The sequence below is a fragment of the Diadema setosum genome, unplaced genomic scaffold (assembly GCF_964275005.1).
Source record: "Diadema setosum unplaced genomic scaffold, eeDiaSeto1 scaffold_70, whole genome shotgun sequence".
Lineage (NCBI taxonomy): Eukaryota > Metazoa > Echinodermata > Echinoidea > Diadematoida > Diadematidae > Diadema > Diadema setosum.
This window is the reverse complement of record NW_027307696.1, coordinates 14998-87086: the sequence shown is the minus strand read 5'-3', so window position 1 is coordinate 87086 and position 72089 is coordinate 14998. Positions and strand designations below refer to the sequence as shown.

Here is a 72089-nt window from a genome sequence, read left to right as displayed (position 1 = left end):
GTTTCAAAATGGCGGCCATTTTTCAAGATGGCCACTATTGCTCATTAGAAATTGTTGACATTGTAAGTGAGATCAATTTTAGAGGTGGAAATCTTTTTCCATGCATTAAAAATCACCCTTCAGTAGTTTTACTGTCCACAAATCTCAGATTCATTTTCCAAAAATGGCCGCCATCGCTTATATGAAAGTCGTTGATATTGTTGGTTAGATCAATTCTTGGGGTGGAAATCTTTTTTCATATATTGGTTGTCCTTCTGTAAAATGGCAGGCACTCCGCTCATGGAATGGATATTAAATGACCTTGAAGTCAAACAAGCACTTTTTTTAATGTCTGCAGGATGTAACTCTGACAATCCGACTTAATTAAGAGATATGATAAAATCATGTAAACTGTTATGAATTCGCAAAGGATTGCAATATACTAATGCTAGTGTGCAGCTATTTTCCTCACTTCTTGAACTACATGTAACTTTATCTGTTTGTCAGATAATGAGCTTATCAATGCAAAGGAATAGCATATCAACTCAAAGGCACTTTTCATGACATACAATGTGTCAATCTCATATACTAACTAATAATCTGACTACAATGAGATCTTATGGATAAAGTTACTGAAATCGCGTACCACACAGGATGGAAAACATCTCTATGTACTATCCACTTGACGTGTACTGAAATATATTCATAAGCATGGACACAACACAGGATGATGAATATCATCTAGTTATCTCAGCGTTATTCCACTCTTAAAGCCAAAACATAGCTCTGGTATGCCTGCAAAAGTTGAATTGAATTTGAATTTATTCGTAGGGTTTCATTTCCATTCAACATTGCATTGTTGTTTACATATTGACACATAATATTACAGTAATATATCAGCATGAATTGACAGAACATAGGGTATTTATACAAACGGAAATGGGGTGACCCAACTAAAAGCATAGCTTGTAAAATTTGTTGGTCACCTTGACGAGTAATATTTATGATTATGTAGGGTCCTACAGAGTAATTGAGAATATAACATATGTACAGACTCCTGAAACACATAACTTGTACATATTTACATCTTAGAGGTAGTAATCATGAAAGAGAAAGAGAGGGAGATAAGGAGAGAACGAGAGAAACAGAGGAAATAAAGTGAGAACCGAAGGGGGGAGAGAGGGGAAGAAAAAGAAAGAAAGAAAGAAAGAGAAAAAATAAACAGTGGAATTAAAATGAATAGGAATTCCACATGAATAATATACCATGTAAAAGTCGATATAAGATTACCGTATAGGGTAAAAGTGTCCAGATATCTGGTATAGGATTATAAACGCTAGTTACATCGTAACATATTTACTCAGAAGACTTAGTTTTAATTTGTATTTGAGTGTTTTGAGGCTTGTGGTTTGTTGAAAAGAATAGGCTAGAGAATTCCAATATTTTGGTCCAGCAAAAGCAAGTGTATTGTGTTTAAAGTTGGTTCTAATGGATGGCAGGTGGTAAGAAAAAGACTGCCGAGTGTAATAATTGTGCACTTGTTCATTCATAACAAAAAGTGACGAAATAACCTGTGGAAATTCAGAATCCTTCGAGCTGTACATAATGGATCCTAAATTCATAAAATATATCCTGTACTTTTAGAAATTTATTTTCATAGAAGAGTTCATTAGTGTGAGAACGTGATGTTGCATCAGAAATAATTCTCACTGCCCGTTTTTGGAGTAATAATAATTTATCCAAGTATAATTTTGCTCAGTTTCCCCAGGCAAGAACGCCATAATTGAGAAAGGGTAGTACAAGGGTTGAGTATACTATACGCAATATATTCTTTGGCAATATGGATTTTATAGTATTGATAACGCCAACATTTCTGGAAAGAAGTTTACTTAAGTAGCATGCATTCTCCAATTCCATTTGTCATCTATATGTAGGCCAAGAAATTTTGTATTCGTGACTTTGTCTATTTGCACATTACTAAAGAGTATATGGCCTGGTAAAGATGATAATGAATTGCTAAACAGCATATAGTTGGTTTTCAAGAAATTTAAAGATAACTTGTTTGCATAGATCCATGTAACTACAGATTTCAGTACTGAATTTATAATATTCAGTAATTGGTGTGGATTTTTGTGAGAGAAGAAAATACTAGAATTGTCGTCAAATAATATGAAAGAAAGAAATTGAGGATTTGGGAAAATCGTTTATATACAAAATAAAAAGTAGGGGACCAAGCAGCGACCCCTATGGAACACCACAAGAAATAGATCGCAAAGCTAGTAGACTCCGCACCATTTAAAGAAACAAATTGTTTTCTATTAGTTAGGTAACTTCTAAACCATTCCAGAGCCTTTCCTCTGATTCCATAATAGGACAGTTTGTACAATAAAATACTATGATCAATGGTATCAAAAGCTTTAGAATAGTCTAAGAATATACCTACAGCATTGTACAGTATGTAAGTTCTTCTCAATTGCCGAGGCAACCTTATCAATAAAATGTAGTATCGCATGTGATGTTGTATGCTTTTCACGAAAGCCAAATTGTACATTAGTTAATATTTCACATGACTTGAAAATTTTGATCAAACGAAAACAAATGAGCTTTTCACGGATTTTGGAAAAGGTTGTGAGCAAAGAAATAGGGCGGTAGTTACCTACTTCTTGAGGATCTCCTTTCTTGAAGATAGGTATGGTTGGGGCACCACCTATCGACAGGGCACCTTCCCATCGGCACCCTGCGTATCATGGCTGTTTGCGTATAGAACGAAAAAGTACGCGCGGGATTAAGTGTCATTAGCTATAAAAACAATAAAAACGAAGAAACGAAATCAAACTCAAACAAACCAAGCTAAGTATTACACATCCGCTCAGTAACGACGCATGGCTGTGAAATTCACGTGTATTACCTATGGCCTGTGAAATTCACGTGTATTACCTATTCTGTGAAATTCACGTGTATACCTATGGAGGGGAGGGGGTGCCGATCGCAAGGTTCCCTTTTTAGCTGCGCGAAGAAAACGGAACGCACGCACTAAAATTGCGCTATTTTAAAACGGAGATTCATAATCAACGAGACGGTCACGACATTCAAAACTGCAGTATTTATGGCATATTTGAGGTAAGAATTAGGCGGATTTGTATTATATTTTTCGAATAAACAAGCTACAGATCCTTAGGGTGACGATACGTGGTACCCCCAACCCTATACTACTTTTGCAATTTTCATATTTTGTGGTAAATCACCGTTAAAAATAGATAAATTGAATACATGAGTAAGAGGTTTCACGAAAAATGCAGCGACTTTCTTCACTAGCTTGTTTGTGAGGCCATCACATCCTGGGGACTTGTTTATCTTGAGGTTACTGATAATATCAATTACCTCCTCTTCCGTAACTGGAATAAAAAAACATGTTTCAGAATTCGGACTTTCTAATAAGTCAAAAAATTTCTTTGTGCTGTTTGGAACATCTTCTGACAACCTTTTCCCTACATTCACAAAGTATTCATTGAATGATTCGCTAATAATTAATTTGTCTCAAGTTTGGTGACCATTAATCGTAAGTTTTGTGGGTCCTGTGAGTTTTGATTTTGTATTATGTAATTGTCTTATAACTTTCCAAGTTCCTTTCTAGATGTAGCTTTGAATCGGTTACAAAAAACTCTCTCTTAGCACTACACAAAGTAGTAGTAAGAATATTCCTATAAAGAGTATCCTTTTGCTTTGATTCTGATGGATTTTTTTAAAACTTATATTGATAAAAAAAGCCTATTTTTCTTATTTATTGATTTCAGTAAATAACGTGTAATCCAAGGCATGCGAGGAGTTTTCTTAGAATTACAGGATTTCTTTTCTAGCACAGGGAAATTTTTATTGAATAACAAAGTTATTATCCGCATGAAATTATCAAAAGATTTGTTCACATTAGTTTCACTCAAAACAGAGGTCCATTCTTCCGCAGCGAAGTCGTCCTTAAATTTCTGTTCATTCTCAGGGCTGAAACTTCGTACATATTCTTTGCATAATTCATACCGTTTAATCTTTAGAAATAAACTAGCAAATATAGGAAAGTGATCTGAAATGTCACTTACTAGAATCCCTGCGGCTGGAAGCAGCTGTAAATTTGTAAAGATATTATCTATCAAGTTTGACGGTTGATTCTGGTTGGCTTATTAATGAGTGGGAACAAAACAAATGAGATAAGAGTGTTCAAGAAAATATTCACATAAATATTTTCTCCAAATTGTAGGAGGTTTACGTTAAAATCTCCCATAAGAAACAACGTTTTGTTATTCAATAAAGGGCTCTAGAGAATATCCTGTAATTCATTAATACAGACTTCAGTACTACTCTGGGGCGGTCTATATATAATTCCAATTACAATATCTTTGTGGCCGGGAATAACCAATTCAGCGAATAGAGTCTCTAAAGCTTCATTCATAACAGTAAGTTCTGGTTTAAACTTATATTCAAAATTAGAGGAGATATATAAAGCTACACCACCACCTGTCCTATTCAGCCTGCTGTTTGTAATTGGACTGTGATAGCCAGGAAGAGCAAACATGCCGTTGCAATCGTGAGAGGTCCATGTCTCAGTAAGTCCGACAACAGAATTTTTTTAATGTTATTTAAGAGTAAATTCAACTGATCAAAATTTTTGTTAATGCTACGGATATTTAAGTGAAAAGGGGGAAAATCATCATTCGCATTTTGATTGTCAAATTTCACTCCCAAATGTGCACGTATGCCTAAGAAACGTGTGGAATAACGCTGTAATAACAAGATATTTGATGGTTAACGACAAATTAATGCGAAATAGTAGCCAAAAAGGTTCGCCGGAATCACAGTCTCAGAACTTACCCGATCGGGGTCAGGCTAAACTCGCACTCGGGGACAACTCGGCCTCGCTTTGACGGCGGGACGAGTTGTCCCTCTGGATTGCAGCATTGTACTATGGGAGCGGCCTGCAGCGCTTCGCGTTCTGGCTAGTCACAGTATGGTCCGAGTTGATACCAAAGACGCTTGACTGAAAAGACAGGAAAGTGCGCGCTAGTCCTGTACAAAACAAATGGACAGCGCGCGGTCCTCAAGCGTAATTATATACGCACATCACCTGAGACGCGCTGCTGTCTTTGAAGTTGTTTTGTTCTTTATCAAGCGTCTTTGATTGTCTTTTCAGTATGGCGATTACGAACTGCGTGTAAATTGTCTGAAATAGGGCCGAGTTTTCCCTGAGACCGAGTTAGGCTGGATCCTTCTGGAATAAAAGTCGGTACCGGTATGCGTTTTTTTTTTTTTTTTTTTTTTAAGACGGCACAGATTGGGGCATGGCGCGTGTTAAACCTATGGGAAAAACGTTGGGTTAGGGTTTATGGTTAGGGTTAGGGTTAGGGTTGGGGTCAGGGTTAGGGTTAGGGTTTGATGGTTAGGGTTAGGATTAGGATTAGGGTTAGGTTTAGGGATAGGGTCCCCAATCTGTGCCGTCTAAAAAAAAACACGCTATCGGTATACCGACTCTTATTTTTGATCTCGAAAATACTCCAAAACAACTCCTCATCCCGGCAAATCGCGTCAGCCAGGTAAGTTTCTTGGTAGACTCTTTCGATATATTGCAAGCAAATATGAAATGGTGCCAGACGGGTTCCCAACCCTTACCAAAACTATAGCTGTAGTGGCACTACAATATCACAGAATTTCAATAAGTGATGGCGGCCATCTTTAAAAATGGCTGCCATTTTCGTCACAGGTCGAGTTTGGAATGTTTTGTGGACAGCAAAATTACTGCGGTGTGATTCATAATACAAAGGAAAAACAATCCCTCCCCTAGAATTGATTTAACCTACAATATCAAAGAATTTCAAATAAGCAATGGCGGCCATTTTGGAAAATGGCCGCCATTTTTGTCCAAGGTCGAATCTGCGATGGCCCTATATGTAGAAATCACCACTGACTCATGATCTACCAGCAGACCAAATTTCATGCTTGTTTCACGAAACCCACAATTCGACGAAATTTTGCACCTATCTGCTCTACTATACTGGCCATACTGCATAATACCAAATGAGGCCTAAGTGAATGGACAGGAAAGTGCGTGCTAACGTAATCCTGTACAAAACAAAACAAAAATGACAGCGCGCGGTCCTCAGTTGCTGAGACGCGCGGTCTTTGGAGTTTTTGTTGTTGTTTATCAAGCACCTTTGATTGTTTTAGAGGTGCTTGATAGGCGCACACTAATTTTGCATGCGCGCAAAAGAGGTTTTTGATGCGCGCGTTGTAACAACTCGGACCATTAAGGCGGGCTCACACTGTGCGATTTTTACTGCGATGCGCGGCGACGCGACAATGAGCGATATCGCAGCCTGTTGCAATCTGTCGCAGGTGCTGCGATGTATACCGCACACTGTGCGATTTGTGGCCTACGATTTACACCGTGCGCATGCGTACATCGTACATTATGGCACCTGTTCATCGTAAAGAAAGGTCACCATGAATAAAGTCACTCGTGACTGTTTTTTTTTTTTTTTTTTTTTGCGACGTTGGTTTGAAAAGTACATGCATGTTCAAGCTTGTTTTTTTCATTATTCTAAAGTAACTACAGAAATTACTAGATATGAATCGAATAACACTGTATATTCTAAGAAATAAAGTTAATGATGATAGAAAAAAGAAATGCCATATTTTGGTATTAATTTGGATCACTGCCTGGATCAAAGTCCCCCCCCCCCCCCCTTTTGGGAGGGGGGGGGGTATACGTGGTTGTAGGATTCTTGATCATTGGAAATAGTCATTTACAGCATATTACGCATATTTATGTAATTATTACAATGGGTAGAAATCACAGTAAGGGTGAAAAAGTACTGCTTGGTGGAGGTCTGTATTCTCTAAGTGCTTTTCTAAGGCTTTGATAGTGGAATTCTAACATTGTGGTTTCTTAAACACATAAAGGTGCTAACATATTTTTCTGGTTGGCCCTTGAAAAATTCACTCTTGTTTTGTGTATGTAATTACCATCCAGATGTAAGGGAATCACACTTACACTTTGTATTTACAATATACATGTATATTGATTCACAAATAAAAATGTGACAAGAATAAAGATGATATATTCAAGTCATTGAATTAAATCTGAAATATAGACTCATTGATCACAATTAAAGTCAATTCAATAGTGTTTATTTCCATCATCAAAAAAGAAAAAGATAAGATGGTACAAAGCGGTTCAAGTTGTCGATTTGTCTTTCTATATCATGACTACAGCTGTATGCTTCAATCAGTTCAATACAGTTGTACTGTCAAAAAAAAAAGGCAAAAAAATGCAAAACTAGTAGGAAAATCAATATCATAATTGTGCTGTACAATTCATATATACATACTGCAGTATCGATGTCATAATTCTTAAAAGTATCAAACAAAGTGACAAAAAACATCAACTTCCATTTCTTTTCCACATAAACAATGAATAAATTCAGTCAACTTGAACATCTACAAGAAGTTCAGCTGAACAAGTTACCATTACAATTTGCATGAGACAACTACCTATGCCACTACAATTTCCCAAATAATGTTGCAAAAACAAACAAACAAACAAACCTCAGAGAGGAAATTGCTGCAATCTAACATACTCTACAAGCAATGTTTACAGTTAGAGTTTGTGTACAAAGGTACATAAACACTTACTGTAAACATACATTGTATTTTGAGAAATGTCAAATTGAAATGATCATACCAGCATCCGAAGGGGTGCTTTGAGATGCACTAAATGTGCTACTGGTCCTAATCCAGATTAATCAGACACTGCATACACTGCAAAATACTGTGGCAAAGCAGTCATTTGAATTGAAATTCCAACTGTGTGTGAACCTTGTCAATTGTACACCTTAATAATGTAATATCATTACAGGAGATCTCATCTTCAACATTGTCCATTTTATTTTTCTGTCCATCCTAGATTATGTTGGTGCCTACCTTAGGCATTCTTTACAAGAAGAAGATGTGCTGGTTAAAATGTGCGGAAGAAAAAAAAAGTTCAAGGCTAGAGTACATACGTATGTAATTTTGGTTACACATTTTACTTTCCAGAACTGACTTATAAGCAAGAAATATACAATTGTGTTACCAATAAATCAGGAAGATACAAATGAATGGACATTGAATTGCTTTGACTGATAAGGGTAAGTGGCAAATTGTAGCCTACAATGTAGCAAATACAACTATAACAATTTGCTGACTGAAACTCTCAGATGTTGAGTCCAGTAATAAATGTTATCCATCGATAGAGATAGAGGTATGATAAAAAACAAGCAAACAAACAAACATAATTTTGTGCAGAGGGGGGAGATCAGCAGTTAAAATATGTATGATTGAAATACCATGCAGCATTTATACGGTAGCATATATATGACTGCATAGGAAAGAAATAGCTATCTCAGAACGCTGACTGCTGCATTCACATTGCTCTAAATTCAGAATTGCACAGAAACATCATTTCTTGTTTGCAGCTCTAGTACAACTTATTGCAATGATACATGTGCCATTCTCCATTTTTCTAGCTCAAACATTTCTGGCAATACATGTATCATTGTCAGACTCACATTTCAATACGCTTAGACAAGGGCGATGGAAAACACACTGTGCAATTCCATCATTGTGCAATGATTAAAGCCTTGTTGATATAGACTGGCATTTTAGGGTGATTAATAAGTTTACAAAACTAAGTTGTTCAATGGTCAAGTTAAACTAATATTAAAAAAACTTGCAATAAGCTCTCACTTCCACAAAGGCCTAGGGTGTTTTTACTCTGCGCAGTCCTGTGAGTGACGAAGAAATATGTCATGTCACTACCACTTTTGCAACAGTGCAAGTCATATACAACAACTTCAAGGTAAAACATCTCTTGAACTTCTGAAGTTTTCCATCGATTCAAAAGAAGTTTTGCTTACATGTTCAGCTCACTGCAAAGTGTGTTGCCGTGGCAACAGCACTAATTGCCCTCAAAGTTATGTAACGGCTTTAAGAACAGCTTTCTTCCCCAGTTTTCGAGCCGTTAAAACAATGTTTGGCACACATGTTGAGTTTAATGTAAAGTTGCACAAAACATACATTTCTTAACAGTAGTGGAAAGAGTGTTGCTATTGTCTCTGAACATTGTAATGGTCCTCACAAATCAAACAAAAGCTTGTGGAATTTTTCCCTCTCCAGTTTTTCAGTGATATAAACAAATCATGGTACATTTGTTGTACATGATTTAAAGCTGCGGGATACATTTTAAAGAGAAAGGGAAAGTGCATTGACGGAGCAACAGTGCATAATCGCCTTAAAATCATGACAAAACCTTGCACATTGAAATTCTTCAGCTGTTTGTTGGTATTTCAGGAAAAAAAAATGACTCACGGTGATTGCATGTAAATTTTAATTTTTCGAGAGTAGCTGTGTTTATATTTGGTGGGAAAAAAGAAATCAAAACATTGTAAGTTAACATCAAATGCATGTAAAATTCATGGAAACTTGCACTGGTCCAACATATAGGAAAGAAACAAGTCAATATGTCAGTTTCTTCAAGTTCCACCTTCTGGACTGCCTGCTGTAGTAGCTACCACTTTCCTGCTTTGAAAAGTCACATTTTGTTTCCAGTAAGTCCCAGAGAGACAGCAATGTCATCCCACACCGATCTTGCAGTTACAGGTGTAAGTGTTGAGGTGAACTACATGACAAGGGCTAAACAAACACAAAAAAAGAGAGCAAAAGGGAGAAAATAGGGGAAATATTAATTGTTACAAAAATGCATAACGTTCCCTGTGAAGCAAATGTTTGTAGTTTAGGATGCGTCCAACTTTCCGCCCATTTGCTTACAGTGTTTACAGCACTTGAACTACACACATTAGCAACTGACAACCACAGTTGAGTTATCGAGTTGAGTTTTTATGAAGTTCCTCGACCATGGAATTGACTGTGGAATTTTATTTTCTTGAAAAAGTAAAAGAACAATGTGGCATGTTTTTATTTTATACTTGGAGAACTTACGCCTGAATAATCCTTTCGACAGTGATCATAGATTTGAACCCCCTGACAAAAAGAAGTATCCCTGGATGATAATTCTTTGAATAAAGTCTACTCAACAATGTTCTTTGAAGTATGTAAATCAAATTTGAGATTTTCAGGTACACCCCAAATACTTAAATATGTTGCACTTGTCTTTAGAGAGAAAAAAAAACAACAAGCATGTTTTTGTTTTTCTTTCTCTATTTTAGAGGTAAAGCAAACATTTTCCATTGATGCATCAGCAGGGTACCTACTGCTGATAAAATTTTGGTTTCCCTTGCTTCTTGACTCCTTATCTTCTTAGGTTTTGCTTTGACAGGTCCTGCTTCTCCTTCTCCTTATGTGTAGCATTTCAGCCTTTGACCTCTTGCTGGTAGAGTCTTTATCATCTTGTAATTCCTAGTAAATAGGAGAAAAAGAAAAAGAAAAAAACCACAAACATGATTACATTGTACATATTACATTGAATTAGAATGATGAAGAGGGATGCATTCCCCCTATGTCTTACAATGGATTCATTCTTTCAAAGAAATGATGTTTTCATTTATTTCTAGAAATTGCTTACAATGACTTTTGAAGTTCTATGAATAAAGTATTCATCACTTTTAGGCTAGCATGAATGAAAGTTTTATTTTCTTCAAAATACTGTAAAAGACAATTAAATTACACTTTTTGATATAATTTCTTTCTTGCTCTCATCTTAATTTTTTTTTTTAAACTGTCAAGCCACCATAAAAAGAAAAAGAAACTGATGTACTCACACATGCAGTCACATAAACATTTTGGAAAGTATGAAAAAGTGTTTATTTTATCTTCTAACATATATACTGTACCTCAGTCTCCAAAATTGGTTAGTGATCCTCTTGGCATGTTTGTCCTCAGAAATTGCAGGAAAGAGAGGGATTCATGTACTTCTGCAGGACAACCAGTTGCCAGCTGCTCCTTTTTTGCTCTTCCTTTTCAACATTGAGACAAGCCTCCAGTATGAATTCCTTAGAGATTTCATTTTTATTCAGACCTGTTTAGGGTGACACAAAGGGACAACTATTTTTAGGCATTTATGATAATTACAGTAGACTCTAAATTTACCATTTGGGTAAAAAGGACATTTGGGAATGAATCTAGAGTTAACAAACACATATAGTGATAAACAAATTTATTCAACTATTCACCATTGTTGATCATTGGACATAGGAGAAGCACTTGCATGTAACCAGGGAGGCGAGACAAGAATAACATCATAGAGGCCTGTACATAAGTGCTTCATAAATTCATATATCATAATCATAATTATTTCAGTCATTTACTAAGGTCTAAGGGCTCAAAAGCTTAACCAAATTACACTATGCATTACATGTAGTGTACGTTCAGTACAAGTATGTCAATATATTGTTGTCAATATGTCAACAAAAGCGTAACACATGACGCACACAGCATTGTTTCCTACAGTCTGCAATTTTGGATAATTCATGATTGCCCTTGAATGATGTTTTACATTCTGCAATCAAACTGCAAGTACAGTTTGTACACCCTACAGATTGGGGCAGGGTCTTTGATGATTTCAGACTGCGAGTGCATTTTGATATACTTTGTTATGAAATTAAAGGGCAATTAAAGTTAACAGAGAGTATGACATGTACACCGGTACTGTACTGTATACTATATAGCCTTACCAAGTGCTGTGCACAGCACGTTTGTGACTTGCTGAGGCAGCAACGACAAGGCTGTGTTTATTATCGACACAGATTAACAAATGACGCACTGCCGGATAATCAAATACTTTGTAGCACTAGTCTGCAGACCTGAGCATGAACATGTTACAGCCTCATACAGTACCGGTAACAACTTTCAGTTTGGAGTGCATGATCGATCATCACATAAAAACTCGGACAAACATGGATAAAATGTTAATCACCTAGCAACCTACATGTAGAGAGGGTCACTTCACTGCATTGCAGTTGTTTTGTGTGTGTGTGTGTGTGTGTGTTTCTAGACTACAATTTCTGTACAAATCTCCAAGAACAACTGATCAATCTAAATTACCTCAACTCCACTTAGGCCTTACTGTTAAAAATCTAGAGTGCTATACTCCTGGCTTAGTTAATTTCCATGAGACTAGACACTACGTCTGGAAACAGTTTGTTTATTTTTTGTCTAGGATCTGGATTCATACTGCTTGTAACTATAGCAATGGATCTCAATTACAGTGTAGGTCTATTAAACGCCAACGGTTAGCGTTCTAATTCCTCTAACGTTTAATACAAAATAGGTCTAAGCCTACGGTTCTAGCGTTAGACCACAGCCAAGGGCAGGAAAGGCTAGCACAGCTACTGACAATCTAGATCCAGTAGGTGCCTAGGCCCAAGCAATAATCGACACTGTATTTCTGTAGCCATCACTAGCTTAACCAGAGTAGGCCTACCGTATGATTTTGAAATCCATGAGCACATTTTGGCAAAAAAAAAAAAAAAAAAATGTAGACCCATCTAACGTTAGTACCCTACGTTAGATCACCGTAAGGGACTAACATATTACTATCGTTTAATGTTGTAGAACGGGTCTAAAACTAAGAAGAAGCCTGCTCACTGTGAGTAGTGCTAACGTAAGTGCATGCTAGGACTGCTAGTGCTAGACCAATTAACTGTTAGATCTAGTGCTTAGGGTCTAGACAGACTAGTTAATCTATATAAGACTTTAATAAGAATGTAGATTTTTAGAGATCTTATCACTTATATTAAATATCAGTTACATCTTGATGGGCTATACTTTCAATTATCAATATCCTTTCCTATCAATGTGTAAAAAATTAGCTGGATCTGTTTCTGTTTCTGTTCCGGTTCCGTCGGCATACTCAGAATTAACTGTACTCCACCAACGTTTTGTAACCGTGTGTTAGTATGGTCGTGTGTGCAGGGCAGGAAGAATGTTTCACATTTGAAGCCTCTTCACATTTGAAGCCTCTAGGATCTCTAACTGTTGGTTAGGTTACTCTTTTTCAACGTTATGTCGTTAGACAGAAACCACGTCTAACGTTAGGCCCTAACGTTAAGTCTAAGTGTTTACTGTTACTGTTAGTGTTCACGCGTCCACGTCAGATCGATCCAGTGGCAGTGCAATAGTACTAAGCCATTACGGTCTAGACTTACTAGGGCCTGTCCATCAGACCAGGGGCCTAGCCCTAGTAGTTTATACAACGTGTAGGTCCTATGTCGATTCATAAAATTCGACTGGAACAGGGTTACGCCATTTCCTGACCCACTTTATCTGACACACTCTTTCTGACACACTTTTTTGCCATTCACTTTGTACACGGGGCAGTTTTCATGAGACGGCGTCTGTTATTGGCTACTGTGCTAATGAATATTCAAGACTATGGTATGGCTTGTCGAACGTCGCGCTCAAGGCCGGCCAATAAGAGGCGGCCAGGAGCTGGTGAGCTGGAGGCGCGCGGCAATTTCTAACCTCATCCACGTGTAGGCCTTGCTACTACGTGGGCTTCCAGTACCATTTTTTTTTCAGCTGCTTAACCCATCCACGTACGGGCCTCTGTGTACTGGTAATCTTCGTGCCTGCCTAGTAAGTCGGCAGTGAACTTGGGCGCGATCTTCCCTACGGCGCGATCTACACGCGAAGGGTATTCATGCTCCCAACCCCCCCCCCCCCCCCCCCAGATAGCTCTGGAACATTCCATTCAATAACGGGGGTTTTATTTTGCAATGTTATCAAATAACTCTCATGTAAGCAAATTCTTGCCATAGCTAATCTATTTTAGAATAAAATCGTAATCCATCTATGATTAGATAACCTAATTCAAATTGGCAGAGACATAGAAAAATATTTGTTTTACAATCGTGATACGTTCAACTACTCATCTGTGCTGAAATCCGCATGTCTGCTCCACACATATCGCTATCGCTCAAACTTCGATCGCGGTGCCGGTGGCTTGTGTGTGTTTACAACATGTGTGCATATGGAGGAAGCATGGGGCTGAAAAAACAGTATGAAGTCGTACATTCGAGAGCTAAACAGACAAATAGCGAAAACAAAGTCCACTGAAAAGGTCTTGACACTGTAATGTATGTTCCAAATTCATGTCTGGCTTAGTTTCCAGAGAATTTTCTACACTTGTAAAGGTTTTCTTTGCAAGAGATCAGGAGTGAGATCGGTGAAGTAGCTAAACATGTACTCTATGTGACTGTTGTTTTTGGTGACTGTTGCATGCATGCTTGCACGTGGCTGGGAGAGTGCGGCAAGAACGCTAGGAATGCACCACCAGCACGTACAGTGGGCTGCAAATTCTTGGGGCAAAATTAGACTTCATTGTTCAGCCCGTCTAGTATTTATATATTCATAATAACTCTAATTCTTCATGAAATCACGATAAAAATTCTTCATATTTATATTCATAATACATTTAAGAAGCGTAATATGAAATATTTTGACCTTTTTTTTGAAATCCAAAGAACAAATATGTTTTGAATAAAAAATTGATAATAAATAATAGTTCTTGACTCGTCTAAACTTCGTGCGTCTTCTTCCAGTTACCCCGCAGTTGCCCATGGATACGACGCATAAATAATCAGCTGTTTGCTGAGTCATTCCTACCCTACTGCCTCCGTTCAAATTGAGAGCGATTGTGATTTTATCGGTGGCATTTATAGTTTCATGACCTAATCCAATAAAACTAGACAAATTTAAACATCAAATGTTGTGACAGTTTTTGTCAGAATTTCCTATCAATATCACTTGTTGCCACGATAGTTTTGAGATTTCACTAGCTTCATTATCGAAGCTGTTCTGAGGCTGTTGGACATTTGAAAGAACTGCTTTGTAAGAAATCACCTTTTATTTATTATCTATTTTCACACACAAGAATTTTGATGACTTACATAATCTTTTAAAACTATTCTAATGTCATAATATTTCATGATGGTATGTGTTCTGTCTTTACATGGCAAGATGGGATTTTTTTTTTCTTCCGTCCAGGGTCAAAGAAGGAAGTGACAGGAAGGAAACCAACACGATAGGAAGGAAATTAAAAGGATAGAATGAAACACCTGCTCAGCGGGCTCTTTTTTATTGATTTTTACAATGGTGAATGCAGTACATCAGAATTTAAGTAAATTTACAGTTCTAAATAATTTATCATTTGAAAAATGAGCAAAGAAAATGGGATATAATCGAGTTCTTAAAATGAAAACTAAATTAGCATCGCCATTTAGATCTAATATTTACTAAAGAATAGCCCTGAGGCAACCTTATTGTCAAGCTTTTGGTTGAGTTTCTTTAGAGAAACGAATTTTTGGAGCACTAACCCAAGTGAACAACCAAAAGGTTAAAAAAAAAAAAACTGATTAAATGCAGGTCTCTAGGTCTAGACCACTCGTGTGCATGAGCGAGCAACAGCCCCCGTGGACAGTGTCACTCTCGTCCTTGGCCTAGGCTAGGCTACTCGTGTCGTTCTCGCCATCATCAATGATCAACGTCATGGTCACACGAAATAAATTGCATCATCAAAAGGGTTCGTATATCATCACCAGAATCATTATGATCATCATCACTATCATCTCAACCACAGCAAAACCCTGAATATCATTCCCAACATAGTCACTCCCAGCTCACAAAAACACATCAGCATACAGACATCGCAGACTTTGTAGCTAACTACGTTAGACTTTACTTTAGATCAATGTTAGTTGTACACAAAATGAAACGGAGGTGGAAAACTAGTAATGAATACACGGAGATCATCAACGATGGCATTTTACCGTAGAAAAAATACACTGAACATCTTGCACCGCAAAAAAAAAAAAAAAAAAAAAAAAAAATTGAGGTAAAAAACTACGTTGAGGAAAACTAGGGTGAAAACTCGCTGCTTGGAAGACGAACGATGAAGACACTGTACGGTAAAAATGCACACGGGACGGAAACAAACGAGTGGGTACCATGAATGTTCTCGCACACACGTAGATAATCTACATCGTGTTCAATCAAAAAACTCAACAAACACTCGAACAAAAACTCACCTCTAAATTGTTGCAAACGAGATAATCACTTCAAAAAATGGGGGAAAACACTTGTGGTAGTACGATTGTACTCTAAGAATAACAGAGATAAGATGATACGAAAGCAAAAGAGAGAAAAAGAGAGAGAAATGGACAGGAAACCTGCAGAAGTTATGCCACACTCACTGGCACTAAAACGCAATTCAACACACACACGCACACTGGTAATCAGATATCGTCATGGACCCCCTTGAGGAGATCGATATCACGCGTAAGTCAATAGCTAAAAGCCAATCACAGACACAGAATCAGACCGAGTGACTCATTATGAAAAAATTATCGCAAGGCTGATGAATATTCGTTAGCACAGTTGCCAATAACAGAGGCCGTCTCATGAAAACTGCCCCGTGTACAAAATGAATGGCAAAAAAAGTGTGTCAGAAAGAGTGTGTCAGATGAAGTGGGTCAGGAAATGGCGTAACCCACTGGAACACGTATGTACAAATGAACTACAAGTACAATGTAGATCTAGGGCAGACTAGGCCTAGAACCACTTCTAAGTTCTAGGCCCACACACGTATTTAGGCCTAGCTAGATATGGGTCTAGTATACTCAGTAGGGCCTAAACATTAGATCTAGATAAGTCTAACACTTAACAAGTTAGTCCAAGGCTATGCATACAGTACCGGTCCGGCGGTAGGCCTACGCAAACAAAATTTTAACCCACCCACAGACTGTTTAATCTGCCCTCGTTCAAACTCTATACATGGGACTACGTATGGACAAAACGGCTGCGATGGACGCGAGAAGCCCATATTCATGGTAGAATTACTCACGATTGCACTCATCTTCGTCATGATGTTGAGAGAGATCAGTAAGCAATTGTGGAATAAAGGAAGCATATCCAGCCAAATCTTGATTAGTATTTCTTCTACTGCCTTGTTTCGCTGAAAGTTTTCGATCATCGTCGCAAGCGATTGTCATAGAATTTTGAACGTGTTCAAAGTTCTGCGATGGGCCGGCTGCGAATATTTTTTCCGTACATGGAAACGCTACAGGATATGAATTATTCATAAGTTGAGCTGAAATTTTGAAGTGCGCAAGCGCGTGGACTCGGCAATTCTATAGCTCGGCCAATTTGTACACGAATGAACGGACTCGCATACTGTACTAGTGTATGGTAAGGGGGTACCACCTATCGGCAGGGTACCTTGACATATCGGCACCCTGCGTATCATGGCTGTTTGCGTATAGAACGAAATGTACGCGTGGGATTAAGTGCCATTTGCTATGAAAACAATAAAAACGAAGAAACGAAAATCAAACTCACAAACAAACTAACAAACGAGACTGAACACGTTTCAATTACACATCCGCTCACGGTAACGACGCATGGCTGTGAAATTCACGCGTATTACCTATGGAGGGAGGGGGTGCCGATCTAAGTACCCCGCTGCGCGAAGAAAATGGTCACGACATTCAAAACTGCAGTACTTATGGCATATTGAGATAAGATTTAGGCGAATTTGTTTTATACTTTTGGAATAAACAAGCTGCAGATCCTTAGGGTGACGATAGGTGGTACCCGCAATCATACATTACATACAGTACATACGATTCGCAGTTCATGAGTGCCCTACGTAACCCCGCTGGTAAATATGCGGGGAGCAGACAGCATCGTGATTGTCAGCGCAGCCAGGGCAGCCGGCGTGGCGAGCATGAGCGAGCATGCAGGGTTCGAAGAAAGTGCAGTCGATTTGAAGCAGGTACATTCGCAGCTCGCGTGGGGATGAAATAAACAGCTTTACAAGCTACAACCTAAACTACAGCCATAGGCTTGGAATTGATGCCACATTACCACTATTCGTACATGCATAAATGGCCAAATGAGAGTTCTTCCGAAATCTTTCGCACGCCTTTTTTTGTCGATTGGGTACTCGTATTCGTTCGTAAATAAACCGCTACCACAGAACAGTAGGGCTACTTCGCTATGAAGCGAATGTGCATTCATGTGCATGTGCATGTGGCGTTCATTGTCCCAAGTCCATGTGCATGCGCATTTCATTCTTTCAGCTCAACTTATGAATAATTCATGTCCTGTAGCGTTTCCATGTACGGAAAAAATATTCGCGGGCCGGCTGCGTTATAATGCGATGGCTGCGATAGCCCCCAAATCGCCGGTTGTCGTATCGCAGACATCCTCACACTGTGCGATTTCTCGTCGTGCGACATCGTAAAGGGTCAATCGCAGTAAAAATCGCACAGTGTGAGTCCGCCTTAAAGGCGGACTCACACTGTGCGATTTTTACTGCGATAAGCTGCGCTGCGATAATGTGCGATATCGCAGCCTGTTGCAATCTGTCGCAGGTGCTGCGATGTATACCGCACACTGTGCGATTTGTGGCCTACGATTTACACCGTGCGCATGCGTACATCGTACATTATGGCACCTGTTCATCATAAAGAACGGTCACCATGAATAAAGTCACTCGTGACGTTTTTTTTTTTTTTTTTTTTTTGCGACGTTGGTTTGAAAAGTACATGTATGTTCAAGCTTGCTTTTTTTTATATTCTAAAGTAATACAGAAATTACTAGATATGAATCGAATAACACTGTATATTCTAGGAAATAAAGTTGATAATGATAGAAAAAAGAAATGCCATATTTTGGTATTAATTTGGATCACTGCCGGGATCAAAGTCCCCCCACCTTTTTTTTTTTTTTTTTTTTTTTTTTTTTTTTTTTTTTTTTTGAGGGGGGGGGGGGGTTACGTGGTTGTAGGATTCTTGATCATTACAGCATATTACGCATATTTATGTAATTATTACAATGGGTAGAAATCACAGTAAGGGTGAAAAAGTACTACTTGGTGGACGTCTGTATTCTCCGAGTGCTTTTCTAAGGCTTTGATAGTGAAATTCTAGCATTGTGGTTTCTCAAACACATAAAATATTGTGCTGACATATTTTTCTGGTTGGCCCTTGAAAAATTCACTCTTGGTTTGTGTACGGTATGTAATTACCATCCAGATGCAAGGGAATCACACTTATTTACAATACATGTATATATTGATTCACAAATAAAAACGTGACAAGAATAAAGATAATGATATATTCAAATCATTAAATTAAATCTAAAATATAGACACATTGATCACAATTAAAGTCAATTTAATAGTTTATTTATTTCCATCATCAAAAAAGAAAAAGACAAGATGGTACAAAGCAGTTCAAGTTGTCGATTTGTCTTTCTATATCATGACTACAGCTGTATGCTTCAATTAGTTCAATACAATTGTACTGCCAAAAAAAATGCAAAAAAAAAGCAAAACTAGTAGGAAAAGCAATATCATAATTGTGCTGTACAATTCATATATACATACTGCAGTATGGATGTCATAGTTCTTAAAAGTATCACACAAAGTGACAAAAAACATCAACTTCCATTTCTTTTCCACATAAACAATGCATAAATTCAGTCAACTTGAACATCTACAATAAGTTCAGCTGTTGAGTCCAGTAATAAATGTTATCCATCGATACAGATAGAGGTATGATAAAAAACAAGGAAACAAACAAACATAATTTTGTGCAGAGGGGGGAGATCAGCAGTTAAAATATGTATGATTAAAATACCATGCAGCACTTATACGGTAGCATATATACGACTGCATAGGAAAAAAATAGCTATCTCAGAACGCTGACTGCTGCATTCACATTGCTCTAAATTCAGAATTGCACAGTAACATGATTTCTTGTTTGCAGCTATAGTACAACTTATTGCAATGATACATGTGCCATTCTCCATTTTTCTAGCCCAAACATTTCTGGCAATACATGTATCATTGTCAGACTCACATTTCAATACGCTTAGACAAGGGCGATGAAAACACACTGTGCAATTCCATCATTGTTCAATGATTATTAAAAGCCTTTTTGATGTAGACTGGCATTATTAGGGTGATTAATAAGTTTACAAAACTAAGTTGTTCAATGGTCAAGTTAAACTAATATTAGACAACTTGCAATAAGCTCTCACTTCCACAAAGGCCTAAGGTGTTTTTACTCTGTGCAGTCCTGTGAGTGACGAAGAAATATGTCATGTCACTACCACTTTTGCAACAGTGCAAGTCATATACAACTACTTCAAGGTAAAACATCTCTTGAACTTCTGAAGTTTTCCATCGATTCAAAAGAAGTTTTGCTTACATGTTCAGCTCACTGCAAAGTGTGTTGCCATGGTAACAGCACTAATTGCCCTCAAAGTTATGTAACGGCTTTAAGAACAGCTTCCTTCCCCAGTTTTTGAGCCATTAAAACAATGTTTGGCCCACATGTTGAGTTTAATGTAAAGTTGCACAAAACATACATTTCTAAACAGTAGTGGAAAGAGTGTTGCTATTGTCTCTGAACATTGTAATGGCCCTCACAAATCAAACAAAAGCTTGTGGAAATTTTCCCTCTCCAGTTTTCCAGTGATACAAACAAAACATGGTACATTTGTTGTACATGATTTAAAGTTGCAGGATACATTTTAAAGAGAAAGGGAAAGTGCATTGTCGGAGTAACAGTGCATAATCGCCTTAAAATCATGACAAAACCTTGCACACTGAAATTCTTCAGCTGTTTGATGGTATTTCAAAAAAAAAAATGACTCACGGTGATTGCACGTAAATTTGAGTTTTTCGAGAGTAGCTGTGTTTGTAGTTGGTGGGAAAACAGAAATCAAACCATTGTAAGTTAACATCAAATGCATGTAAAGTTCATGGAAACCTGCACTGGTCCAACATAAATGAAAGAAACAAGTCAATATGTCAGTCTCTTCAAGTTCCGCCTTCACGACTGCCTGCTGTAGTAGCTACCACTTTCCTGCTTTGAAAAGTCACATTTTGTTTCCAGTAAGTCCCAGAGAGACAGCAATGTCATCCCACACCGATCTTGCAGTTACAGGTGTAAGTGTTGAGGTGAACTACATGACAAGGGCTAAACAAACACAAAAAGAGAGCAAAAGGGAGAAAATAGGGGAAATATCAATTGTTACAAAAATGCATAAGGTTCCCTGTGAAGCAAATGTTTGTAGTTTAGGATGCCTCCAACTTTCCGCCCACTTGCTTACAGTGTTTACAGCACTTGAACTACACACACTAGCAACTGACAACCACAGTTGAGTTATCGAGTTGAGTTTTTATGAAGTTCCTCGACCATGGAATTGACTGTGGAATTTTATTTTCTTGAAAAAGTAAAAGAACAATGTGGCATGTTTTTATTTATACTTAGAGAACATACGCCTGAATAATCCTTTCGACAGTGATCATAGATCTGAACGCCCTGACAAAAAGAAGTATCCCTGGATGATAATTCTTTGAATAAAGTCTACTCAACAATGTTCTTTGAAGTATGTAAATCAAATTTGGGATTTTCAGGTACACCCCAAATACATGAATATGTTGCACTTGTCTGTAGAGAGAGAGGAAATAAAACAACAACAAGCATGTTTTTGTTTGTCTTTCTCTCTCTATTTTAGAGGTAAAGCAAACATTTTCCATTAGTGCATCAGCAGGGTACCTACTGCTGATAAAATTTTGGTTTCCTTTGCTTCTTGACTCCTCCTTATCTTCTTAGGTTTTGCTTTGACAGGTCCTGCTTCGCCTTCTCCTGCTCCTTATGTGTAGCATTTCAGCCTTTGATGCCTTGCTGGTAGAGTCTTTATCATCTTGTAATTCCTAGTAAATAGGAGAAAAAGAAAAAGATAAAAAACACACAAACATGATTACATATTGTATTGAATTAGAATGATGAAGAGGGATGCATTCCCCCTATGTCTTACAATGGATCATTCTTTCAAAGAAATGATGTTTTCATTTATTTCTAGAAATTGCTTACAATGACTGTATTTGAAGTTCTATGAATAAACTATTCATCACTTTTAGGGTAGCATGAATGAAATTTTTATTTTCTTCAAAATATTGTAAAAGACAATTAAATTACACTTTTTGAAATAATACCTTTCTTGCTCTCAACATGTTTTTTTGTTTTTTTAATTGTCAAGCCACCATAAAAATAAAAAGAAACTGATGTATTCACACATGCAGTCACATAAACATTTTGGAAAGTATGAAAAAGTGTTTATTTTATCTTCTAACATACATACTGTACCTCAGTCTCCAAAATTGGTTAGGTATCCTCTTGGCATGTTTGTCCTCAGAAATTGCAGGTAAGAGAGGGATTCATGTACTTCTGCAGGACAGCCAGTTGCCAGCTGCTCCTTTTCTGCTCTTCCTTTTCAACACTATGACAAGCCTCCAGTATGAATTCCTTAGAGATTTCATTTTTATTCAGACCTGTTTAGGGTGACACAAAGGGACAACTATTTTCAGGCATTTATGATAATTACAGTAGACTCTAAATTTACCATTTGGGTAAAAAGGACAACATTTTGGAATGAATCTAGAGTTAACAAACACATATAGTGCACAGTGATAAACAAATTTATTCAACTATTCACCATTGTTGATCATTGGACAGGCCTGTACATAAGTGCTTCATAAATTCATATATCATAATCATAATTATTTCAGTCATTTACTAAGGTCTAAGGGCTCGAAAGTTTAACTAAATTACACTATGCATTACATATAGTGTACGTTTAGTACAAGCAGGGAGGTGAGAGTAATAGTCTCACCTCCCTGGTACAAGTATGTCAATATACATACATGTGTAACACATGACGCACACAGCATTGTTTCCTACAGTCTGCAATTTTGGATAATTCATGATTGCCCTTGAATGATGTTTTACATTCTGCAATCAAACTGCAAGTACAGTTTGTATACCCTATGGATTGGGGCAGGGCCTTTGATGATTTCAGACTGAGAGTTCATTTTGATATACTTTATTATGAAATTAAAGGGCAATTAAAGTTACAGAGAGTATGACATGTACACCGGTACTGTACTGTATACTATATAGCCTTACCAAGTGCTGTGCACAGCACGTTTGTGACTTGCCGAGGCAGCAACGACAAGGCTGTGTTTATTATCGACACAGATTAACAAATGACACACTGCCGGATAATCAAATACTTTGTAGCACTAGTCTGCAGACCTGAGCATGAACATGTTACAGCCTCATACAGTACCGGTAACAACTTTCAGTTTGGAGTGCATGATCGATCATCACATAAAAACTCGGACAATCATGGATAAAATGTTAATCACCTAGTAACCTACATGTAGAGAGGGTCACTTCAATGCATTGCATTTGTTTTGTGTGTGTGTGTGTGTTTCTAGACTACAATTTCTGTACAAAATCTCCAAGAACAACTGATCAATCTAAGTTACCTCAGCTCCGTTTAGGCCTTATTGTTAAAAATCTAGGGTGCTATACTCCTGGCTTAGTTAGGTAATTTCCATGAGACTAGACACTACGTCTACTCTAAAAAAATAGTTTGGGAACAGTTTATTTTTTGTCTAGGATCTCATGGATTCATACTGCTTGTAACTATAGCAATGGATCTCAATTACAGTGTAGGTCTAACTCCAACGGTTAGACTTCTAATTCCTCTAACGTTTAATACAAAATAGTTCTAAGCCTACGGTTCTAGCGTTAGACCACAGCCAAGGGCAGGAAAGGCCAGCACAGTTAATGACAATCTAGATCCAGTAGGTGCCTAGGCCTAAGTAATAATCGACACTGTATTTCTGTAGCCATCACTAGCTTAACCAGAGTAGGCCTACCGTATGATTTTGAAATCCATGAGCACATTTTGGCCAAAAAAAAAAAAAAAAAAAATATGTAGACCCATCTAACGTTAGTACCCTTAGTTTACGTTAGATCACCGTAAGGGACTATTAAGCATTACTATCGTTTAATGTTGTAGAACGGGTCTAAAACTAAGAAGAAGCCTGCTGACTGCGAGTAGTGCTAACGTTAGTGCATGCTACGACTGCTAGTGCTAGACTAATTAACTGTTAGATCTAGTGCTTAGGGTCTAGACAGACCAGTTTAGTTATTCTATATTAGACTTTAATAAGAAAATGTAGATTTCTAGAGATCTTATCACTAATAATATCAGTTACATCTTGATGGGCTAGACTTTCAATTATCAATATCCTTTTCTATCAACGTGTAAAAAATATCTGGATCTGTTTCTGTTTCTGTTCCGGTTCCGTCGGTATAGAGGTCTACTCAGAATTAACTGTATTCTACTCCACCAACGTTTTGTAACTGTGTGTTAGTATGGTCGTGTGTGCAGGGCAGGAAGAATGTTTCACATTTGAAGCCTCTAGACTAGTAGACTACTAGGAGGGTAGATCTCTAACTGTTGGTTACTCTTTTTCAACGTTATCATGTCGTAAGACAGAAACCATGTCTAACGTTAGGCCCTAACGTTATGTGTTTACTGTTACTAAAGGGAGTGTTAGTGTTCACGTCCACGTCAGTCGATCTAGTAGCAGTGCATACTAAGCCATTATGGTCTAGACTTAGGGCCTGTCCAGACCAGGGGCCTAGCCCTAGTAGTTTTTACAACGTGTATGTCGATTTAATTTATAAAATTCGACTGGAACACGTATGTAGACCCTACATACTAGATCTAGGACAGACTAACGGTTTAGGCCTAGAACCACTTCTAGGCCCACACACATATTTAGGCCCATCTAGATATGGGTCTAGTTTATAGCATACTCAGTAGGGCCTAGGCTTAGTATAATCTAAACATTAGATCTAACACTTAACAAGTTAGTCCAAGGCTTTGCATACAGTACCGGTCCGGCGGTACGCAAACAAAATTTTAACCAACCCACAGACTGTTTAATCTGCCCTCGTTCTAACACAGCCCAGTCGCTGTACATGGTACGTCGCGACAGGGCTGTACGCGTGCGACCACCAATCACTAGGAGAGCGACGTAATCGTATCACGATATCTTTGACTTTTGATACTTACGATCATTTTTGTCACCTCAAACTCATCGAGTATACTCTTCAATATTTACTCTACATCTGATGCTATATAATATATTCAAATGTACGTAATGAAACTTACCGAAATTGATCATCATATCCAGCATGTCCACACCGTACACAATCTTTCACGCCAGGCCAAGCTTAGATATCGGGTGGTCACGTGATGTGAATGCCCTTTCAAAAGGTCGCGCTGTCGACCGTGCTGCTACACTCAAGCAGCGTACGCACGGTTACTAGTAGACAGCTATAAACTGTACTGGGCTTGGCGGCGGCTGGCGTCTGGTCGGGCGAGGAACATTGAGCTCCATACCACGGTTATTGTGTAGCAGACGCCAAGGTTTGTTCGACACTTTCAACGCACACGCGCTCGCTCTGGAGCACATCCGGTCACGCATGCGCATATAAGTCAAGGCGCCATTTTGAATCCTGCAACGACGAAGCCCGACGGTCAGGAATTGCGCCAGAAAGTGTCATTTATTTGTTCCACGGACTTATCGCAAGTGGTCTCCATGGACCCAGTGTGGCGAACTATTCTTCTGTAATAGAAACATGCATTTAACGTGAGTAAAGTATTCTGTTTAAAGGAGAAAAGTATACATGTTCCTAAGTTTTGTAGTTGTGTTGAGGTTCCTCACTTCGAGGCTGCATGCCGTCCTCGTCAGACGCTGTTTTCGCATAGCGTAACAGTGTCTGGTCGGGCTACCCTCGTTCAAACTCTATACATGGGACTACGTGTGGACAAAACGGCTGCAATGGACGCGAGAAGCCCATATTCATGGTAGAATTACTCACGATTGCACTCTAAGTCGTTGTAAAACTCCCTCCCCATCTCATCTTCGTCATCATGTTGAGATAGATCAGTAAGCAATTATGGAATAAAGGAAGCATATCCAGCCTAATCTTGATTAGTACTTCTTCTACCACCTTGCTTCACTGAAAGTTTTCGATCATCGTCGCAAGCAATTGTCGCAGAATTTTGAACATGTTCAAAGTTCTGCGATGGGGCTGCGATCCCTGCGATATCCCTCACACTGTGCGATTTCTCGTCGTGCGACATCGTAAAGGGTAAATCGCAGTAAAAATCGCACAGTGTGAGTCCGCCTTACACACGTACAAAATAGCGGGATGACGATCGCGATGCACATCCCGAGTTTTTTTGCGAGCGTCCACACGTACCAAATTAGCGCGATCGCGATCGGTATCCCGCTAATTTGGCGAGCGTCCACACGTACCGAATTATCCCGCTAATTGCCGATAGAGATAACAGCAAAGCCTGCAAACTGGGTCACACAGCGCCCTTCTCTATCACTGCCTGCGCGCACTTACCTTTGTCCATTGTCTTTTACGCGTCAGTGGTGTGGTTCGCGCGCTGTTGTTGTTGCGCTCCAAAGAGGTGAAGGACCTCTTCGCAGAGGCCTCGCTGTTGTGATGTGCGCATAAATGCATGATGGGATATAAAAACTCGAGATTCTAATCCCGACCGTTCACACGTACCAGCGCGGGGCCAATTATCCCGCTAATTGACGAACCAGCGCAAGATTTCTTGGGATTAGCATCGCGATGCTTATCCCGCTAATTTTCGGGTTTTTTCTGTCCACACGTGCAAAAAACTCGGGATGACGATCGCGATGCAAATCTCGAGATTTGTATCCCGCTAATTGGTGTACGTGTGAACCCGGCTATTACTGCGAGTAGCCAGAACACGAAGCGCTAGTTTATACAGGCCGCTCCCATAGGACAGCACAATCAGAGGGACAATCATTACAACTCATCCCGCCGTCAAAGCGAAGCCGAGTTATCCCCGAGTCCGAGTTTAGCCTGACCCCGTTCGGGTAAGTATGGTTGGGTGTTCATAATACCGGCCACCTAACGTTTTTCTATCAATAGAAACGTGTAAAATCTCATAATTTGCCTGAAATTTTACTCACGTGTGGAGAAAATACTCCGGATTCACAAGCGCGCACTGAAAATGCGATCTGAGGTACGTGCTCTAGATGGCGGCTTCGAACGCGTGGGGTGTCATTTTTGTCCGCACTCAGTTGCCCTGTTCATTTCAACCGACCACCCTGACAATACGTATAAAGGGCAATTAAATGCGTTTTTTCGACACGCCACTGTTTTTTTTTCTAGCCGTCATTTCCCCCCCCCCCCAATAATATTTGAATATATTTTGAATCCTTCGATATTACTTTTAAAGGACTGTTTGATGAATTTGAATTGATTTTCATTAGGAAACTTTTCATCGTAATTGAAATAAATTAGATGAGTCGGTTTGTTTTTTCACATTCATTTCTTGTTTCTGCTTCAACTCGTACGGTCGTAGCGGGCGACAAAATAATTATGTCATAGTGTATTATGTGTAACGTGTGTGCACGATCGTACAAGCGGCGGTGACAATTTTGCGGTCAAAATCGTCAAATTTATTACGGAAGGATACTCTACATCTAACAACGAGTCAGCAAAGTTAGGCCACTGCCGGCCTAGTTATATGTAGTTACACGATAAATCTTATTCGATTTTGCTAAATTTCGTTAATTTAGAGGGAATACTTATATTTTTTCGCCTCATTTTACTCGGTAGCGTAGCCCAGTGCGGCCGTAATCTGGCAGAACTGCGTATCTCCTTAACACATTACGCCAGAAATCGGGTTTAAAGATTCAGTGTTACACCTTTCTAAACTGAGATACGATGAGTTGCATTTTTCCTCTTTTCTTGGTCATAATTGGTTAAAGAATTTATTTCCAGCAAAAAAAAAAAAATGACAATTTGACCTTTTTAAGTAGTAAAAATTACCAATTCAAAAAACGCAGTTCTGCCAGATTAATCGTCGCCAAATTTTTGCGATCGTAATCTGGCAGAACTGCGTATCTCTAGTCACGTGCCCGGGTTGATCAGCCAGAACTGCGTAAGTTTTTGGACATGCGGGGGGTTTTTCAGGCAGAACTGCGTATCTCTAGGAGATACGCAGTTCTGCCTGATAAGCACGTGTTTCATCAGGCAGAACTAGGTATCTCTTTTCGTCGTCAACCACGTGCTTATCAGCCAGAACTGCGTATCTCCTAGTAGAGATACGCAGTTCTGGCTGATAAACACGTGGTTTATCAAACTACGTATCTCGGTCTATTTTCTGCGGGTTGTCTATCGGATTTTACCATCCACTCCCTTACTATTCAGCGGATGCAGTGTCAAAACAATGAATATTTTAGATCGAGTACAATTTTTTTGAAATATTTGTATTGTATAAAGTCATGATTATTGATTCACATTTAATTTCATTTTATCCGTATGTGGAAAATAACTTGCTTTCCCCAAATGTTGTCAGTCTGTGTTCATGTTTCAGTATATTTAGCGGCACAAGAAGTACTGCTACATGAAAAGCCTGGTTGCTGCTTGGGTTATTGTCGATCTCATGAAGCATTGCATTTGGATTAAGAATAATATTAGACTAGGTTCTAGATGTTAAGCTATATTGTTCATCAAGACTACAGGTACTACACTGTAGACCGTCTAGACCGTAGTCTATTCAGGCCTAACGATACACTAGACATCTAGAGACTACTGAGTAGTAGAGCGGTACGTAGGAATCTGCATACGATAGGCCTACTGATCTCATCATTATCCTACTCTATGCCCGAAGTATAAAAGAGTATGCCTAAACACTGTTAGACCATTTTGGCTGAAGGCCTAAACTCTATTTAAACTAAAGAATACTAGGAGCTAGGCCTGATTAAAAGTTTATTTACAGCTTTATTAGAAAAAAAAATAGACCCTAGCCTAGGTCTCGTTTGTGTCGACTCCTACTGTAGGCCTAATTCCCTTATAAAAAAGTACCATGGTTTTACCATAGTACTTTTACAATGGTAATACCATAGTATTACCATAGGATGGTAAATTGACAGATGAAGGCAGTACATTTACCATGGATTTACCATGGTAAAAATACCATGGTAATACCATAGTATTACCATGTATTACCATGGTTTTACCATAGTACTTTTACAATGGTAATACCATAGTATTACCATAGGATGGTAAATTGACAGATGAAGGCAGTACATTTACCATGGATTTACCATGGTAATACCATAGTATTACCATGTATTACCATGGTTTTACCATAGTACTTTTACAATGGTAATACCATAGTATTACCATAGGATGGTAAATTGACAGATGAAGGCAGTACATTTAGCATGGATTTACCATGGAAAAAAATACCATGGTAATACCATAGTATTACCATAGTTGTACCACAGTAGTACCATTCATTACCATGGTACTTCCATGCCATGAGTACCATTCTTTCATGGTAGCACTTCCACGGTAGTAACCACGGTAGTACCACGGTACTACCACGGTACATCCATGGTAGTACCACGGTAGTACCACGGTACATCCACGGTACTACCGCAGTACTTCCACGGTACTAACACGGTAGTACCACGGTACATCCACGGTAGTACCACGGTACTTCCACGGTAGTACCACGGTACATCTCACGGTACTACCACGGTAGTACCACGGTACCCTCACGGTAGTACCGCGGTACATCCAGACGGTAGTACCACGGTTCTTCCATGGTGGTACCACGGTCCTTCCATGCTTACCACAGTACTTCAAGTATCACATAGTATCACATCATCCACAGAACTACACTAGTATATAACTGTACTAGCACAAAATAATACTTTAAGTTCAACCCACTCACCTCATATCTTATCATATATGCTTTGCATGGCTAATTGTGGTAGCTTGAATGAAATGCTCATTATAAGCAATAATCTATGCCATTGCACGTCTGCATGACCTTGTGGAGATCATTATGAATATGATTTAGTGGGTTTGGTGCTGTTGTATTTCGATGTAGGGCCTACTATGAGATACCTAGCAAGTATTAAATGAGTGTGTGATGTCAGATGAAACGTAACCAAAAGTATTGATCACTGACTTCAATAAATTCACACACACACACACCATTCACATGAATGTTTTCTCAGTGCAGCTCAAAGTAAAAAAAAAAAAAACAACTAAAATCCAAGGACTCCACATGCCCATTCACCCCACACTTTTGATCACGGGATTCACAGGTAGATTTCTAGGCTTTACACTAAATGTTACACCACGCAAACGAAGGCTTTGGTACTGGTCGGTATACTGTTCAAGATATCTGGCTTAAACCATTTTTATTTATGAGGCATCAGCCATCAAAAATAAATCCAGAGAAAACACAGCGTGTCTACAGAGTTCTTAAATTGTGGTTGACAAGTAAGCTGTGGCTCTGTTTATATAGCGGAAGGCCGCCGCTTAACCTTAAAACTGGTTGACAAGTATACAGCTGTGGCACTGTTTATATAGCGGAAGGCCGCCGCTGAAACTGTAACATTAACGTACATATATGTTCTAATCACAATGGCCGACAAAACTGAGACTAAAACAGTATAGACTAACGTTAGATAGCCTACTAAGTATCTATACCAGGATACAGACTGTAGGCCCTACACTACAGTACGCACGTTAACCAGCAGGGACTGTTACTTGGTATAGTAGTACAGCTTAACTACAGGCACTGTTTATATAGCGGGAGGCCGCCGCTGTTTACAAACATGGATTGTAGTACATGGTTGTACCAAGTAGGATCTATAAATCTAAGACCTAATAATAAAAGCTACCTGCTAGGATAGTCCAGCACTAGCGCGGTAGTCGATATGTCGGTAGCAGTCCCGTCGACAGTTAGATCTGACAGTAACACAGCCACAGGCGCTAGAAATCATCCGTAAAATCTGGGAAGAAAACTCTGGCCGCTGACGATGAAACTAGGAGGGTGGTATTCACTGTTCACTGATGTTCACTGCCGTGCTGGGCGCGTCGTCGAAAGAAACAGCTTGAAACCAAGAAGGGACCCTGCTGTGCACGAGTACTGCAATGATGGCAGGTTCAGACGTCAGTGTAGGGACCAATGCGAGGTTAGCTCCCTACGCCACGGAGATAGCCTAGCCTGATGTGATACTGCATACTACTGTCAATGTCCAATCAGAAGTCTACGCAGTGCGTAGGCTAGGGCGATGTACGACTGATAAAAAACCTTGGTAGATTCTAGCAGTAATCTAGCGTCACAGGAGTGCCTGCTATTCCGGGGTTGGAATTATCCAAAAATAATGCTCAGTCCAAAATATGAATCCACCACCAGAATCAGTATAGGCCTATAGGCAACTGTGCAGAACACAACTGAGGTCTACGTAGACCGATCGAGTAGGTGACCTACAGTGAAGTAGCTAATCTCAAAGTCATTAAAAAAATCATCACTGACAGTATCGTGTGCCCGAGTCGAGTCACAAGCACGTGCCAGATCTATTAAAGCAGAATAGAGACGCACTGGTGATCACTCTATGAAAGTTGCAGCAGTACTGACAAATTTTGGGGCCTGCTGCATGTACCCTGCAAGCGCAAGCGCAGCTCTCAATGGCCACAAAGGCAAAACTATTTTGATTGGCTAAAGAATACTGAATATATTACGTAACTTAAAATGATTGGCTGTCATAAAGATAATTATTCATTATTACCTCATTTGCATAAAAACCAGACATCACATGACATTGCAGACAGGAAGTGACCTGGGCATCCAGGGTACGTCTAGCCTGCAATGCCTGTACAATGTATACACACAAATAAGCATCCATCTACAGTAGATGTTGAAAAGCTATGTACACTTGTAACTGTGTATGTGTGTGTTAGAAAAAACCTACAGCAGTGTATTGACCGATTCTGTGACGCGCTATGTGTATTTTTGGCATGGGCGCAGCCATAGTGGGTGTATCAGCCGACCCCCCCTCCGCACTCCCCCACCCCTCTCCCTACATTAGCACGCGCGCAGAATGAAAAACTGCTTTAGCCAATAGGCGTCTCGTACTGAGTGCGCGAATGCTTGCTAGTGCGCGAACCTTTGTTACAAGTGCGTGATAGTCATGTTGCCCGGGGGTGGGGGAGAGCAGGGGGGGTCGGCTGATACACCCACTATGGCTGCGCCCTGCGTGTGCCGTAAAATGTCTGCTGCCCTCAACGAACCCGAATCGGTCAATACATATGCACACTGCATATCACACTGTATATTACAACTACAACAAAAAATATGCACTGTATGCATATCCTCTTCATGCATTATCATAATAGATACTAGTAGACAAATGTTGAGCTACTACAACCTTAAATCATGCATTCATCAACCTCATACAGGTCCACTCATTAGGATTCTTTGAGGAAAACTGGCATTTCGAACTTAATAATTCTTTTCTTAATGTAAATTGCACAAAGGAGATTGGCGAATGAGGTGGATGAAAGCACTGTACGATAAGATATGATGGTTTCACCAACATCACACCATGAGCCGTTTCAAAATCAACACAGACAGCAACAGTCCTTAGGAATCTGCAAAATAATCCACAAACCCCCCCCCCCCAAAAAAAAAAGTAATTTTCTGTTTTTAATAAAGACTTACTTTAACGTTGTAATACAACTGCAGAAAAACAAGATTTGATATTTTGAATGATTTCATGACAAATAGAACACAGTGAATACTTTGGTGGCACTTGGCAGTTGGCACATAATACTGGTGTTTCATTTAGCACACAAAGTTACAATACTCATGGTAATTCCCGTAATCCTGGCCTTAAAATTACACACACACATACATATTAAGAAAAGTGCATTTCAATTATGCAACTGTATCTAAGCAACAAATAACAAGACTCTAGTGGATCTTGTACTCATACATTTCACTCAAAGGGGAAAACTTGATTTCACGCATCCAACCCAGTTGATAAAGTACAGTAAACCTTGCCTAAGTCAAATCGAAAGGGACTTGAAGAAATCCTTCGAGTTGCGCGCATTTCAACTATTTGAAGTAAAACAGGGCCTGACACAATCACTTGCACACTTTCCCGGGGCTAGTAAAATCTTATATCGGGCAAGTGAACAAATTAAAATGAAAAAATTCACTTACCCATAGGCAAGTAAAATGTAATAAAAAAATGAGGAAAAATGTGGAAATCTTTAGGCTGTTTAATGCCTAATTCATAGTTTTTGCAAACTACAGAATCACTTGTATAACAATATTCCAATGCTATGAAAGGCCAAGCTTAAGTGATTAGATTATTAAAGAGGAAATTATCATTTTCAATGTTTTTGACTTTCTTGGGGCAATTGTACAGTCAACTTTGCAAGATTATGGTAGCAGTACCATATGCCAGTCAAACAAGTACCATAAGGTACCATGAAAGTACCATAGAGAACTGTGAAAGTACCACAAAGTGCAATGAAAATGTCCAAGAGTACCATGGAGTACTATGAAAGTATCACAGAGAACCATGAAAGTACTATGGAGAACCAGGAAAGTATCACGTGTGAGGATGGCACTCTGTTCAGTATAACATCAACCATATAATAAATATTGTAATTTCATTGTAATACCGTAACATCTATGGTACATTCATGGTAGTACTATGGTACGTTATGGTACTTCTATATTTTCAAATAGTACTTTCCTATTCCGTACGGTACTTCTGTGGTAGTACTATGGTAGTACTATGGTACAAATGAATTTACCATGGTTACTATGGTAATACCATGGTAATACCATAGTAATACCATAGTACTTAATGGTACTTTTTTACAAGGGTTGTCACTGCAGTACTAACGTTAGGGTAGGCACCTAGGCATAGTAGTAGTGTTCTAACCGTTTAATTCTAGATCTATCTACGCAGGCCTAAAACGTACGACTACGAGAACTCTCGAACTCTTTCTACTCGATTGTCTAGGTCTATGTAACAGCCAGACGTCTATTTTGGGGGCGTCATTATAACAGACTAGTAGTAGTAGATCAATGAAAATTAGTTTCTAGATTTTCTAGTCTAGACTCTAGATCTAGACTCTATATCCAGGTAGGGGCTAAATCTACAGCTAGACTGTCTATTGGGGATCTAGGCATAGTACTAATGTTATACAGTAGTAGATCTAAGAACAACGTAAAGCCTAACCTGCCTACCTAATGACTAACGGTAAGTCTATAAAGTCTAATAGCCTATAATGTCTAGTAATAGTGTAGTGGTGTAAAGTTGACCAGATACTGGGGTCTAGTATCGTAGACTAACACTTAGTTTTTTTTTCTTGACATTGTTACATGAACTTGGCGTTGGCCTCAGAGAGTTGGGGACACAGGTAAATGTGTGTATGTATGTATTGTGAATGCACTGTTTCAAGACACACACTGCACACACAAGAAGAACTGGTTGTGTGGAACAATGCAATGACTTTCTTGAGACAAAGACTGCATTTGAGCGACCTTATGTGGTGTCTAAAGGCAGATTTCACATGTTAAAATCCCTCACCAGTGAATGTGAGTATCATAGATTTATCTGATAACTTTTCATCTCTTGTGACATACGGGGGATACACCCTTAAAGTGAAAACTAAGTTCTGGTAAGGGCCTGAGAACCCGTCTGAAACCATTTCATATTTGCTTGCAATATATCGAAAGAGTCTACAAAGAAACTTACCTGGCTGACGCGGTTTGCCGGAATGATGAGTCGTTTTGGAGTATTTTGAGAAAAATAATAAAAGTCGGTAGACCGACTTTTATTCCAGAAGGCTCCAGACTAACTCGGTCTTAGGGAAAACTCGACCCTATTTCAGACAATTTACACACAGTTCGTGATCGCCATGTTCACCAGTATGGTTGGGTGTCCATAATATCGGACACCTAACGTTTTTCTATCAATAGAAACGTGAAAAATCTCACAATTTGCCTGAAATTTTACTCACGTGTGGAGAAAATACTCCGGATTCACAAGCGCGCACTGAAAATGCGATCTGAGGTACGCGCTCTAGATGGCGGCTTCGAACGCGTGGGGTGTCATTTTTTCCGCACTCAGTTGCCCGGCTCATATCGACCGACCACCCCGCCCTCTATTGACAATACGTATAAAGCGTACTTAAACGCGTTTTTTCGACAAGCTGCTGTTTTTTTCTAGTCGTAATTTTTTCCCCAATAATATTTGAATATATTTTGAATCCTTCGATATTAATTTTGAAGGACTGTTTGATGAATTTGACTTGATTTTCATTAGGAAACTTTTCATCGTAATTGAAATAAATTAGATGAGTCGGTTTGTTTTTTCACGGTATTCATTTCTCGTTTCTGCATCAACTCGTACGGTCGTAGCGCAAGCGGGCGACAAAATGTTTATGTCATGTGTATGTGTAACGTACTGTGCACGATCGTACAAGCGGCGGTGACAATTTTGCGGTCAAAATCGTCAAATTTATTACGGAAGGATACGCCTCTACATCTAACAACGAGTCAGCAAAGGTAGGCCTAGTTATATGTAGTTACACGATAAACCTTATTCGATTTTGCTAAATTTCGGTAATTTAGAGGGAATACTTAGTTGTTTTCGCCACATTTTACTCGGTAGCGTAGCCCAGTGAAGAATCGAACACCGTTGCGCGTAGTCCCATGCGTACATTTTCTTTCTGTACGCGCAATGCCATTATAATGCGCGGCCGGTCGTTATGGACCCGGTCGGTGGGTTGGACCCCTACCATACTCTATACTACAGGTACCAAACGAGGCCTTGATGAGCAGACAGTACAGGAAAGTGCGTGCTAATCCTGTACAAAACAAATGGACAGCGCGCGGTCCTCAAGCCTAAATACGCACATTACCTCAGTTGCTGAGACGCGCGGTCTTTGAAGTTTTTGTTGTTGTTTATCAAGCGTCTCTGATTGCTTTTAGAGGTGCTTGAGAGGCGCACACTAATTTTGCATGCGCGCCAAAGAGGTTTTTGATGCGCGCGTTGTAACAACTCGGACCATTACTGCGAGTAGCCAACGCTACAATGTAGTTTATACAGGCCGCTCCCATATGCATAGTACAACGCTGTATCCAGAGGGAGGGGACAACCAATACAACTCATCCCGCCGTCAAGCACAGCGAGACCGAGTTATCCCCGAGTCCGAGTCTAGCCTGACCCCATTCGAGTAAGTTCTGAGACTGAACGTTTTTGGTTAATATTTCCCATTTTCGTCGTTACCCATCGAATATCTTGTTATTACAGCGTTATTCCGCACATTTCCTAGGCACACGTTCACATTTTGGAGCAAAATTTGACAACTTTCTTTGGGCTTTAAGTCTACAATCTGTGTTGATGTAACTTGGCTTGCCCAAGAGTTCTTGTATTGTATGGTTGGGTGTTCATAATATCGGACACCTAAAGTTTTTCTATCAATAGAAACGTGAAAAATCTCACAATTTGCCTGAAATTTTACTCACGTGTGGAGAAAATACTCCGGATTCACAAGCGCGCACTGAAAATGCGATCTGAGGTACGCGCTCTAGATGGCGGCTTCGAACGCGTGGGGTGTCATTTTTTCCGCACTCAGTTGCCGGGCTCATATCGACCGACCACCCCGCCCTCTATTGACAATACGTATAAAGCGTACTTAAACGCGTTTTTTCGACAAGCTGCTGTTTTTTTCTAGTCATAATTTTTCCCCCAATAATATTTGAATATATTTTGAATCCTTCGATATTACTTTTGAAGGACTGTTTGATGAATTTGACTTGATTTTTCATTAGGAAACTTTTCATCGTAATTGAAATAAATTAGATGAGTCGGTTTGTTTTTTCACATTCATTTCTCGTTTCTGCATCAACTCGTACGGTCGTAGCGGGCGACAAAATGTTTATGTCATGTGATATATGTGTAACGTGTGTGCGTGCACGATCGTACAAGCGGCGGTGACAATTTTGCGGTCAAAATCGTCAAATTTATTACGGAAGGATACTCTACATCTAACAACGAGTCAGCAAAGGTAGGCCTAGTTATATGTAGTTACACGATAAACCTTAGGTCTATTCGTTTTTGCTAAATTTCGGTAATTTAGAGGGAATACTTAGTTGTTTTCGCCACATTTTACTCGGTAGCGTAGCCCAGTGAAGAATCGAACACCGTTGCGCGTAGTCCCATGCGTACATTTTCTTTCTGTACGCGCAATGCCATTATAATGCGCGGTCGGTCGTTATGGACCCGGCCGGTGGGTTGGACCCCTACCATACTAGTTCTGGTACACTAAGCTGTGTAGTAAATAAGCATGGAAAGTGATATGCTGCATGTACTTGAAGCACAGTAATCAAATCATATATTGTGAAATCATTTCTGATCAATAGACTTGTTGTTAATATTGTTAGAGGTATATCCTGTAGATAAAAGAGGATAGTAGAAGTCGCTTAACTTGGTTCCAAGGGTGATGTGAGAATGAATCTCAGAGTATACAGTTTATTACACATTTCCTTTGCTTTAATAGTTGCAAGTGTAGTTGTACTTGTACTCTTAGGGATAGTTTTGATTTAGCTCAAGGTCACTTACAAGGTCAGGTGCTCTGTGTTTGCATAGAGTTGTGAGCATGTGGTCTGAGATGTATGGTTGAGGGGTCTAGATATCGCGCACGAAAATTTGAAATGCTCTTATAATAGAAGTTATTCCATAATTGTACCTGAATTTCCCAATGAATATCACGAAAATGCAGAAAAATCAGCTTCCAGAATCTCCTGATGATACGATGACGGAGTAGTGCGCTGTCGCCGTTTGTATGTCGGACTTTTTTTCTGCGTTCAATTTCTCGGGGTATGTAAAGATCGCGCAGCTGCCCTCTGTAGTTTCATGCGTGAAAGTGTCTGCACTTCTGCGGCTGTAACGTGCTCCGGCTTCCGTAGAATATTTTTTCACTTGATATTAAATTTGTCCCTGTTAAGCAACAGCAGTTTTACCTAACTTGTGTATATTATTGTTATTATCATTATATGTGTTATTATTATTATTATCATTATTATTATATGTGTTATTATTATAATTATTATTATTATTATTGTTAAAATTATCATTATTACTATTATCACCACCACCATCATCGATCATCATAATCATCATCATCATCATCATTTTCATTATTATTATTATCACTTCCACCACCATCATCATTTTATCATTCTTATTATCATTATTTTCATCATTGATATTTTCATAATCGTTAATGATTTTCATTTATAGTTTTCTTACAATATTTCTAATCACTTTAACCAATGATATACACGTAATATAAAATGGAAAATAGTAAAATATGAACATATATTTTGTGTGTGTGTGTGTGTTTGTGTGTGTGCTTACCCGTTCGTCACCCTCTCAATTTCGTCACCCATTTGTCACACTCTCATCTAATTTGTTTTCTTCAGTATCATTATGGCCCTCCCCTGTCTCAAATATATCACAAGTTAGCGCAAGAAATCACAAGCAAATTCAAATTGAAATCACACTTCAACTTCGATAGACTGAAATATTTATTCCTTTGTAATATTATAATCGTTGTGTTAAAATTTGACTTAAAACAACATTTATTAACAGTATTTCAGCGTAGCTGGCAGCATACATTGTTCTTGTGTATATATAATGACGTCACGTGGTAAACGATCGATCGAACAAATTACGAATTCTATCGACTACGAACGAGACAAGCGAGACGACACGTCTAGGCTACAACATCCTTAGAACAGATTTTAAGGGAAGGTAGGTTTGTACAAGGTAAAAAATTGGAAATTTAGTGGAAAATTTGTTGGAAATCAAAATTTCTTACCTGCTTCCTTCTCATGTTGAGCGGTAAGTCAGGTATGTTTATTCCATGGGCGTATCGGCAAATTTTGCGCTTAGTCCTACGCGTAATATCGCTTGCTATACGCAGTTACGCTATGCGCGATCATTAGGTCCCTGCGCGAGACCTAGTACCCTTACTATACAAACTGTGAAGTTATGATGTGCACATCAACTTATTTGAATGGCAGCAGAAGTGTTAGTTGAACACAAATTGTCTTCATGATGTAGATAGCCTTTTGCATTCTTAATGCTATGTTACCAAACTCACTAAGTGAATGAGGATAAGTACAATGAGTATTGGCATTGTTTGTGCACATTAGCATTTAGTATATTTATACCTCATATTTCTAGGGCCAGTTGTCCATTTGTAACGCGACAAGTTGCTCTGTGGCAGGGATCGGCATGGTGCTAAGTAAATGCTGAGAGGTACATGCAGGACTGGTGAGTGACACTGAGATGAATGTACACTGATGTCGGTCATTGTGTATAAATTGGGACAATTTTGTTCATAGTGATGCACAAATGGTTTGAGCTAGCACTCACTGGATGGATATGACACAAGATATAATGTTATAAAGTCATTTTAATAATAGCACTCTAGCTCAGCCCGTATGCCAAAGGGGCAAGATGGTTAATTGTTCGGTTGCATAATATGCCATTATATACTGCTCATGTTAGTCAGCTATGTGTCGTTAGAAATAGTGTTAGATCTCTCATTTGTTAGGGGAGTGTATTTGACTAAATGCATGGTTGTCTGTGCACTTGTTTCCTTTTTTTGGAATGTGAATTGCTTGTACTGGTTCTTGTGTGGAAGAAGTAGGGACGAAGTAGCAATTTATGCATCATACTGCAGCAAAGTATGCAGGGGATAGTTGCTTGGTACAGTACAGAATGTATGCCATTTATCATGATTGGTATTCCGTGATGCAAATCACAGGTATTACTGGAAGTAGTAGTCCTGAGGGCTATTAGAAAATTTAATATGAGGTGTGACTTTGAGTACATATACAGGTGTAATGTAGTAATGTAATGTACTGTGTGTAGATACGGAGAACTGCATGGTTTCCTTCCTTATAAAGCGAGTTCTGATTGCTTTAAGGAGACAGTAGTGAATGATTTGAAACACATCTTTTTTTTAATGTTACACTGGATGGTTTTGATCATAACCTTTTCTTGTGTATAGATAGAGAGAGATGTGTTCATCTCGCACCGATTGAATTTCACCTTGCTTTTGTAACGCTTTTTGTTTGCTTGTTGACAGAGGCTGTTCCTCGACAGTGACGAATAAAGAGACCCGTTCACTGCACATTCATGGTGTGTCTGCTGCAGTTTAATTTTCCGCGTCTTTACAATAGTCAATGTAGGGGCCTAGATCACAGATCTAAATGTAAGTTTCAGATCTATTTCTAGGGCTAAATGGTTATAATTTAGCGTTTAACCTGTAGATTCTAGATTCTTCATATTACAGACTTCAAGAATGTCTAGCCGAATCAAATCCAGAAAAATAGAAAACTGAGTAAAGACAGAATAACCGGCGATTCAGCCTAAGTTAAGTAACGGTAGGCCCCAGTAGTCTAAATAGGCCCCTACTAACTGCACAACTCTACTGGCAGTACCGGTAAGGTACCGGAATTAAAAAGTAAACTGTAACCAGTGTAAAAGTGTTAGTATTGGTCAATTTTTGACGTCTATAGGATAAGATCGAAAATGCCATCGTTATGGACGGTATCCTAGATATTCATTAAACTTCTCGAGATGAATCCCATAGATCCAAGCCCACTAACCGCTTATTACAATGAAAAACAAAATAAGAAGCTATGGTCAATGGATTACAGATATTGTTTTTCGCGTGACCTACGCTACCGCACAGTACAACATACATTGATTTCACGTACACTAACAATGGACAAGTGCTGCAGCAGTATGGTTGGGTGTTCATAATACCGGACACCTAACGTTTTGCTATCAATTGAAACGTGAAAAATCTCACAATTTGCCTGAAATTTTACTCACGTGTGGAGAAAATACTCCGGAATCACAAGCGCGCACTGAAAATGCGATCTGAGGTACGCGCTCTTAGATGGCGGCTTCGAACGCGTGGGGTGTCACTTTTTCCGCACTCAGTTGCCCTGCTCATTTCAACCGACCACCCTGACAATACGTATAAAGGGCACTTAAATGCGTTTTTTCGACAGGCCGATGTTTTTTTCTAGCCGTCATTTTTCCCCAAAAATATTGGAATATATTTTGAATCCTTCGATATTACATTTGAAGGACTGTTTGATGAATTTGACCTGATTTTCATTAGGAAACTTTTCATCGTAATTGAAATAAATTAGATGAGTCGGTTTGTTTTTTTCACATTCATTTCTCGTTTCTGCATCAACTCGTACGGTCGTAGCGGGCGACAAAATGTTTATGTCATGTACATGTGTGTGTATGTGTGACATGTTGTGTGCACGATCGTACAAGCGGCGGTGACAATTTTGCGGTCAAAATCGTCAAATTTATTACGGAAGGATAATCTACATCTAACAACGAGTCAGCAAAGGTAGGCCTAGTTATATGTAGTTACACGATAAACCTTATCCGATTTTGCTAAATTTCGGTAATTTAGAGGGAATACTTAGTTGTTTTCGCCACATTTTACTCGGTAGCGTAGCCCAGTGAAGAATCGAACACCGTTGCGCGTAGTCCCATGCGTACATTTTCTTTCTGTACGCGCAATGCCATTATAATGCGCGGTCGGTCGTTATGGACCCGGTCGGTGGGTTGAACACCTACCACACTAAGTAGTAAGTAGGCCTAAAGTTGACTGGAGCGTGATGCCAGACAAGATGCAAACTATAACGTTTGTTAGACCTAGAAATGCTCTAGGCTTAAAAAACACTAGATTGTAGCAAAACTTAATAGTAAGGCATACCGCATATTGACCTGTTTTGAAGCCTGCCAGTCTGTGAAGGGAAAGAAAGTGTCAGTTTCCCCCAAGAGTAACGAGGGTTATTGCTTTAGCGTGACTGTCGTCGTGTACATCACCCTGCACGTAGCCGCGCCGTACGACGGACGTGTCTAGCTTACTAGGCACTGCTAGCTTGAACGCGCAACGCGTTCGTCACAACCAAGGCCGCGCACGCGCGTGTTAAGATATACCATGTCCGTGCGGGATGCAGGAACACCTTGGTCCAAGCGTTGTCGTAAGTCGACTTACGCAGTTCTGCCTGATTAACATCGGAAAATTCATTTCGTATCTCGACTTACGCAGTTCTGCCAGATTAATTGCCCTCTCTCCTCAGGAATTTTGCCAAAATTACTTTCTAAAAATAACTTTCTGTACCGAATCACAACTTATTTTTTGGCCCACTTGAAAGAGCATGAGAAAAAACACACAAAACACTCAAAACCTGAAAATCGACCAAAATCGACTTAGGGAGTTCTGCCAGATTACGGCCGAGTGAAGAATCGAACACCGGTTGCGCGTAGTCCCATGCGTACATTTTCTTTCTGTACGCGCAATGCCATTGTAGTGCGCGGTCGGTTGATAGGGACCCGGTCGGTGTGTTGAACACCTACCATACCTCTTTGTCAATACCGTGTTCCCCGCGCTGTGCGATATTAAGTAAAAGACGAACTGCAGAACCGCCAGTGTCTCTGGCAAAGTATTATTGACAAAATAAGCGTGTAAGCGTGTATTAAGGAGGCTAGACAGTCAAGTGTCATACAACTACTAGAAGATGAATCTGTTTGTGTTCTAGATACTTACACCATTCTTGTAATTTATCATATCTCCATCGTATGTTTAATAGGGTCGACCGTGTAATTTCACCGATGAGAGATCGGGCTTCTCATGGTTCTGCCGGAAGCCTCAAAACTTGTCCTGCAAACATCGGTTCGGCCATCGCCTCCGCCCACCTCCTGATCTGTGGAATGAAACGCGCTTTAATGACAGACACAGTCAACTCCCTTTCTTGAAGTAAGAAATAATGTATACTCAATTAATAGTGCAAAAGATCCATCAAATTTCAACATCAGCATCAACAAATCTAGATAAAAATCTTATAAACGCACCCTTAGGGTGCGTTTATAAGATTTTTATTTTGGCCAGAAACAGTGTTTTGAAACACTGTTTCTGGTCAAACAGTGATTCTAGCTCGAAAAAAATCTTATAAACGCTCACCGTGATTCGAAACAGTGTTTTGAAACACTGTTTGTAAACGCACAAAATAGTGCGTTTACAAACAGTGTTTCTGTAGAATCAGTGTTTCAAAAATCTTATAAACGCAACCGCGATCGCAAACACTGTTTATGTGACGTCACAATGCCTTCCGCGCACCCTGTTTGACCTTTTGCCGAGGAAAAACTGCGCAGAGTGAGTTGCGCAATGGCACAGTCTGAGCTAGAGCCCCAACATGCTCGGAGAAAAAATCTTATAAACGCTCTCCTGACGAAAGTGTGATTTGAAACAGTGTTTCAAAACAGTGTTTCCAAACAGTGATTCTAGGCCCGCAAAATCTTATAAACGCACCCTATTAGCCGGGTTCACACGTACACCAATTAGCGGGATACAAATCTCGAGATTTGCATCGCGATCGTCATCCCGAGTTTATTGCACGTGTGGACAGAAAAAACCCGAAAATTAGCGGGATAAGCATCGCGATGTTAATCTCAAGAAATCTTGCGCTGGTTCGTCAATTAGCGGGATAATTGGCCCCGCGCTGGTACGTGTGAACGGTCGGGATTAGAATCTCGAGTTTTTATATCCCATCATGCAATGCGCACATCACAACAGCGAGGCCTCTGCGAAGAGGTCCTTCACCTCTTTGGAGCACAACAACAACAGCGCGCGAACCACACCACTGACGCGTAAAAGACAATGGACAAAGGTAAGTGCGCGCCGGCAGTGATAGAGAAGGGCGCTGTGTGACCCAGTTTGCAGGCTTTGCTGTTATCTCTATCGGCAATTAGCGGGATAATTCGGTACGTGTGGACGCTCGCCAAATTAGCGGGATACCGATCGCGATCGCTATCCCGCTAATTTGGTACGTGTGGACGCTCGCAAAAAGACTCGGGATGAGCATCGCGATCGTCATCCCGCTAATTTGTACGTGTGAACCCGGCTTATCGGCAATTAGCCTGGTTCACACGTACACGTTCACACGTACACGTTCACACGTACAAATTAGCGTCCACTACCGAATTATCCCGCTAATTGCCGATAGAGATAACAGCAAAGCCTGCAAACTGGGTCACACAGCGCCCTTCTCTATCACTGCCTGCGCGCACTTACCTTTGTCCATTGTCTTTTACGCGTCAGTGGTGTGGTTCGCACGCTGTTGTTGTTGTGCTCCAAAGAGGTGAAGGACCTCTTCGCAGAGGCCTCGCTGTTGTGATGTGCGTATTGCATGATGGGATGTAAAAACTCGAGATTCTAATCCCGACCGTTCACACCAGTGCCGTATATTAAGAGAGTCTGGCCAACTCATAAATTGGACACCATGTCGTTACCCAGCGTACAGTGCGCTTGTGGTTTTAGCGTGTGCGCTTGGAGGGTTAAGTGCAAAGATAATAAGATACGAAGGCGCGCGATAACAATGGACACAAAATGGCTACCCTACATGACGATACAAAAGAGAGCTAAGTACAAACTAAGTACACCTAGAAACATCATTCATTTCCAAAGACAGTGGTATTTTTATTATCTTAAAAAGATTTAAAAGTTATAGTCGTAGCTTTTTTTCGATTAAGGGTATTATTTTGAAGAACGGGATTTTAAAGTAATAAGGATTATTTCGTGGAGGTAAAAATTTGGCAACAACATGATCTCACAATCAAAGACGCTTGATAAACAACAACATCTTCAAAGACAACGCGTCTCAGGCAAAGAAACACATCACCTGAGACGCGCTGTCCCCGAAGCCGCTGCTGTTGTTTATCAAGTGCCAAGACAGCGCGTCTCAGGTGACGTGCGTATAATACGCATGAGGACCGCGCGCTGTTCATTTGTTTTGTACAGCATTAGCGCGCACTTTCGTGTCTTATAACCAAAGACGCTTAACTAATATGTTAGTTAAGCGTCTTTGGTTAAGTGTGTACGTACGCGCGGGCGTCCCAAAGGCACGGTGTTGCTTGACTTTTCTTTCTCTTAGAGAGAGAGAGAGAGAGAGGGGGGGGGGAGGGGCAGTGCCGTATATTAAGAGAGTCTGGCCAACTCTTAAATTGGACGCCATGTCGTTACCCAGCGTACAGTGCGCTTATGGTTTTAGCGTGTGCGCTTGGAGGGTTAAGCGTGTACGCGCAGGCGTCCCAAAGGCACGGTGTTGCTTAACAGAGAGAAAGAGGGGGGGGGGGGGGAGAAAGGGGGTAGGTTGAGGGAGGGACATTCTTTCATTCCATCCATGTTGAACAAAGCCAACAATCAATCATTTTTACACATTCAAATAGACACAAGCACACAGGTATACCGTATAAATAATAGGGAAGCTGTCTAAAGGACATAATTCCTGAATATATGATGAATTATTGCTGTGAAAATAAAAGAAGAATTCACAGTAAGTCGTATTGTAAACTTTCACTAGACTGTATGCTATGTATATTGTATTTAGCAAGTTGTCCAGGGAACAAGAATATTGTATAACAACATGATATATAAATTTACAATTCTAGCTGTGCAGAGGATAGACGAATTCCACAGTTATTACTGTTTCGCACGTAAATACACTGTAATCAACAATTACCATCCTATTTAGTCCCATTAGAGTGGTTTGATTAGAGCATTAGAGTGGTTTCAATCTTACCTTGCCAGCCGTTCACAATATGTTAAGATCAATGACAGTAACTCTGATCCGGCTGCACTTACTTGCGGAGTCCCGCAAGGGTCTGTAGGTGGACCACTTCTATTCTCACTATATCTTTCAAGGATTAGACACATTTTTGAAAGACACGACATTCAGTATCACTGTTATGCAGATGATATACAAATATTTGTATCCTTTTCACCAACCAGGACTGAACTCACTGAAGCTGTAAAACGATTGGAATTATGTATTGATGATGTTAAGGCATGGATGGAAAGAAATGGTCTCAAATTTAATGACAGTAAGTCAGAATTTATTCTGATAGGATCCAAACAGATGTTGTCTAAGGTGAATTCTGATACATGTTTTGTTAGAATAGGCAATAGTAATATCAAGCCTTCGAACAAAGTTCGTAATCTTGGTGTTGTTTATGATGCAAATCTGACATTCAAAGACCACATTTCATATGTATCCCAATGTGTAAGATTTCATTTGCGTAACCTGGGCTCAATTCGGAGATATTTAACTAGATCAGCAGCAGAAAAACTGATGCATGCTCTTATTTCGTCTCGTCTAGATTTCTGCAATTCTCTGTTTTGCAGTCTTCCACAAAAAGAACTCAGTAAACTGCAACGTCTTCAGAATTGTGCCGCTAGATTACTTACTTTCAAGAAGAAAACTGTGCATACTACCCCAATACTTCGGTCCCTACATTGGCTTCCTGTTGAAAAACGTATTAACTTCAAGATTCTTCTTCTTGTTTACCGTACATTGCGCAAATTTGCCCCTGTCTACCTTCAAAATACTCTTTATCTTCACCAACCACCACGTAATCTACGTTCATCAAACTCGCTAAAATTACAGGTACCTCGAATCAAGCATAATTGGGGGGATCGGGCTTTTTCATATATGGGCCCAAAACTATGGAATGGCCTACCAAAATCTCTTAGAGAAGCATCTTCCATTGATAGTTTCAAAAAGAATCTCAAGACGTATATTCTTAATTTGAATTGACAATATTGTATGCCTGTATGTAATGTATGTGTACGTATATATTGTTTGTTGGTTTATTGTCTTATTATTTTCTGTGATACTGTTGTAACGTGACACAATATGTACTCTGTTCTATAGCGCCTTGAGTATCTTTTTTAGGTAGAAAGGTGCGCTCTACAAGAGTCTCACTATTATTATTATTATTATAATGTATGAAACTGACATGAAGGCCGATTAGTATGCAAAAGGAATACACAAAGTACAATGAACAACATGAAAAAGTGACGTCACCGATATTAAGGTATGTAAAATGATCTAAAATTGTTAAAAAATAATATTTTAAAAAAGACATGTTGAACGAAAGCACAAGTACTTTACCTGGATAACATAATATGAGGGATATCCTCAGTGACATCTGTACCAAATAATAATAATAATAAAAAAAAACACAAATAAAGATGTCCTAATGGCGACCGGTATTCCTCCGCCATATTACATTGTTCTCTTAGCAGGTGTAGAGTACGTCTTGACAATGTTACACGACAGTTTCACATAATTGGCAGAAAAAATGGCAAATTTGTCACTAAATTTAATGCGTTGAATGTTTACTCTCCTTGAACTAGGTATGTATGGATGTCTTTTATTGTTTAAGAGAGCAAGTATTAAGGAATTTGAGCATTTTTACTTTTGCTTACTTCTTCTCACTACTTTTTACTTACTACTATTTTCATGGCAATACTTTCAACGGTTATTTTAAAAATATATAGAAAATTCTGTCATTTCAGTATTTTCACCTACCTTTGACCATCATGGCCAAAATCTTTCCCTATCACGCGTCATTGTGTAGTAATGATGGCATGCAAATACGTGTACCATAGTTGGTTTTAAGTTTGTGAATTTGGTAATTTCCAAGGTATTTAGGAACTGCATGGGTAATAGTATTTCAACAATAGAGAGTAGAATTTTAACATTACATTTTACCTGACATTGATCCTTGACCCTTACCCCCTCCCATACCCCCCCCCCAAAAAAAAAAAAATAAATAAATAAAATAAATAAATAAAATCACGAGAAAATCACAGTCAGGCAGTAAGTTTCGTTTGGAAATACCTGTACTTATACCTACAGATATTGCATATAGATATGGGGGAAATAGTGATATTTTAAGAATTTAACCATTATATACATGATTTTGACCTTTCACTTTGAGCGTGTTTACACAAAAGTTTAGGCCCTATAAGCTAAAAACAAAACTTCGTCCACTGACACAAGCATACATGTCAAGTTTCATTACCTCAAACGGTGTCCACAATATTGATTGCGATATGAAGGACAGACGGAAGGACGGACGGACGACCAAAACAAATGCCTCTGGCGACACTTTCGTATGTTATGGCGGAGACATACAAATGTGAATCAAAACTTGGATAGTCTGAAAGACACCGCGAGGAATAAAAACAAAAAACAAAAACAAAAACAAAAACAAAAACAAATCAGATATTTTCCCGTCGCACTTTTATTTCCCGCCTTTTCCTATGTTTTGGATCTATCGGAAAGCGGTGCATCATTACACTAAGAGCCAGGTCGGTTCGCGCAACGCCATGCTGCTCAGGAAGGCATGACGAATCTTCAGTTTATGGCAATAAAATATCAAAATATCTTTCGTGTTGTACCTTCTACTTCAATAAAGTTGACAACCTTACGGCAATGACATATCCCCACTGCACCATGACTGATATTCAGGGGAAATCCCCAAGGCAAGCAATATTAGCGCGTAGCTGCGCGTAATGAATAGTGGGCACTGCGTATGAGCTCTGCTCGCGCCCGCGTGATTGACTTTGGTAACAACATGGCGCCTGTAGGTCACGGGACCAGCTTTTGACCAATCACAGGCTTCAAAACACCTAAGCCGAAAACCGAGTTGGCCAGACTATGTTCACACGTACCAGCGCGGCGCCAATTATCCCGCTAATTGAGGAACCAGCGCAAGATTTCTTGGGATTAGCATCGCGATGCTATCCCGCTAATTTTGGGTTTTTTTCTGTCCACACGTGCAAAAAACTTGGGATGACGATCGCGATGCAAATCTCGAGATTTGTATCCCGCTAATAGTTATTGGTGTACGTGTGAACCCGGCTATTGTAACCCACTTCTTGGGAGTTCAGGCTGCGCGTATTTGAGGTTTGCATGCGCGCACTATTTAGTGCTTGTTCCACTTTCTGCTAGGGCGAGGGCGAGCCGCGCAGCTGAGGGTTTATGACGTAACAAAGGCTTCTATATTGGGATATCGGGCAATTGTTCAGCATGTATACTATGGGTGGAAATCACTGATCTCTATGGAAGATTACCCAAGAACTTTCCCCCAGTGGTGGAGAGGAGAAATCTATTTGGGAAGAGCAAGATCATCGGTGAAAGTAACTGCTTGGCGGAGGTCTGCGCTTTAATTTTTTTTAGCTTTTCTAGTTAATATTGCGTTATTATTTTCATCGCTGATAATGATGATGATAAATCTGAGTTTCTGTTATTGGGATCAAAGCATATGTTAAGCAAAGTTGATTATCAGTCATGTCATGTCAACATCGTAGCACTTGCATTACTCCGTCGAAAACAGCCCGTAATTTAGGTGTCATATTTGATCAGGAAATGTCATTTCGAAGTCATGTAACTCATATTCAGCGGAATGTTCGTCACTGGCGTAGCAGGGGGGGGGGGGGGGGGCGATGGGGGCGGTCGCCCCCCCCCCCCTAAGATTGGACCGGGATTTGGGAGGCGAAAAAAAAAATGCGTGTATACTGTATGCATGCACATGAAGCGGGTCTCCTTTGCAACCTTTCATCAAATAGATATTTTTTTGAATATTTCACTCAAAGTGTGCACCAGATCGTTGAATTTCAATTCAAAATATGCAAAATCTCTAGTGCTTGGGAGGGGGTATCCCCCTCCCAAACCCTCCCCCTCTGTGCCTCTTTCCCTAGCTTAGTACACTTTTTAGATTTACAAAAAAAATATGAATAATTCTGAGTGCACAAGACTTATCACTTATATTCCGAAAACTCAAGGTTCCCTCATGTATAAGGGGAATTTCCCCTTTTTTCGACCCTTTCCTCCTCAGCCCCCCCCCCCCATCAGTTTTTTTTTTTTTTTGTGATTTCCCAAATGTTGATTCCATCAAATATGCGTATACGAGATATCTCAATTTCAACCTTAAAAAGGCAAAAGCTCCATCGGAAGGAAGGGTGGAGATAACACTCGCCCACGCCTTCTCCCTGCTCGCCCGCCCCTCCCCCTCCCCCCCCCCCCCTTCCCGCCATGCATAGAAGTAGGACTGTGGCTATACCCAGATCGCTTTATTTCAATTATAAAACGCAAAAGCTCCGCGAGCGGGAGGGGAATCCCCCTTCCCCTAAGCTCTACCTCACTAGACTTTATACATAGACACAGATGGTGCACATCGGAATAAGAGCTAAATTCCGTGATTTTATCACTTCGATGAAAAAGTATTGCACCAAAAATTTGCACCAGATTGCTGAATTTCAGGTCTGAAAACGCAAAATCGACTTCGTGTGGGAGGGGATATGCCCCTATCTACACCCTCGTGTGCATGCTTTTTCTGTTTGATTGCTGAACTGCAGACAGCGTTCATGATATTCAGCGTAAGAATTAATACAAGAAGATTGTTTAAATGATATACCATTTTATAGGCAAATTGTTCAATAATAATCTACACTAAGATATACTGCAACCTTAAACAAGTAGGACTGTTTCAACTCGTTAAAACAGGCAAAAACATGCATCAAATTGCACCATTTGCAACATCAAAATGCAAAAAGTTCTCACCGTGGGAGGGGGGACACCCCCCTCCCACACCCTCCCCTCCCCCTTCGCTCGCTCCGCTCGCTCGGGTTCAGTCGCGTTCATGATATTCAGTGAAAAGAATTAACACAAGTACCATTAATATAGGCAAATTGTTCAATAATAATCTACATCAAAATATACTGCTACCTTAAACAAGTGGGACTGTTTCTCGTCGATAAAACGCGCAAAAACATGCATCAAATTGCACCATTTACAACATCAAAATGCAAAAAGTTCTTACCGTGGGAGGGGGGACACCACCCTCCCCTCCCCCTTCGCTCGCTCCGCTCGCTCGGGTTCAGTCGTGTTCATGATATTCAGTGAAAAGAATTAACACAAGAAGTGTATTTAAATTGTACCATTTTATAGGCAAATTGTTCAATAGTATTCTACATCAAAATATACTGCTACCTTAAACAAGTGGGTCTGTTTCTCGTCGATAAAACGCGCAAAAACATGCATCAAATTGCACCATTTACAACATCAAAATGCAAAAAGTTCTTACCGTGGGAGGGGGACACCCCCCTCCCACACCCTCCCCTCCCCCTTCGCTCGCTCCACTCGCTCGGGTTCAGTCGCGTCCATGATATTCAGTGAAAAGAATTAACACAAGAAGTGTATTTAAATTGTACCATTTTATAGGCAAATTGTTCAATAATAATCTACATCAAAATATACTGCTACCTTAAACATGTGGGACTGCTTCTCGTCGATAAAACGATCAAAAACATGCATCAAATTGCACCATTTACAACATCAGAATGCAAAAAGTTCTTACCGCGGGAGGGGGGACACCCCCCCTCCCACACCCTCCCCTCCCCCTTCGCTCGCTCCGCTCGCTCAGGTTCAGTCGCGTTCATGATATTCAGTGAAAAGAATCAATATAAGAAGTGTGTTTGAATTATACCATTTTATAGGCAAATTGTTCAATAATAATCTAATTCAAAATATACTGCTACCTTAAACAAGGGGGACTGTTTCACGTTGATAAAACGAGCAAAAACATGCATCAAATTGCACCATTTGCAACATCAAAATGCAAAAAGTTCTTACCGTGGGAGGGGGGACACCCCCTCCCACACCCTCCCCTCCCCCTTCGCTCGCTCCGCTCGCTCGGGTTCAGTCGCGTTCATGATATTCAGTGAAAAGAATTAATACAAGAAGTGTATATAAATTATACCATTTTATAGGCAAATTGTTCATTAATAATCTACACTAAAATATACTGCTACCTTAAACAAGTGGGACTGTTTCACGTCGATAAAACATGCATCAAATTGCACCATTTACAACATCAAAATGCAAAAAGTTCTTACCGTGGGAGGGGGGAAACCCCCTCCCACACCCTCCCCCCCCCCCCCCCCCCTCGCTCGGGCTCGGTCGCTTCGCTCCCTCGCAGAATAACCGCCCCCCCTAAGATCTCAGTTGCGTAATTTAAGTTTCATAAGGAAATATTTGTCTAAATCTGCAGCTGAGATACTTATTCATGCTTTCATTTCTTCTCGGTTGGATTTTTCGAATTCATTGTTGTGTAATCTTTCAAAAAAAGATGTCACAAAACTTCAACGGTTGCAAAATTCTGCTGCCCGATTGTTAACTTTTACTAATAAGTTTGATTCCATGTCACCAGTTCTCCGTTCCTTACATTGGTTACCTGTAGAAAAAAAGGATTATTTTCAAGATTCTGTTATTAGTACATCATTCAGTTCATTCTTTTTCCTTTTTCCCCAATATACATAAGTAATTCTGTTCAAAAATACAATCCGACACGAAGGCTACGTTCATCATCAGATGCATTCTTACTCCAAACACCCAGAGTAAAACATGGGTATGGTGATCGTGCTTTTTCCGTTATGGGACCAAAATTGTGGAATCAGTTACCTCTTCAGTTAAGGGAACTGTCATCTACAGAGTCATTCAAATCCAAACTTAAAACTTATCTGTTCCTTTCATACTGAGGACTGTAATTGCTGTATGTCATTAATATTGTATTTTTAATTGATATATGTTGTATTCTTTATTTGGTATATATTTGCTTTTGTTTACCATTTTTTTCTTTGTTGAAATGTTTGAATATGTATATGCATGTAAATTATGATATTTTTTCATTTTGAAGCGCCATGAGCACTGAAAAGTGGACCTGTGCGCTATACAAGTAGCCACTATTATTATTATTATTATTATCGTTAGGAACATAAGATTGGTCGTCCACGTTTGGTATTCTGTGATTATGCTATTGACTAATAAAGATGAGATTAACTGTTCACGTTTGGTATTCTGTGATCATGCTGTTAATAATTATCAACTGTTTTACAGGACAAATATGAGAATTTCTGGAGCCACCGCCTCAATATAGTTCAGCCTCTGCCTAAACAAGGTGAAAATTTCTGTGACTTTAGCATTCGGGTTGTGAAACCTTAATGCTTGTCCTTCTTGCTTCTCAGTTTTTGTCATGTTTTTTTGTCTTACCTTCTAAATGTTGAGGCTTTATGAGCTCCCTCGTGGAGACATCATATGGTACCAGTGGAATATTCTTGTTTGATACCTTTAAGATTTATTATGTTTGATTTATGTTAGGATTTTTTGGACAAATTATTTGTTTTATAGGGCCCTTTTTTGTTTCTCTCTCTTCTTTCTTTAAAACACATACACATCTTCTAAAGTGTGTGTGGTGGTCGTGGTGGTGGTGATGAGGGTGGGGGGGGGGGTTATTCGTTGCTGCCAGCCTCCTTGGATGGCATACTATAGGCACATACTATAGGACTGGTATAACAGTGGATTACGCGGGGGAAGGAGGTAAATTGGGGACCTTTTTTTTTTCTTTAAAAGCACACTGCCAAGGTTGTCATCAGACTTAGCAGGCAGTATCGCTGGGGTGATAAAATAAGTAAATTTTGTGGACATGGCACCATGCCCCACTTAGAAGCCCCGAGGGTACCAGAGACCCCAAATAATAAAATCATTGAAATCGTATTCTTCCATAAAACTAGAAATAACAGAGTTACAATGGTATGGATACATTTGTTTTAAGTGCATTTTCATGTTCATTCATACACATTCAGTTATGCCCCCGTTGGGGCTCCCAGGAAAGGGGGAGGGGCGATTTTTCGCATAATTCATTCAGCATCTATGGAAAACATATCAAATTGTGGCCAATCTTGGTGGGCATGCACTTTGGTGAGCTTGGAGAGGAAAGGAAACCCTCAACACTAAGAATGACCTTAACGATTGCAAAACCATTGCAGGGTGATTTCTATGTCAAAGGTTTGTCACTTTGACGCCAGGGTATGCAGATTATTGATATAAATGCGAGTTATTCAGCTTTAGTGGCTACAGTCTTGACAGGACGAGAACAGCAAAGAGGTTAAAAAATAACGCGAAAGTAACATTTGAAACTGGAGGATAGCCGGATAGACATTTATGAATACTAATGTGCCACAACTGGGAGAGATGATATTTTTGTTATTTGATTCGTCCCTATAGAAGGTGCTTCTTCTGTGGTTCACAGCAGCGCACTAGCTCGGCTGCCTTCTTGCCATCTCGCTGCCCTGGGTAGCCAAGCCGATGTCTCTGGCTTCTACTTTAGAGAGCACTGGTACTCCAGCACCTGTAAGATTCGTCATTTCTCAACGAAAGAAGCTATAGAATGCCTGCAAAGCAAAACAGTTTATCTGCTTGGCGATTCGACCATCCGGCAACTCTTTAAATATTACGCCGAGACATTCAAACTAAAGACTAGCATTAAAGAGAACTCGTCAAATTGGTACATCGGACCGATGAAGATGCTGGAAAATGACTATGATATAAACATAACTTATCGGTTTCATGGCTATCCGATCGCTCGTGCCAGAAACTTGGAGATAACAGCAAACATTGACCATGTAGTAAACGTCTTGAACAGTATCCGTGATTACGAAAATGTCACTATAGTAGTTTTATCGTTGGGGGTGCACTTCATCAAACATCCGCCGGCAGTCTTTGAGGCTCGCGTTCAATCTATCGTTGGCGCCATCCATCGCTTGCGTGAGAGAAGTCCTCAGATTTTCATAATTTTCAAAAGTGCAAATACCAGAGAGCACAAACTTGTCGAGCACTACGTAATGAATAGCGACTGGCTTACTCGGGACCTGGACTGGCGACTGAGAAGAATTATCTCCGAGGAAAATAATGTGGGTTTCCTAGATGCATGGGATATGACTAATGCCCAATTTGATAAACATGCCATACATCCACGCGGGCCACACGCACCTAATCCCAGCAATCAAATGCTGTCTTACATTTGTCCAGAGCTTAGAGGTGAAATAGAGGTCAGGCAAATAGGGCCTATCAACGCTGATTTTAAATAGTTTGTATCAAAATTGTGGTATATCTCAATCAATATTCATATCTCTCGTCATGGGTGTGTGGATATTGATACGTTTTGTGTGGTCTCCCATTGCGCTGTGATGATCATTAAAGCAGTTGGTGTCAGTTCATGCAATTTAACCAATGCACAAATCTTGTCTTGAACAGGGCCGGCGGAGCGTTTTCAAAAGTGTGTGTGTGTGTGTGTGTGTGGGGGGGGGGGGGGTTGTCTACTTCCGGGTTTCATGAGCTAACAAAAAAAAAAGGGGGGTGTGAGCCCGCCTGCCCCCCCCCCCCCCCCCAGGTTCCGCCGGCCATGTTGAATGTATTTCTCAAGTCTAAATTTGCTTTAAAGTAAAAATTAATTGATTTATCCAGTTTTGCTGAAATTTGAAGGAAATTTTTGTTTTTTATACGTGATGAACAGAGAAATGATCAGTTTTGAGGGTACATGTATTGTGAACAAAATTATGTCAGTTGATGTACACGTAAGATGAGATAATAAACGGAAAGATGTTAACTCCGCAAATGCCATGGGTCGTCAGCAGCACACCAGGGATCACCAGTGTTTCGGCCATTTAAGTGCTGTACACCTCCCCCTGGCTGGCCGGTGCTGCGTTGGGATCCCCTTGACAGCACCCCCATGGCATTTCAAAGAAAAAACAAAACAAAACAAAACAAAATAAAGCAAAACATCACAAAACAAGACAGAAAAAAAAAGAAAACGCTTGGCATCAATCACCTCTCCTCACTCCCGAAACACTTCTCTACACCCCCCTATTCCCACCACCCCCAAGCCTTCCCTACTATCCATGCAGATCCTGTCTCTGCTGCCCCACAAATTCTCCTGATCCACCTTTCCCCGTCCCTACCACCTATTCCCATCCCTCTGACCCACCTCCTTACCGATCGACCAGCATATCCCCTGCACCCCACCTCCACAGTATGCACCTCCGCTCTCCACCCCCTTTTCTCACACTCCTCCCTCAACTCAGCATACCTATCCAACTTTCTTTCTCTTGCCTCATCCATCCTTATCTCCCATGGCACAGTCAGCTCCACCATTGCTAACCTGTGCACAGACCTAGCCACCAGCACCATGTCCGGCCGAAGGGCAGTTACTTCCACCTCCTCTGGCACTGTACGGTTTCCCTCATCCACCCGCACCTCCCAATCATCCCCCGCTGCTAAGATTCCCCCACCATCATCCCTCTGACCCTTCCTTCTCACACTGCATCTCACCCCCTCCTTCACAAACCGAATTCCCCTCACCCTAGGAGGCCAATTCTTCTTCCTTGCCTCCACTGCCACCCTCGCCACCTCCTCCATCTCCTTCAACACCTGGTTATGCCTCCATGTATAGGCCTGTAATAGACCTCCACATGCTGACAAAATGTGCTCTAGTGAGCCCTTCGCCTTGTTGCAAACCCTGCATCCACCATCCTCCACGATGCCCCATCTCTGAAGATTTACTGGAGACGGCAAAACATCAAAGGTGGAACTGATCATGAAGCGCACAGCTCCAGAGGACATTGACCAAAGGTCATTCCATGACACCTTCCTCTGCTCCACCCCTTCCCATCGAGTCCATGCTCCCTGCACTCCCTGCTGTACAGCCTTGGCAAAGCGGTACTCCTCCTCCTTCTCCTTAACCGCCTCCACCACCAACTCCCTCCTACCCTTCCTGCCTTGCTTGCTGTACCATCTAACACCCTGATGAAACCCGACCCCTTTCCGACCCACCTGAACCGCACCCTGCATCTCATTCCACTTTGCCATTGCCACTGCCTCGTCCGCAGCCTCCTCCGCCCTCCACTTCCTCCCTGTGCGGATCGGTGGCCTAACTCCTGCTATAACCTGGTCCTTTGACTCCCTCATCATCATCACTAGCCTAACCTTGCCAGCTTTAAACTCCTCCACCACTGACGTCATAGGCAATTGCAACCTGCCTGATCTGCAAAAGAATGCCAGATCTGTAAGCATTCTTGGAACGCCTAACCACTTCCGGTAGTACGAGTTCATCTTCTGCTGCATCCTCTCACCCCTGGACACTGCCACCTCGTACACCTGCAGTTGCCACATGATCTGTGGTAGCAAGCCAAACTGGCAGCACCACACCTTCGCATTCCCAGGGATGAGTGTCCTGTCCACCCTCTTCAACCACTCCACCACTTTCTCATAGATCTGAACTCCTCGGTGCCTGTCATTCAACTTGCCCTCATACCACCGCCCAAGGCTCTTTACCCCCTGCTCATGCAGTGACCTAGGGATATCTTCTCCCCCAATCTGAAATCTCCTTGCGACCACCTTCTCCTTCCGCACTGACACTGAGCGGCTCTTCTTGGCCTTGAACTTCATCCGTGTCCAGGCCACCAACTCCTCTAACCTATGGAGGTCATTTTTGACCTGGGTCTCGTTGCCAGACACGATTGTGAGATCATCCATGAAAGCCCTAATCGAAGGCACAACCACATCTACAGCCAGCATCAACCCTTCAATTCTCGGGGCCACACACCGGGTTAACACTTCCATCCCAAGGACAAACAGCAGCGGCGAGACTGGACACCCCATGGGGATGCCAATTTCTAGCGCTTGCCATTCTGTTGTGTAAGTCTGGGTCGTGAATCTCATCCTGAACTGGCTGTAGTAGCTCTGCACCATCTCCCGGATCACCCTAGGGACCCAGAAAAACTCAAGAGCAAAGCTGAGATACCTGTGAGGAACTGATCCATATGCATTTGCAAGATCCAACCAGATGACATCCACATCCTCCTTCTCACGTTTGCACCTCTGGATTGACTCCCAAATCATCTGGACATGCTCCGTGCACCCAGGGAAACCTGGTATCCCTGCCTTCTGTATAGAGGTGTCCACAAACTTGTTCTTCATGACAAATTCTGACAACCGCCTCGCTAAGACACTAAAGAGGATCTTACCATCCACGTTGAGAAGCGAAATCGGTCTAAACTGGCCAATGCCTTTGGCATCCCTCTCCTTTGGGATATATACCCCTTCTGCCACACACCAGCTGACTGGAACAATCCGCTCCCGCCATAGCACCCTTAGGATCCGCCACAGCACCCTTCGGACACCAGGACAGTACTTGAACAGCTTGTAGGACAAGCCATTCTGCCCAGCTGCACTGCCAGCTCGGGCCTTTTTAACCACGGCTTCAACCTCCCACAACTTCAACTCACTCAAGTCAAAGCTGACCTCTGGCTCCTGTGGCCTCAATAGCCCTGCCACCCCAGTAAAAGGCTCCTCTCTCTGCCCATCACAGTATGTGGCCTTCAGATGCCTCTCGAGCTCTTCCTTCGACACCTCCAAACTTCCTGAAACCCCTTCCTCAAACAACCTCTTTGTGAACCTGTGCGGATTCTTATAGAACTCCCTCCTCCTCCGCTTCCTACACTGATATTCGGCCCTCCTAACATCCGCATACCTCTTCTTCAGGTCCTCATACAAACCCTTCAGACTAGCCCTTTCTCCGTCTGCCTGCCTCCACCTACGCCGCAAGCTCTTCTCCGCCCTCAATTGGGCCATCAACCGCTGTCTCCTCGACCCTGACTTTCCAAAATCCCCCTCCACATTCCCCCCATCTCCACTACCCACAGGCTTTATCCCAAACTCTTCTGCACAAGCCCCATAACACAACCCCTCAAACATACGCATCTTCTTTCCAACACTCCCAGCCAATTCCACTTTCAAAACTCCCGCAAGCTTGATGTCAAAAAGCTCCCACTTATCACTTCTCGCCGGTGGCCATGCAATCGGCTCCTTCCGCTCAAACACAGCATGTAGAGCATGCTGAGGGTCTCCGGCTCTGTGGTCTGAAACCTGACTGGGACCTCCCACTGTCTCACCCAGCTCAGTGCTGGTGCAGTCATGCCCTATAGGTTTTCTGTTTCTGTAGATAATTTTAATCAATCCATGAGAACAGCTGAATATCTTTAAAAGCCATAATTGTTATATCACATAATATCTGTCTTTGACTTAAGTGATATACCCCTACTCCTCTGAGTACTAGTGGCTGGAATTTTGATTTCTAAAAATTAAAAAAAAAAATCATGTCACATAAACTTACTGTCTCTCTCTTATTTCCAGATTTCTAGTCTTTTGGATACTTTTTTTTTAATTCCTCAGGAAATAAGCTTTCCATCAGTATATGCTTTGGGTTGGGGTACAGTGCACTCCGGTTGTAACGAACACGGTTATAACGAAATTCCGGTTACAGCGAAGTAAAAATAAAGGCCGCAACATTATCCTCTCTATGTGTTTTTATTGTTAATTTGCTCGGTTATAACAGAATTTCGATATAACGAAAGAAGACTGCCAGTCCAGAGTACTTCAAGTTTACGGGAGTTCAGTGTATCTTATTTGATAGGAATATGATCGGGTGCACGTCACGAGACCGACACCCACGAGTCATACAGCCCACAAGTTATACAGCTCACAAGTCATACAGCCCACGAGTCATACAGTTCACAAGTCATACAGCCCACCAGTTATACAGCCCACGAGTTCGACACTGAGTGAATAAAGCCCACGAGTTCGACATCAAGTAAAATAAGCCCAGGAGTTATACGGCTCACGAGACCGACACTACGCACAAAAGGCTCACGAGACCGACAGTAAGCAAACAAAGCCCACGAGACCGACGCTACACTTAAAAGGTCCACGAGACCGACGCTACGCATACAAGGCTCACGAGACCGACATTACGCAAAAGAGGTTCACGAGACCGACACTAAGCAAAGACGGCCCACGAGACCGACAGGATGAACAGCGCCACCTATAGACCAATAAATTGTATAGGGTGTCCTGATACTTAGCATAGGAAGATATGAGAGATGGAAAAGAAGAGTTGCCATCTCCGGCAGGGTGTAACCCCATCAGTTGCCCCCCCCCCCCCCGAAATGATCAGGATCTTTAATTGTGTTTGCATGGTTGTGTGTTTGTGAAACAAAATGAACAAAGTACAGTAAAAGCTAGTGTGTAACAGATCTTTACAATAAACCTGCGAGGGTGTTGATCTAGTCTCAATAAAAAATAAAAATAACGTAATCGTCTATTAAGGTAGCGTAAGGGATTCGGAAAAAATTAGATGCTTCCATGAAAACAGCTATTGTATTTCACGAAAAATGTACTGTTTGGAGGAGAATAACACAAGCCACAAATTGAGGTGAATCCCTGCGATATAAAACGTTTTAATCAGTAGCATTACATTACAGTTACAGAGAAAATTACAAATAGATCTGACTGCAAAACTTCCATGCAGGAGGGCAGAAAATCTAAAATAGAATAAGTAACTAGTGAATAGGGAAAGAGAAGAGGTAAAAATTATATCCTGTCCATCTTCTAGCTAAAAACTGGGAAAGCCTATTAAAATAGCACGATGGCATTATCAAAACTTTAAAATTAATCCGTACATCGTTCTTGCCCTCTTTTTAATTCATTTGTGGGTTTGTTTTTTTTTTTGTCTTTTTTTGGGGGGGGATGAAGAATACTAATTCTTCTATTTTTTTTTGGGGGGGGGGGCATGAAGAGTACAATTCTATTTTTCTACTTGATAACAATGTCGCTCCCACACTTGCCCCCCCCCCCCACCAGAAGTATGTAGAAATACATGTTTGATGTCGTTCATTAAAATTTACAAATTACAACCGCCAGTATCTTATTTTTCCGTTCATGGAACACCCTGTACAGGTGATTGACATGTAGATGGCGCTGTTTATCCTGTCGGTCTCGTGGGCCTTCTTTGCCTACTGTCGGTCTCGTGAGCTTTCTTTGCTTAGTGTCGGTCTCGTGAGCCTTTTTAGCTTAGTGTCGGTCTCGTGGGCCTTTTCTACCTACTGTCGGTCTCGTGGGCTTTCTTTGCTTAGTGTCGGTCTCATGAGCCTTTATTGCTTAGTGTCGGTCTCGTGGGCTATGTTTGCTTAGTGTCGGTCTCATGAGCCTTTTGTGCGTAGTGTCGAACTCATGGGCTGTATGACTCCTGAGCCGTATAACTCGTGGGCTGTATGACTCATGGACCTATTATTGATGTCGGTCTCGTGGACCGTATGACTCGTGGGTGTCGGTCTCGTGGGATGCCCCCATATGATCGCGGGTACCCGAAAACATGATATATTACCCCACTGCCCACTGTATAGACTCCTCGATCTACATGCATTTTCTGTAGGTATAGGCTTGGGTACCTGCAACTGCCTATAGAGTGGCAGTCCTGCAGAATTTCATTGTAAACTATTTGCTAAGTCAGTAATACATTTACTTACTTTCTTCTGATCATGTACATTGTAGGCCCTATATTGACACTTTCTGTTATATTACTGAAAAGAAATTTGATTTATGTGTGAAAATACCTTGGAGAAAACAAAATCAAACAAACAAGCAAAAAACAGAATCAAAGGTCCTTGCCTTATCTTGTATGAGTATACTTCAAAACATCATTGTTTTGCTCATTGTCTGCTCATAATAATGACCTAAGAGATCTGCTGAACATATATGATAATTATAATCTTTTAATATGTATATATATATATATATATATATATATATGAAGGGTTTGTTTGCAAAAACCGATAAGTCCATTTTTGAAGATTTTGAAGTACGATCTTTGTCATAAAGTACAAAATAATACATTTTAAATGATATATTGGTCACTTCATATAAAGGTATATTTTTGAAGTTATGGTTGAAAGAAGCAAAAATTTTCTTATTATTCTCTTTATTTTTCTTGACCTTTAATCGCAAATATCTCCATTTGGCAAATATGGACTTATCGGTTTTTGCAAACAAACTCTTCATATATTCACCATATTCACTTGTCAACATATTGGTCATATACAACGAACATCCGTTTTTAACAGGGTAATTACCAAGTCCCATATAACATTAACACGCAAGATTGTGCGGATATAACACGCCAACATAAATCGTAAATCTACTTTATCAAAATTTAAGAGATTGTCATGTTAACCTGATCCTTCTGAGGGAAAATTAACAAATCTATTGTCATCCTTCTGACACTTTGTACAAACATGAATGAAAATCATTTCTTGCGAGCACTATTCTCGAGTCCAACTTTCGCTTATATACTCCCACCTTTCAAATCACACTCACCTTAAATTCATGAAATTCTTCCGTCGAGATGTTTTCATTGCAACTGTTTGACAAATTGCCCTACATCGACGTAAATAAGCACTGAATTGATCAGTGTTTTAGTAGTAGCCATGATAAAAAATCATGGGCGTACATACTCGAGCAGAATTCGAACCTACGACCTCCTGATCACCGGACAGGCGTCATCTCCACTAGACCACCGAGCTTTCGCCCGACAGCAAGTGTTGGTTCTAATCCTTATAGCATGCAGCGGGTACTGCTTTGTTACTTAAATTCATGAAATTCTTCCGTCGAGATGTTTTCATTGCAACTGATTGACAAATTGCCCTACATCGACGTAAATAAGCACTGAATTGATCAGTGTTTTAGTAGTAGCCATGATAAAAAATCATGGGCGTACACTGTCGAGCAGGATTCGAACCTACGACCTCCTGATCACCGGACAGACGTCATCCACCTTGTTTTGTACTCTTTTTTCATCCCTCCTGGATTTTTGCCGCTGTTTGCCATGGTATATATATATATATATATATATATATATATATATACAGTGGCGTACCGTGGGTCAAGACATTGGGGGGGCACCTCATGGCAGCAATCAGAATTGCATAACGTAATAATTAAATGCGAGCGAGCGGAGCGAGCGAGCTTGAAAATTTTGACATTTTACAGTCCCCAAACTGCCGTTTGTAGCTATATATAATAATATATGTATGTATATATATACATATATAATATATATATATATATATATATATATTTGCTTTGGAAATTAAGGGGGTTGCACCGGGCGCAACTGCTGGCAGTTGCTGGCAGTAACATCACGAGAATGGCATAACGATTAAATGCGAGCGAGCGAAGCGAGCGAGCTTGAAAATTTTGACATTTTACAGTCCCCAAACTGCCGTTTGTAGCTATATTTTTCCGCTTTGGAAATTCGGGGGGGGGGGCACCGGGTGCAATTGCTGGCAATTACTGGCAGTAATATCAGGAGAATGGCATATAACGGTTAAATGCGAGCGAGCGAAGCGAGCGAGCTTGAAAATTTTGACATTTTATGTTTCCAAAACTGCCGTTTTTAGGTATATTTTTTCGCTTTGGAAATTACGGGGAGGGGGTGCATCGGGCGCAACTGCTGGCAATTACTGACAGCAACATCAGGAGAATTGCATAGCGATTAAATGCGAGCGAGCGAAGCGAGCGAGCTTGAAAATGTTGACATATTGCAGTCCCAAAACTGCCGTTTGTAGCTATATTTTTTCGATTTGGAAATTAAGGAGAGGGGGCGCACCGAGCGCAACTGCTGGCAATTACTGACAACAACATCAGGAGAACTGCATAACAATTAAATGCGAGCGAGCGAAGCGAGCGAGCTTGAAAATTTTGACATTTTACAGTCCCAAAACTGCCGTTTATAGCTATATTTTTTCGCTTTGGAAATTAAGGAGAGGGCCTGGGCGCACCGGGCGCAACTGCTGGCAATTACTGACAGCAACATCAGGAGAGTTGCATAACGATTAAATTCGAGCGAGCGAAGCGAGCGAGCTTCAAAATTTTGACATTTTACAGTCCCAAAACTGCCGTTTGTAGCTATATTTTTTTCGCTTTGGAAATTAAGGGGAGGGGGCGCACCGGGCGCAACTGCTGGCAATTACTTACAGCAACATCAGGAGAATTGCATAACGATTAAATGCGAGCGAGCGAGCTGAAAATTTTGACATTTTACAGTCCCCAAACTGCCGTTTGTAGCTAAATTTTTTCGCTTTGGAAATTAAGGGGAGGGGACGTACCGGGCGCAACTGCTGGCAATTACTGACAGCACCATCAGAAGAATTGCATAACGATTAAATGCGAGCGAGCGAAGCGAGCGAGCTTGAAAATTTTGACATTTTACAGTCCAAATTGTAGCTACATATATATTTTTTTTCGCTTTGGAGGGAGGGGGCGCCCGGTGCGCCCCCTGGATCCGCCACTGGTAGTCAAGGGTATCGGTTTATGTTTATGATTGGGGGAGGTATGACCAGCGAGGGAGCGTCGAAGTGACCAAGCGGGAGAAGGATGTCCAAAATCTGCACTTTATATAGAGCATCTGGTGTTTGTAAGTGTGTGTGTTTCATATAGATGGAAAAGTTAGGAAATAGCCAAGGTCAAGTCTTATTATTGGCAATGCAAGGCATTTTAATATAGACTAGTATGTAAAGCAACACTGCAAAATCAATGATCAAGCTTAATGTGTACAACCTATCAAACATCATTGCGCAACATTGCAGCGACTCTTTTTACCATTCCGATGTTCTGAGTACACTGCGCACATCCATGCTTGTATTCAAAATGCCAACCAGGAATCACACTGAATCACAATCTTTTGTCGTCTCCGGGCTTTTTGAACAATGTTTCACTATAATACCTCTTTAATTATATGGTTAAAAGAAATCTTAGAAAAATATCTTTTTTCTTGATCATCCTTTCATGTCGATTTCAAAAGCAGTTTACTTAACCCTTGAATTACCATTTTGGTAGGGTTTTTTTTTTTTTTTACCAGCGGATTGGGGGGGGGGGGGCACGTGCCCCCCCGTAGTTACGCCACTGTGTATATATATATATATATATATATATATCATATGCATTCTGTTTTTTCCCTTTTCCACCATATATGTACTTGAAATATATTTTGATTCTTTGTTTGTTTTACGTGTAGATTAATATTTAAGCATTACTGGGGCCCCTATCTATAAGCACTGCTTCTCCTGGGGTTCCCACGATGAAGTTTGATTGTTTCTGTTTTGTTTATGGTTACTCTAGTTATGTATCTTTGTGTATTTTTTGTCCCCGCCGAACGAGTTCGAGCAGGGGACTATGAAACGGGCTCCGTACGTGTGTGTGTCCATGTGTCCGTCCGTGTGTCCGTCCGTGTGTCCGTGTGTGCGTCCGTGTGTGATCAAAATCTTCAATTTGCTACTTCTCTGTCAATTTTGATTCTGTTTGCTTTATATGATAGCACTATGTGGGAGCTTTGAAACTTCTACACAGAATTTCAGTTGTGACCTTTGACCTTGACCTTTGACCTATATTGTACATTTTGTTACAAAATGCTACTCCTTCGCCATTTCTAACCCGATTCCGATTCCGTTTGCTTTATGTGATGGCACTAGTTGAGGGCTTCAAAACTTCTACACAGAATTTTGACCTTTGACTTCTTTGACCTTGATTTTTTGACCTGTATTGTACATTTTGCTACAAAATGCTACTGCTTCGCCATTTCTAACCCGATTTCGATTCCGTTTGCTTTATGTGATGGCACTAGGTGAGGGCTTCAAAACTTGTACACAGAATTTTGACCTTTGACTTCTTTGACCTTTGACCTTGATTTTTGACCTATATTGTACATTGGCTACAAAATGCTACTCCTTTGCCATTTCTAACCCGATTTCGATTCCGTTTGCTTTATGTAATGGCACTAGGTGAGGGCTTCAAAACCTGTACACAGAATTTTGACCTTTGACTTCTTTGACCTTTGACCTTGATTTTTGACCTATATTGTACATTGACTACAAAATGCTACTCCTTCACCATTTCTAACCCGATTTCGATTCTGTTTGCTTTATGTGATGGCACTAGGTAAGGGCTTCAAAAGTTCTACACAGAATTTTGATCTTTGACTTCTTTGACCTTTGACCTTGATTTTTTACCTGTATTGTACATTTTGTTACAAAATGCTACTCCTTCGCCATTTCTAACCCGATTTCGATTCCGTTTGCTTTATGTGATGGCACTAGGTGAGGGCTTCAAAACTTCTACACAGAATTTTGACCTTTGATTTCTTTGACCTTTGACCTTGATTTTTTACCTATATTGTACAATGATTACAAAATGCTACTCCTTCGCCATTTCTAACCCGATTTCGATTCCGTTTGCTTTATGTGATGGCAGCAGGTGAGGGCTTCAAAACTTTCTACACAGAATTTTGTGACCTTTGACCTTGATTTGTGACCTGTATTGTACATTTTGCTACAAAATGCTACTTCCGGCGGGGACATATATTACGCACCGCGTAATTTCTACTTTTCCTTGTTTATTATACTTTTAAATTGATGGTGAATAAAACTGAAATGAACTTAACTGAACACACAAACGAAGATTATTTTCTTTATTTATTATTCAAATGTCGTGTATACCGGTTGCTGAACTACTAACGGTAGGTCACATACACGAAGAACACGCCACTAAATCCGGACAACATGAACAGCGCAAATTTTCTTATAATCAAGGGGAAAAATTCCAAGGGCGGTTGGTAGCTGTCTTGAGTTGAAGTCAAATTTGTTCTCTTTGTCCTTTCACTTCTCTCTGTTTGTTGTGTTGTTGTTGTTTTTTAGCACGCACGCTTGTGTGTGTGTGTGTGTGTGTGCGTGTGTGTTAGTGTGTGTGTGTGTATGCTCATTTCTGAAGACCTATACCCCTTCAGGCAATTGGTTTTTTGAGGTTCCCCCACACATTATCTTAACTTTTATAGATTTGGCGTATTAGCACTAATGAGTCATTGTAAGTGTGCTTTGTATGGAAGCCCATTCGTGCCACGCAGGATACAACTTTCAGTGAAGCTAACTGGCGGCAGCCAGATAATTATCGATATCGATATCGCTAAACGATGATTATCTGGCGGCCGCCAGAAAAATTTTCTGGCGGCCGCCACTTAATTTTCTGGCGGCCGCCAGATAATTATCGTTTAGCGATATCGATATCGATAATTATCTGGCGGCCGCCAGATAATTAAGTGGCGGCCGCCAGTTAGCTCCACTGAAAGTTTTATCCTGCGTGGTACGAATGGGCTTCCGTAGTTTTGTGACATTGATAAAACATTTAGTTCTACAAATGGTTTCTTAGATTGTTTTTTTTTTTTTTTTTTGGTAGTTAGGCCTGCTACTTGTTTTTGTGCCTGTATTTTAAGACTTTAATTTGTAGAAAAATTAGTATATGAAATGAAGTAATTACGAATTTAGACACCTTGGCCACGTCGAGCTTTATAGAGTTCAGACATCAAGGGCAGCGGATTTGCCCTCAAACATGCGCCAAACGTTCGTTAGATTGTCTCAAGGTACACGAACAGTTCGCGGATGTATCGTCAAATAAATTATCGGAAGAACTTCGAGGATTTTGCAAAACATACTCGAGACATTCTTCAAACTGTCGGGATAGGGTTTCATGAAGATTTTGCGATCATCGCGCTCAATCATCGCGCACGTGTTTCGAAGGTCGTGCACATCCTACTTCGTGACCGAGCTAACATTTTCATGAAGAAATCACAAAGGAAATCACGACCCATTGTGCAGAAAACGAGCAAAAGATTTTTTTTAAAAAATTACCGCCGAATTAATAACGACACCATCGAAGAGTTGACGACTTTTCCGAACCTCGCGCGGATTTTGCGATCTTTTTGGAGACTAAAATACGAATGGTTGACTCCGTTATTATTTTGACCTTTTCATCCTCCGCTAATCATTCCTGTGCTCCATGAAATCAGCCTTTACCGTCCACGTTTCAGATATAGCGCTCCCTATTACAGTAGCCCTGTTATTCAAAATGATGGGGGAAAACCCGCCTCTGTAACAACGTGAAAAGGTCACGATAAACACAAACAGGTTGGTAGTTGCTAGCGACGCCATTTTGTGAGTGCTTCGTCATCGCGCTGTTCCTATTTAACTACTAGTAATCTATGTCTCGGTGCTCTGTTTGGGTCTTAAAAGTACAAGGATCACAATTTAATCTCATTTTTGTTAGCACCTTCCTACAGGCTGAAATGTTATAGGAGCCAGACATCAGTCAGCAAAATCGGATCCTGGAGTGCAGAATTCTTGGTAAGCATAAGAAACGCAACCCCCACAAGTAACTTTGCGTCTGACATGTAGTTTTATAGACAATGCACCGCAATTTAATATGTTTGGAATTGCTTCTCCTTGTTTGCAAATTGTTGCCTTTATATACCAAACACGTAACCCTTAAAGCGGCAATGGGATTGGCCTCGTTTATATTCTATCCATGAATATGGCATTAACGTGCTCTGTTTTTTATGGAAGTTGTTTTGTATCTGTTTATGTACAATGGCAAAATCGGTCGAACTTCTCTCCCCCCCCCCTTTTTTTCAACCAAACAGCGATTTGATTAATTCATTGGCTTGTACTGTCTTAAAATGAAAATAAATTTAAACTATATAATCTCCACAATCTTTTGAAATAGAGGACAATAATAGGATATGGCGAAATCTTTTTAGATTCCTTTTATCATTTTTCCTTATAGTCGCATTATTGCTTTTGCAATCTTCAGCAAGCTCGCGCACGCTTGATGCAACCAAGATTTACTATTCTAAAGGACTACGTACGTAAAGTAATAAATGAATTATAATCTTAGGTCGAAATGATTGTAAAGATTTACAATTCAACTGAGTTGTGACTTCAAAATATTGTTTGAATACGGACGTAACAAAAATTCAATAGTCTATCAATTCAGGTCCGATGGGGTAAAAATGAGTTAAATGCATCTGCAATCAAAGAGAGATTTGTTAATGTTTTCTTTATTTATATTCATAATAAAGAATGATCATTTTCCTATTTGCCTTTTTACTTTTTCCTTTACTACCGGTATACCCATGTTAATTCATTTCACGCTCCGCTATTTGCACTTCTAATGAGTGATACATTATCTCACTATGATAAGATTGTTTCGATATTGTTTATAGTCAGCATTTTTTATCATTGCCTTGACTGATTTTCAATAGTTTTTGCGTTACTCAGAGGAGAAATTTGCCTGTCTGAAGTACAGCCAGTTACATACAGTGAGGAACAAGCGACATGCGAACAACGCAGAATTGGTAAATAATCATGGGAGAAATGTTGTTAAGGAGAGTCAGTAGCTGTCTTGAGTTAAAGTTTATTCTCTTTCCTGTATTTCTCCTTTCTTTACCTTTCATTTCTCTGTTGTCCGTGTATGTCGACAGTTTTTTGTTTTTTTTTTTGAGGACCTTCAGGCACAAGCATATATGATTTTTTGTTCCCCTACACAAAGTCATTATTTTAAGTTTCAAATATAATTTTGCCGTTGGCCTACTTTAGAGTCATTTTTAAGTGTATTCTTGGGTTTTTTTTATTGCGTGGCTCTGACTGTTTGTTTCAGAAAATAAACTACGTTGCCCTTTATAAAGGTCTAAACGTCGAAATGATTACAAATGGGACATCATAACGATGTAATGATATAACGATGTAATAATATTACAACGTTATGATGATGTATCACAAAACAAACATAAAGTCGCCAAACATGAAATTTTAGTTAAGACCGTATTCTGAAAGAGCTGAATTTAAGCTTTAAAATGATGTATAACTCAAAACAAATGGACTTTCCTAACCTATCTAAATATCGGAAAGAATACACACACTCAGGAAAAGTGTGAACTGAGAAAAGAGGCTCTGAAGTACAGTGTCTATTCAAGCGCTTAATCTTTACCAAGCCGTACTGGCTGTGAGATGAACGGGACAAAAAACAGGATGTTAACCGCTGAAGTAACAACAATGAAGGGATTATCAGATTAAACTGAAATTGAGCATGCTTTATAAACACATTCTGTCCATAATTACTGCCAACTTTCAAAGCAGTAGCATATCGCGCGCATCATCCTTTCAAAAGTTATTAGAGTTGAAAGTGAAGAGTGTGTACAAGGTTTTTAAGAAATGAAAAGGGGACTCCAAAGACTCACCTAATCACACTATTCTACCAAAAAAAATGTTCGAGATAAACTGCTGAAAAACACAATTTCCTGCCCGTTTTCTGATCCCAAATTTTAGCATAATGTAGAAGAAGACTTGCTCTTTCAGAAAATATGAAAAAGTCAAGATCGGCTAGGTTGACCCATTTCACCTATTTTCAGTCCTCGCACAAAATCAGTGTGTGCAACTTTTTGTTCGTTTTGTGATGCACGGTCATATATGGTTTCAGCAGTGACTACAATATTTTGGCGTATGTTGCATCAAGCACGTGAAGACATACGTTACCGAAACATATACGTTACTGACTTTTTTAGAACCTCAGTCATAATTATTCAATAAATTCACAATGAAAATGAAGCCTTGTGATATCATACATCAAGGCACTCAAAGCAAAGGGTGTTGAAATAAGATAACGCATAGGAGCAGTATTCAGGAGGTGATCTACCGGTCAAATCGTTTTTTCACGAGATGATCTAGAGCTAAGTCTTCATTTCAACATTATAATGATGCATTTGTATCTTTGAGCAATAACGAGTTATTGTTAAAGCTGTTTATTATTGTATACTGGTTGGAATGAAATGTGCGCTAAGATGTTTTATATGCATCCAATATTTCAACGCAGGTTTCATCTTAATTGTGTAACTCAGGTTTCAATGATATAATTCATGTCTATTTTATGACTTTTTTTTCAAAGCAGATGTAAAATTAAGGGAAACATAAATTAACAAAGAAGAGTGAGTTTCAGCAACGATATTTAGTGAGACATTCAATATTGCGTATGTCGTTAAAGGTTCTTGAAGCTGCACTCAGTTCAGTGGTAACATAGGTTACAGTGTTCCATCTGCTCAAAGTTTTAAATTCATGTGGGGAAAAATGGGTGTTTTGATATAAAATGTATTTGTACATGCTATCAAAATACTTTGTCCTCCGAGACTGGGTGATGTCCGTTCCAACTGGCTTTTTTATCCTCTCCAATACATTCAACGCATGTCTGAGTAAAACAGTTGTATGCCAATTTTGATCATGGCTCTTTTTCATACAAATACTGAATAATCAGTGTTTATTTACGTAAAGGCAATTCCCCAATGAGAATTATGTTGCAATAAAAAATTTTCAATTAATTTCTGTTTTATGAGGGATGAGAACTATTACTGGCTGTTAGGCGGAAGCTCGGTATATAGTCAGGAGAATATACAGCCTGTTAGCAATCATGAGGTCATCGGTTTTATAATCCCGGGTGATGCTCTTTTTTTTTCTGAAGAATTCTCAAATCTGAAAATGAAATAAGGTTCCTAATGCCTAAGATTAGTAATTTCGACACTCATAAATTCAGTATATTATAGCTAGATGTTCGTTTATCCGAAAATGAAATAGGATTTGTAAATCCGAGCGGCTGTGGCGTTATCCTGGAGGTTCGTTAGTCCGATTATTCGTTTCTCAAATAATGATAAGGTTCGTTATTACGAAAAATTTGTCAGGAAAAGAGAAAAGGTGCGTGCTGACGAACTTTGAATTTACAAAATTATGAACCTTATCTGGCTTTCAGATTAACAAACCCTCCGTATCGAACTTTTCTTCATTATGTGTAAAAAGAAACACGAACTTCATCTTATTTACGAATAAACGAACCCTGAAAATAACGAAACTTAATTTTTATTTCGGATTAACGAATCTTCGGAATAAAGAAGCGTATTCCATTTTCATATTAAGGAAACTCCGGAATAACGAACCTTAATTCTGATTTGGATGAACGCACCTTCGCAATATCGAACTTTTCAAATAACGATCTGCAACCAGAATACAATCTGATTAGGCCTATAGTAATACTATGTCCATGACTTTATTTTTTTTTTATTCAATAAGGATAGCGTCCATTCACTCCGATGGAAAAATGCAATTTGTAAAGCAGTTGCAAGGACTCATTCATTTTGAAGAAGTAACAACTGGTATATTTCTAACAGACTAAGTTTTCGGACCTAATTTCTTTTCAGTAAAGAATACATGTATTATCATTATGTGTATGAAACATACGTTACTATTCCAAGAAGATGCGCAGAATGTGAATACAATTGATAAGAATCTGCTGTTGTGATGTTCGTAACAACCTCGCAAATGAAGATTTCTTCGTTCTCTTCGAAATGATTAACATTCCACTTGTTATCTTCCTTTAATTGCATGTTACTAATATATATATTCGTAACAACTTATTGTCATGAATGAAACATACGTTACCATATTTGAAGGATGGAGTAACAACTGATACTAATTTTGTCTTGCAATAAGATTGTCTTGATGTAAGATCCATCATATAAAAGCTTAATTTACTCGCATATTGGCGCAGCTACTGCGCAGTATTTGGCGTCCGTACATGAAATAATTATGTACAGGTCTTACATAGGCTACGTAAACACAACTAAATCGAATATAATGTTCATAGTTACTGCTGACTATTATATAATGACTGCCTACTGAGGAATTGGAAGTGCGGACTTACGTATGCTCTCAATGAAATTCATTGCTTCAGGATTACCAAAGTTATATTCAAAG

At 40.0% G+C, this 72089-nt stretch overlaps 1 protein-coding gene and 2 long non-coding RNA genes across 3 annotated transcripts; 1 reads left to right on the top strand and 2 right to left on the bottom strand.

Annotated features, from left to right (window-relative positions):
* Positions 1–9567: 9567 nt before the first annotated feature.
* Positions 9568–11016, bottom strand: LOC140245936 (uncharacterized). Its single transcript, XR_011902403.1, has 3 exons — positions 10851–11016; positions 10272–10416; positions 9568–9693 (listed from the first exon to the last, which is right to left on the bottom strand). It is a non-coding gene; the product is annotated as an uncharacterized lncRNA (long non-coding RNA).
* A 24913-nt stretch (positions 11017–35929) lies between these two features.
* LOC140245937 (uncharacterized) lies at positions 35930–53868 on the top strand. The gene is made up of 4 exons (XR_011902404.1): positions 35930–36017; positions 42487–42653; positions 52639–52699; positions 53806–53868. It is a non-coding gene; the product is annotated as an uncharacterized lncRNA (long non-coding RNA).
* A 1575-nt stretch (positions 53869–55443) lies between these two features.
* LOC140245938 (uncharacterized) lies at positions 55444–60961 on the bottom strand. The gene is made up of 2 exons (XM_072325402.1): positions 60942–60961; positions 55444–58573 (listed from the first exon to the last, which is right to left on the bottom strand). The coding sequence occupies exons 1-2, from the start codon at positions 60959–60961 to the stop codon at positions 55444–55446; spliced, it is 3150 nt and encodes a 1049-aa protein (XP_072181503.1).
* Positions 60962–72089: the final 11128 nt, after the last annotated feature.

Excerpts from the sequence above, each read along its gene's own strand:
- LOC140245938 (XM_072325402.1), bottom strand. The coding sequence starts at position 60,961 with ATGTACATGATCAGAAGAAA. Across the intron at positions 58,574-60,941 it reads ATGTACATGATCAGAAGAAA|AAACAGAAAACCTATAGGGC; the intron begins GTAAGTAAATGT and ends AATTATCTACAG.